This window comes from Rutidosis leptorrhynchoides, chromosome 3 (genome assembly GCF_046630445.1).
Source record: "Rutidosis leptorrhynchoides isolate AG116_Rl617_1_P2 chromosome 3, CSIRO_AGI_Rlap_v1, whole genome shotgun sequence".
NCBI classification, from domain to species: domain Eukaryota; kingdom Viridiplantae; phylum Streptophyta; class Magnoliopsida; order Asterales; family Asteraceae; genus Rutidosis; species Rutidosis leptorrhynchoides.
In genome coordinates, this window is record NC_092335.1 from 53,365,704 (window position 1) to 53,437,792 (window position 72,089).

General features: G+C 32.6%; 2 protein-coding genes across 2 annotated transcripts; one reads left to right on the forward strand and one right to left on the reverse strand.

The window, feature by feature from the left end:
- Positions 1–24,243: 24,243 nt before the first annotated feature.
- LOC139896121 (ubiquitin C-terminal hydrolase 12-like) lies at positions 24,244–32,389 on the forward strand. Its single transcript, XM_071878706.1, has 32 exons — positions 24,244–24,404; positions 24,683–24,800; positions 24,990–25,122; positions 25,217–25,374; positions 25,457–25,722; positions 25,786–26,004; positions 26,085–26,193; positions 26,286–26,401; positions 26,570–26,668; positions 26,859–26,968; positions 27,122–27,196; positions 27,301–27,379; positions 27,455–27,601; positions 27,685–27,765; positions 27,882–28,001; positions 28,226–28,348; positions 28,761–28,838; positions 28,933–29,021; positions 29,262–29,370; positions 29,478–29,546; positions 29,642–29,752; positions 29,874–29,929; positions 30,034–30,211; positions 30,391–30,492; positions 30,567–30,638; positions 30,735–30,800; positions 30,959–31,024; positions 31,099–31,185; positions 31,293–31,409; positions 31,529–31,603; positions 31,695–31,781; positions 31,940–32,389. The coding sequence occupies exons 1-32, from the start codon at positions 24,375–24,377 to the stop codon at positions 31,979–31,981; spliced, it is 3,387 nt and encodes a 1,128-aa protein (XP_071734807.1). The 5' UTR covers positions 24,244–24,374; the 3' UTR covers positions 31,982–32,389.
- Positions 32,390–32,793: 404 nt separating this feature from the next.
- Positions 32,794–37,730, reverse strand: LOC139896122 (probable glutamate carboxypeptidase AMP1). Its single transcript, XM_071878707.1, has 10 exons — positions 36,711–37,730; positions 35,940–36,182; positions 35,604–35,756; positions 35,373–35,438; positions 35,091–35,178; positions 34,758–34,841; positions 34,567–34,655; positions 33,759–33,872; positions 33,482–33,616; positions 32,794–33,247 (listed from the first exon to the last, which is right to left on the reverse strand). Exons 1-10 carry the CDS (start codon positions 37,677–37,679, stop codon positions 33,074–33,076), a joined length of 2,115 nt encoding a protein of 704 aa, XP_071734808.1. The 5' UTR covers positions 37,680–37,730; the 3' UTR covers positions 32,794–33,073.
- Between the last annotated feature and the right edge of the window lie 34,359 nt (positions 37,731–72,089).

Consider the following 72,089-nt stretch of genomic DNA (forward strand, 5'->3'; position numbering starts at 1 on the left):
CTAAACCTTATTCATCCGCTCGTTCCGACCGACAATCATCCCGGAATAATGGATGAAGTCAACAAGCTTCGCGCTCGAGTAATCAATTTGGAAAACGTGGTGCAAAACCTACCAGCTTCAGCAACAGCACCTGCAACTCCAGTACCACCAACAACATTCGCATCGTAAGCCTCAACATCACAATCTATACCTCGAGTATAATCTTCATTTTACATCTTATTCTACATCATTTATCTTCGTTTGACATGGCAATTATGTAATCTCTAATGTTTTAGAGATTATATATTCTTGTTCTAACGGTAAATCAAATGAGTCTAATATCATATTGACTCATTAAATCCATGATTACATCTGAAGAAAATATATATGTATATATACTTTCATAAAGATTGTAATTGAAATTTTTTGGGTACAAACTGTTAATGGTGAAAATATTTTAACGGGTAGGTAATACCCGAGAAATATTTAGATTTCACATTAATAAGTTACACTGTACATTCTTCGAATCTGATTTAACAGTCATTTACTATCCTACTTACATCCACAGATATACGAATCCGTTCAACACAGAATAACCATTTTCATTCAATTTCATATTTGGATTTTGACCTATCAGAATCCAACAAGTGGCATAATGAAGAAAACATTGGACAAAATAAAATTTGTTAGAAACAAACAAATTAACTATGAGAAATTTTGTTAAGAATCCACACTAACAAAATCCTAGCTAACTGTTCCTAGCTAACTGTTAATTCCTTATTACATTTTATTATCACAATTTATTTATCGCAGTTTATTTATCGCAATTTATATTCTCGTAATTTTATTTATCATCATTTAATTTCTGTTATTTATTTTACGCACTTTATTTATCGTCATTTAAATACTGTTATTTACGCATTTTAAATATCGGAACACGTATACAATGTTTTGACATATCATATCGACGCATCTATATATATTATTTGGAATAACCATAGACACTCTATATGCAGTAATGATCGAGTTAGCTATACAGGGTTGAGGTTGATTCTATAATAATATATATACTTTGAGTTGTGATCGAGTCTGAGACATGTACACGGGTCACATACGTATTAATTAATTCGAATATTATACATTAAACTATATATGATTTATTGAATTACTAATTGTGGACTGCTAACTGTGGACTACCAATATTGGACAATTAAAATGAATTAAAATATTGATTATAACATATGAAACTAAAAATTTCTTCAAGTTTTCCACTTGATTTCATCTTGAACCTCATTTTTATCTTGACGATTACAATCTGTGTTCAAACCTTTTATGATTCTTGAAAACACCTCAATCGAGAGGATGAACCAACCACACTTCATCTACAGAAGGAAAGATTTATGCATATAGTTATGCACCTGAAAACACTTGGAATCTGAGTAAACGTTTAACACGTATCTGTGCTAGTTCCTTTGACATTGTTATTACCGAAAATAACCTTGCAATTCCTTTCCAAATTAGCCAATTTTGTCACAACTCCAGCAAATCAACTTCGACTTTCATTTGGATTAGCTTTATTATAACTTTGATATAAGTTGCCTTTCATCATCATTACCGAAGAACCGTTTATATCCCACCACATTAGCATTAAACTTACCAGCAATTTCGTTACTCAATGACTTAAGTTTCTCCGAAGAACCATTATAATTGTTCATTAAAACCTTATCATATATTCATCCGTATCTTATAACGAGAATTGCCATACCAATTACCGAGAATCAACAATCAGTATTTCGAATCTCGCAACATTTTTACATCAACAGTTATATGTATACATATAACATCTAGCTCCTAGACTTACGTACTTCAATTGTGAACGTCTGAAAAACACCCCAAACTACGAATTAATTCTCCGAATTTTTGGAAAGTAATGATGAAGCAGCAAAAACCATAGATGACTTTAACAGTCAAAAGTTTGATGATAAAGAAGGATACGTTGGAAAAGCTCAAAAGAAAATTTGGTACTGGAAAACGGATTGAGCAAACCATGATGGAGGCCGTGGACAAATCACAAAGACTAAATATGCCTTCAAAGATTCCAAATGATTCAGTATCTGCTGAAATCCTTAGCAAATACCTTACTCCTTCTTCTAAACCCCTTGCGGATAATATTTTTCATCATCCTCTTATCTTCAATATTCAAAGATATCATCGTATCTTCCATTATAAATATCCTCCATATTTCTGAAGATATCCGAAATCACTTACCTCTTCGCGCAATCTGTGTTACATCATAGAAGAAACTATTTTAGTTTCTAAATTCTGAAACCTTCGAGTTTAAAATATGAATGTTTTTTGAAGTAGTGTTGGGAACTGATGCATGAGTTAGTATAATATAATGACACTTGATCAACGTGATTATATTACAGTAAGTCATGCTGAGTTTCTAATGAAACGTGATGATTCATAGACCATAACATCATCAGGTGCCATGTTACACGACTCTTACATTCTATCTAATCTATAAACATATCAAGAACATATTTTCTTAATAGTCCTATCTTTTTCCTTGAATTCTGGTAATCTGACAAGTCAAATTGTGCTATTACCGTTTCTTTCTTAGAACATCAGTCATGTTCATTCAAAACTTCATATTTACGAATTCTGGACCATTATTCGCTTGACTTAAAGTCGAGAAGAGAAAACAAAAGGATGGAACTCCAAAATATAAAGGAAACGAAGGGAGTGGATTTATAATGAAATATCAGACAGAGCAATCAAGACAGATTATCGCATTTAACCAAAAAGGATCTTACTTCCTTAATTACCAAAGAATCAAATCTTATCACGAAGATTTTCTCCAAATCCCTTGAATTCTAGAAATCAACCGTGACTACGTCAAAAGTTAAATCTCTATCTCAATCTTTTATGATAACTTCACTAATACTCTTCACAAAATCAAAATGTTTTATCTATATTACTCGATGATGATAAAACTATAATTTTCAGCTTGTATGAGTCATGAAAACATTCTTATTGTTAGCCATGATGATCCCACTCAAATTTCGGGACAAAATTTCTTTAACAGGTAGGTACTGTGACGACCCGGAAATTTCCGATCAAATTTAAACTTAATTTTAATATGGTTTCGACACGACAAGCAAAGTCTATAACGTTAAGTCTCAAGAATTCTTGAACTGTTTACATAGAATCATTTGACCTTTGACTATTTTCGACGATTTACGAACAAATTGATGATAAATAAATATGCAATTAAATAAATGTATATTTATATATAAATGTAAGTATTGGAAATGATAAAATATTATTAACTCATTAAAAATTAAATATGTAAAATATTATACAAAATAAATTGTTATTAAAATAAATCTATGTATAGATATATATGATTTCTATAATGATTATTATCATATGTATATTAGTTTATATATAAAAAAAACTATAAATATTATATGTTAAAATTATTTTAAATGAATATAACATATCAAGTAAATATATATCTAATATTTATAAAACAATTATATTTAATATACAAACACATATATTATAATGTAATGGTTATTAAAATGAATAAAATAATATTCAACATATGTTATATATGGTACAATTATAATATATAGTATTGTTATGTTAAATATAATTACATATTCAAAATATGATTGTTATATTAACATTACTATTATTATTTTCATTATTATTATTAATATTAGTATAATTAGTATTATTGTTATTAACTATATTACACATCTATGGTAGTTGTTATTATTATCATTAATGACATTATTATTACTATCATATTATTATAAATTTGTATTGTTATTATGTATAATATTAAGAGCATAATTATTATTTTTATATTATTAATAATATTAATATTAATCTAAAAAAATTAAATATATAAATATAAGAGATATACATATATAGAAATATATAAATACAAATAGATGTATATATATATACAAATATATATTAGGAAATCTGTATTATTATTATTATTATTATTATTATTGTTATTATTATTATTATTATTATTATTATTATTATTAATATATTTAAATCAATAAACCGTACGAAGATGGTTACCCATATCTATCATCACTGTAATTGAATTTGTTTATGTCGGATTTTGTTATACGTCTACTTCAATCCCATTCTCAAGCAATAATTCGTCCATTATATAGAGACTTAAGTGATTACTTTGAATTAAAACAGAAAAATGATATATAAAAGAAACCGTACCTCTGTTAATGAACTCAAATTGACATAATTCGAATTCAAAGCAATCCTCACAATCTAGTAATGCAGAAGTGTGAGGAATCACATATATAAACTATCTATAAGTTCCCAGTTTTCAATTCGTTCTATTTATGCTGAATTTCGAAGTCAAACTATAAAAAGAAAAAGTCAAAGAATGTGTTCATCCTAAAATTCGAGATTGTTTCAGTGTTTTTGATATAATTAATGATTCAAAAAGTTTAAATAAATGATTTGAAACACAATTCGTGTTGAAGTTATAATCTAAAATGCTTTAAAAATTAAGATTCGATTTAGTGTTCATGACATGCTTGACTGTGATGAGCATTAGATCAATATTGGATGAATATTCAAAATGTAAAAATGTGGATGTATTAGGAATTTATTAGTGAAACTATCTGAAAATTTTCAACTCTTAATTCTTCATATTGAACACGAATTCAAGAGTCAAAGTTTGAAAAGAAAAGAAAAAATCAACAGATTTTTTATCAAGCAATTCGAGTTTTACAGTTTGATTCAGTTAAAATTGAGAATTCACAAAGTTTTCTTGAATGATTTAACACCTCTTTTATGTTGACAGTATAATCTAATTGTGTCTAGAATTAAAAATCGTGAATTGAGTTCCATATTTTTTTTACGAGGTACAGCTACTGGTTCTGTTTTTTTTTATTTAATTTTTCTTTTACTATTAATTTAAATCATCACAACTAATTGTTTCTGTTTTGTCATTAATCCTAAAACCGATCTTGTGTTAATCTCTGCTAGAAGGTTAACCAAGTTAATCAAATCGTTTTGGAGAAGAAGCATAACAGGATCGACTGGGTTATATATAATTCGAGGAATCATAAAACAGAATTGAAAGGATTAGTGGAAGGGTTTAGAGTGTTGCGGGTGAGCGAGAGGTCTCGGGTTCGAGCCGGGTTGGGACATTATTTTTGTGCCTATTTTGTGAGGTAGTCTTATGCTATCAATTATTATTATTGTTATTATTATTATTATTATTATTATTATTATTATTATTATTATTATTATTATTATTATTATTATCATTATTATTATTATTATTACACTTATTATTATTGTTATTTTTATTATTGTCACTAAGTATTAGAATTATTATTATTATTATTATTAATATTATTATTAAGCATTAAGAATATTAGTTATTACTGTTATTATTACTAATTTAAGTATTAGTTATCATTTATTATTATTATCATAACCTTAGTTACAATTATGATTATTATTATTATTAATGTTATTACTAATCTTATTATCAATATAAGTATTATTGTTAAGTAATATGATTATTAATATTATCATTAGTAATAAGATTTCTATTATTATCACTAAAAGTATCAGTATTAACAATATCATTATGAGTATTATTATTAATAAAGTCATTATTATTATTATTAGTAAATCAGTATTATTATCAAAACTACCATTTTAAACAGATAAATTTTTTGTACATAAAATATGCTTATTACATATATTATAATTATATTAATACTTCACATAAACATATATATATCAAACTTATTAATATTATTTATTTAAATACTTACATATAGCAAACTATATATATTTTTTAACACTAAACAATAATATAAATATGGACATATTAAAACAATTATATAGACATTAATCATTTTGAATATATATATACACAAATTAATTATAATATATAAATTAAGATAAAATAAATAAATTGTTCTGTTACGATTATATGTTTTAATATATATACAAATGATATAGGTTCGTGAATCCAAGGCCAACCCTGCATTTTTCAATATCGTCATATGTATTTTTACTATAAAATACAGTATGGTGAGTTCATTTGATTCCCTTTTACTCTTTACATTTTTGGGACTGAGAATACATGCGCTGTTTTTATAACTGTTTTGTTAAATGCTTTTGAAATATATTTTGAACTGCGAATACATGAAATACTTTTATAACTGTTTTACAAAATAGATACAAGTAATCGAAACTACATTCTATGGTTGAATTATCGAAATCGAATGTGCCCTTTTTATCATGTCCGAAGTTTTCCCGGAATGATGGCGAATTTATCATGTCCGAAGTTTTCCCGGAATGATGGCGAATTTATCATGTCCGAAGTTTTCTCGGAATGATGGCGAATTTATCATGTCCGAAGTTTTCCCGGAATGATGGTGAATTTATCGTGTCCGAAGTTTTCCGAGAATGATGGCAAATTTATCATGTCCGAAGTTGTCCTGGAATGATGAGGATATTCTATATGCATCTTGTTAAGGTCGATTACCAGGTGTTCAATTCATATGAATGAATTTTATGCATAATGCTTATGGGAAATGGGAATATTAAATCTGGTGGTCTATTAAAATGATGAATTTTATTGTTTACGATAAACCTATGAACTCACCAACCTTTTGGTTGACACTTTAAAACATGTTTATTCTCAGGTATGAAAGAAATCTTCCGCTGTGCATTAGCTCATTTTAAGGGTATTACTTGGAGTCATTCATGGCATATTTCGAAAGACATTGCATTCGATTCGTTGAGTTCATCAAGATTATTATTAAGTCAGTTATATTTGGATGTATTATGAAATGGTATGCATGCCGTCAATTTTCGTTGCAAAGAAAGTTTGTCTTTTAAAAACGAATGCAATGTTTGTAAAATGTATCATATAGAGGTCAAATACCTCGCGATGTAATCAACTATTGTGAATCGTTTATAATGTATATGAACGGGTCCTTTCAACTCATTATTAATCACTAAAAGTTAGTGATTAGAGTCTACTAACACCAACTTAGGGTATTTCATACCCATTTCACCCAATTAGGTCAATCATTACCCATTTGACCCATTTTAATACTTAGGCTTACAAACTAGGTCAAACTTGATCAAACTTAGACCCATTAACAATCTTTCATCATTTAACTAGTGTTTTAGTGACTAACAACACCATTTAACACTTACAACCTCAATTCATAAGACCAAACCCTAGATTAAAGCTATCAGGGTTTCCTTACATCATTATAACCCAAATTCACCCATTTTACCCCCAAATGGGTCTTACAAGTTCCAAGTGAACAAAACCCTAGCATAAACTAATTAAAACTCAAAACATAGAGTCAAGACTTACCAACACTATTAAATCGTAGCTAGAGATGCAAGGAACAACTTTAAAACTTTGACTTGGGTGAGATTTGGCCTCCTTCTTCTCCAAGTGAGCTTTTCTCTCACTAACCCTAGCTCTCTCTCTCTCTAAAATTGAATGGGATGTGGTTGAGAAAGTGTTTAATGTTTTAGGATAAGCTTGAACAAGCCTTCAAGTCTCCAAAACCGGACATAAGTGAAAAGACCTAAACACCCCCAAAAGATGCCATTTAAAATGGCTAAAATTGTCAAACCGCGACATCTGTCGCATTTCGTGACAACCTGTCGCATTACGCGACAACCAAAATGCGACAACTCACAATAGGATGCGATAGGGTAGACAGAACTGGGTTTCAGAAGCTGTCGCATCCCAGCCAGCTTTGTCGCGTATCGCGACAAGCCAAGACGCGATGAGACACATCAAAACGCGATGATGGGCCTGATCAACCATTTTTCCACATTTTCAAGATTTAAACTATAGACAAACGATCATATATGCAATATTAATCGTGCACGAGGTTAAATATGCACCTTAAGTCATAATCGAGGAAAACGGGATGTTACAACTCTCCCCCACTTGAATCGGAGCGCGTCCTCGCGATCCAAGCTGCATGACAAGTCGGAAGATACACCAATACAAATTCTTCGGGTTCCCATGTAAACTTGGAACCTTTACTTCGACTCTATTGAACTTTAAAAGTTCTCACCTCTTTATTCCTCAACCTCTTTACCTTTTCATCGAGTATAGCAATCGGCTTCTTAACATACTCTAACTTATTGTTCAGTTCAATCTCGTCTAATGGCACCCATGAAGAATCAACCGCAAGACACTTACAGAGATGGGAAACATGAAATGTATTATGGATCCCCGCAAGCTCTTCGGGTAATTCTAAATGATACGCAACTTCACCAACACGAGCTAAAATCTTAAAAGGACCACTAAACCGAGGAGCCAACTTTCCTCGTTTTCGAAACCAAATAACACCTTTCCATGGTGATACTTTAAGCATCACCATGTTGCCTTCTAGAAACTCAATCGGTCGCCTTCGTTTGTCGGCATACGACTTTTGTCTATCTTGAGCCTTTTTCAAATGAGCCCGAATCATATCAATCTTGCTATTCGTCTCTAGAACCAAATCGGTACTCCCAATTTCTCTTTGTCCCACTTCACCCCAACATATAGGAGTTCGACACCTTCGCCCATAAAGCATCTCATACGGTGGCTTCCCGATACTAGTATGATAACTATTATTGTACAAGAATTTCACCAAAGGTAAGTGCTCATCCCAACTACCACCGAAATCGATAATACACGCCCGTAACATATGGGTACGCCGTGCTCAATTTCAATTGTGTACCCATATCTTCATGAAACTTTTCCCAAAACCGAGATGTGAAACGAGTATCTCGATCCGAAATAATAGATATAGGAACCCCATGCCTTGATATCACTTCCTTGATAAACAACTTAGCCAAAGTCTCCGACGATATCGCTTCTCGAATGGGAAAAAACAAAGCACTTTTCGTCAGTCGATCAACTATCACCCAAATCGAATCAAATTGGGTTCTCGCCGTCTTTGGTAACTTTGTAATGAAATCCATGGTAATGTGCTCTCATTTCTATTTCGGGATTTCTAACAGTTGTAACATACCATACGGCTTTTGATGTTCGGCTTTAACTTGCAAACACGTGACGCACTGTTCAACATACTTAACAACATCTCATGCCCGGCCACCAATACTCCTTCCTTAAATCAAGATACATTTTCGTCTCGCCCGGATGAATGGAATACTTTGACTTATGCGCTTCATCAAGTAGCACTCGTCGATTACCATCCATCTTAGGCACCCAAACACGTCCCTGAAAGGACAACAAACCATTCGGGCCTAAGGTAATAGACTCCGTTTGCTCCACTATTCGTTCCTCGTGCTTGTTGTTAACAAAAGCCTCAATTTGAACCTCACCAAGCTTTACAAGGAAATCGTTAGTAATAATCATGCTTAACGATCCTACTCGTATTGCCAGATGTTGAATCTTTCGACTTAACGCATCTGCGACCACATTCGCCTTGCCCGGATGATATAAGATTTCACAATCATAGTCTTTCACCACATCCATCCATCTACGTTGACGATAATTCAAATCTCGTTGATCAAAAAGATGTTTCAAACTCTTATGATCCGAATAAATCGTACACTTAACACCATACAAATAATGGCGCCAAATTTTCAACGCATGCACAACTGCCGCCAACTCAAGATCATGAGTCGAATATCTTGTTTCGTGTTCCTTTAATTGTCGAGAGGCGTAAGCGATGACTTTATCTCTTTGCATTAGAACACAATCGAGCCCATTTAATGACGCATCACAATAAACTGTCATGTCTTCTACACCTTCCGGTAACACTAACACCGGAGCTTGACACAACTTCTCTTTTAACAATTGAAAAGCAATTTCTTGCTCGTTTTCCCAATTAATTCTCGCGTTCTTTCTGGTCAACTTCGTCAATGGAGAAGCAATCTTAGAAAAGTCTTAGATAAACCGACGATAATGACCGGCCAATCCGAGAAAACTTCGGATTTCCGTAGGCGTAGTCGGTTGTCCCCAACTCTTCACCGTTTCTATCTTCCCCGGATCTACTTGAATGCCATCTTTGTTCACAATATGACCAAGAAATTGAACTTCCTCTAGCCAAAACTCACATTTGGAGAGCTTATCATACAACTTCTCCTTCCGCAACGTCTTCAACACACCACGCAAATGATGTTCATGTTCCTTCATACTCTTCGAATAGACAAGTATGTCGTCAATGAACACTATCACCGACTTGTCCAACATAGGTTGACACACTTGGTTCATAAGATCCATGAATGCCGCCGGTGCATTTGTAAGTCCGAAAGGCATAACTACAAACTCAAAATGCCCGTAACGCGTTCGGAAAGCCGTTTTCCCAATATCTTCCTCACGGACCCACATTTGATGATAGCCAGACCATAGGTCAATTTTAGAGAAATACGTTGCACCTTGGATTTGGTCAAACAAATCGTCAATCCGAGGCAATGGATAACGATTCTTGATCGTAACTTTGTTCAATTCCCGATAATCGATGCACATCCGCATACTACCATCCTTCTTCTTCACGAATAAAATCGGAGCACCCCACGGCGAGGCACTCGGTCGAATAAAACCCTTCTCAACCAACTCTTAGGTTTGATTTAACAACTCTTACATTTCTGTTGGTGCTAAACAATAAGGAGTTTTAGCAATGGGGGTAGCCCCCGGAACCAACTCAATGCGAAATTCAACTTGTCTTTCCTCCGGAACACCCGGTAACTCATCCGGAAAAATGTCTTCAAATTCATTTACCACCGGAATTTCACGAATGGGTGGTGGCTCATCATTAGAATAAACAACATGGGCAAGAAAAGCCATGCCACCACTAACAAGGAAACGACGTGCCCGTGCAAAAGTGCATATCGGCACAAGTCTTCTTCGCTTATCGCCATGAATAATTAACTCTCCCCCACTTGGGGTCTTCACACGAATAGATTTTTCATGGCATGCAATATCGGCTCTATAACGATCGAGCCAATCCATACCAATGACAATATCAAAATCACCCAAAGTCATCGGAATGAGATCGATTTCAAAAGTTTCGGTATCAAACACAACATTACAATTTTTACAAACATCAACCCCTAACACCGTTTTATCATCCGCTATTTCGACTTCTACCGGGTGACTTAACTTAGCTAGCGATTTATTTAACTTAAGCACAAATCGAGGCGATACAAAGGACAAATTAGCACCACTATCAAAAAGTATCCGTGTCGGATTAGAGTTAACCATGAAAGTACCTGAGATGACTTCATTGGATTGCTTGGCCTCATCATTGGTCATTAAGTAATTACGACCCCTAGCCGTACCTGCCGCCTTTTCTAACTTCTTAACATGGTCATTATTCAAATCGGGACATTCTGGCCTCTTGTGCCCTTCTTTACCACCATTATAACAAGTGAGTTTGGTTGTAGATGATAATTTCGGGCAATCACGAGAGATGTGACCTTTGTGCCCACAATTGTAGCAAGTGACCACGTGACCACCGGAATTTCCCCTCTTTACACTACCAACGCTTTCGGAGCCCTTCTTGCTATTCTTGTTTGAAAAGTTCGAATGACTCGAAACCTCAAACTTTCTTTTGCCGAAAGTAAAGCCACTCTTTCTCAAAATGAGCGCCTCAAAACCCTTTACCATGTTGAACAATTCATCAAAGCTTTTTACCACACTTACACTAATCTTTTCTTAAAAATTGTTATCGTTCAAGATTCGGTAAAAATCTTCTTTCAACATTTTATCATTCCCGACATACTCCGGGAAAAATTGGGTATTTGACAAGAAAACGGATTTGAGAGTGTTCAAATCCATCGACCCTTGCCTCAAGGAACGCAACTCGTCCTTGAGTCTAGTAAGATCGGCCGAAGTTCGGTATTCGTCGAAAAACTCCTTCTTGAATTCATCCCAAGTGAATTTCATGCATTGTTCTTCGCCATAAAGTTGGATCTTCGCGTCCCACCACAATTTAGCATCACCTCTTGTGACGACCCGAAAATTTTCAACCAAATTTAAACTTAATTCTTATATGATTTCCATTTTGACACGATAAGTAAAGTCTGTTCGGCTGAGTCTCAAAAATTTTGAACTGTTTGAAATATTCAATTGACCTTTGACCATCTCCGACGATTCACGAACAATTATTTGTAAATAAATAGGTAAAAATATAAATATAAGAATATATAATATTTTGATTTAATAAAGTAGATTTTTAAATAACTTGAAATTTAAATGTAAAATAATAAGTAGAATAAATAAGTACTGTAATATATATAAATATGTATAGGTTATTATAAAACTATGATATCTGTTAAATATATACGAATATTAACTATTCGGAAAATTTCATTATATAATATAATATTACATAAATAATAAATGGAACAATATTAAATTACAAGTTTGAATATAATTGATATTATTATCATTACTTTCATTATTATTATTATTATTAATATTAAAATTAATATTTGTATTAGTAATATTATTATTTCAAATATAAACATATATATATATATATATGTATAAAATTTGAAAAGTATAAGCTCTCATATTATTATCATTATTAATACCATTAATAATATTAATATCATTATAACTAATGTTACTTTAGTATCATTAATAAAAATTATTATTATTAACATCATTAGGAATTAAAACTATTTTAGATTATCATTATTGTTAGTATTAATATTATCATATTATTGTCTTTATTAATATTATTATTGTTAATATTGATATTAATATTCGTATTGTTAATTGTATTATATCTAAAATAATCATATATAAAATTTGATATGAAAAAGTTATTATATTATTATTGATATTATAATCATTAATAATATTAACATAACTAATAAGATTAGTATTATGATCATTATTATAGTTACTAGAAAATAGTACAATTTATTACATTTTAGTATTATTTGATAATTGATAATATTATATTTATCATTATTAATTATATTATTAATATTATTATTAAAATTTTAATTAATTATCAATATATAAGATCTTGCGTACGATTAGGGAATCAAAAGTTGTTTTGTATCTCAATCCAACTGTACTCTGATTTGTTCTTGTCTCCAAACCCGTGTTAAGATTCGAAATCAAAACAGATGTATCCAAAAATCCTTTGCAAGTCTTAATCTTCTTTTTATTTTATTTTATTTTTTTATTATGCTTGATTAAAACTGTCGATCCAATTTACATTATAAAACAATTGGTAGTTTAATAAAATTGATTCACTCATTCGTTTCATTCAGTACCATTATCAATTATAACAACTACACACTTTTACCTAATTTATTTATACAGAAACAAATGAAGAAAAAGCTCGAGTAACTCTGTTCTTGATTATTGTAGCAAAAATTCGAATTCGAGCTTCATTTCAAAATCTATAAATGCCATTCTGTTAGAAATCTTTCATGCAAACTTTCTGGGAAGTTTCATTTGCCAATTTTTTGTATCAAGTAAGAATTTCGAAGTCAAAGTTGTTAAAACAAAAAGTCAAACTTTGTTCTTGAATCGAATTCGAATTATCCGTGACGATTCATGTTAAATTAATGATTTGTAAAGTTTTTTGAACGGTTTACTATCTTTTTCATGTTATACATATAGTCTAAAACTTTCTTAATTTGCGAATTTGATTTTGAGTTGAAGAGTGTTCTTCAACGACGGCACAGCAGGATTTTTAATTTTTAATTTTTTGTTTGATTTAATTGAACCGAAATTCGGTACAGACCATTTACAATTTAATTTCAAACTTTATTTCAAACATAAATTAGTTATTGGGTTGAGAGTGGGTTCCCTGGTCGAGCATGTAATCTGAAGAAGATGACTGTATAAACGAAATATATTTACAGTTTATATATTTTTAGAGAGGGGATTAATCAAAAAAGTAATGGGCAGCGTAATGGTGTAAGGTGTTGGGTTAAACCGAGAGGTCTCGGGTTCGAACCCCGGCGGTGGCGTATTTTTTTTTGGAATCTGTTTCTTCAAAGGTTGTGATCTTTTATAATTATTATTATTATTATTATTATTATTATTATTATTATTATTATTATTATTATTATTATTATTATTATTATTATTATTATTATTATTATTATTATTATAGATTGTTATTGTTATTGTTATTATTGTTATTGGTTGAGATTATTATTATGTATTAGTAGGATTATTAGTATTATTATCATTGTTATTATTATGTTTATGAATATTATGAATATTATTATAATTTAGATAAAAATCATAAAATTTATTATTTGTTCATTAAAAACTAATACTTGTATCATTTTATAAGTTATAATATTATTATTAGTATCATTACTAGTATTATCATTATTATTAGTGTTATAATTATCATTATAAGTTCTATTATTGTTATTATTCATTATTATTAATATCCTTATTATTAGTATAAGTATCATTATTATGATTATAATTATTATTATTATTATCATCATAATTAAAAGTAGCATAAACATTATTAGTATTATTATTGATATTATGATCATTATTAATTATCGTTATTGTTATGTTAATATTAATAATATGATTTTTAATATTACCATTTTAGTTATTATTAATAAACATCATTAAGTATTGATAGTGTTACTAATATTGATATAAGTATTATTATGATTAGGATTACTATTATTATTGTTAATATGAAAATAATACAAACTATTATAATTATCATTAATATTAGTATTAGTAACATTAAGTATTATCATTATTATCATGTTTACCATTACAAATAATATTTTGGTATTATTATAATTACTAATTTTAACAAACAAAGGTTATATATATATATATATATATATATATATATATATATATATATATATATATATATATATATATATATATATATATATATATATATATATATATATATATAACTATATGACATAACAAGATCTAATATTTTTGAATATAAGTTATTAATATAAATAATTATATCATTAATAATAATATATATATTTATTCGATTACAAGAATATGTGTTAATGTATATACCAATGATATAGGTTCGTGAATCCAAGGCCAACCCTGCATAGTTTAATGTCGTCATATGTATTTTTACTACAAAATACAGTATTGTGAGTTCATTTGATTCCCTTTTACTCTTTACATTTTTGAGACTGAGAATACATGCGCTGTTTTTATAACTGTTTCCTAAATGTTTTTGAGATATATTTTTGAACTGAGAATACATGAACTGCTTTTATAAATGATTGACGAAATAGACACAAATATTCAAAACTACATTCTATGATAGAATTATTTGGATTCAGAGGTTCGATTTAGTAGTTAACGGAGAGATGATTTTGCATTGCGTACGCATTAGCTCCTGTTTTAACTACCATCGGCGGGATGATTTTGCATTGCACGCACGCACTAGCCCCCGATGTATTGTATTGTATTATAGTCGACTTTGTAGTTGGTAATGGAGGGATGATTTTGCATTGCGTATGCATTAGCCCCCGTTTCAGCTACCATCGGAGGGATGATTTTGCATTGCGTACGCATTAGCCCCCGTTGTAAGAATTATATTGTATTAACTACCACGGTGAGATGATTTTGTCATTGCACTATGCATTAGCTACCGTTGGTGAGTTGTTTGAAAGGTTCCGGTGTTTTTCATATGAATGATTTTACAGCAGGAATAGACTTGCACAGATTGTTTTCTAATTATGAGTATCTTGTGGTCTATTATATTATTGAAAAATGATTATTTATGATAAACTAATGAACTCACCAACCTTTTGGTTGACACTTGAAAGCATGTTTATTCTCAGGTATGAAAGAAATCTTCCGCTGTGCATTTGCTCATTTTAGAGATATTACTTGGAGTCATTCATGACATATTTCAAAAGACGTTGCATTCGAGTCGTTGAGTTCATCAAGATTATTATTAAGTCAATTATAGTTGGATATATTATGGAATGGTATGCATGCCGTCAACTTTCGATGAAATGAAAGTTTGTCTTTTAAAAACGAATGCAATGTTTGTAAAATGTATCATATAGAGGTCAAGTACCTCGCGATGTAACCAAATGTAATGTATTCGTCCTGATGGATTATGATGGGTCATTAAACCTCTTAACATGCTACAACCATACCTCGTCTTTTTATCGAGAGGGCATTCACATGTACGAAAAGCCCCCTCCATATCGGAGATCCAACGGGCACTCTTAAGTGCGTCCCGTTCACCATCGAAGGTGGGAGGTTGAGAGTCCTTGAAATTCTTATAAAAGAAGTCCCGTCTCCCCACATTATCCTCTTGTAGAACAAGCTTAACTTGTTCCCTAACCACATTAACTAGTTGCTCGTCAATCGTATCTATAAACATCTTCTTAACGTCTTCGAGAAACTCCGCTTTTTGACGTTTAAAGATGGCCTCAACTTTGGCCGTGAACTCAACGTCCTCACTCGTACTTCTGTCATTGGTGTCGTGTCCATTTCTCATCTTCATTCTATAAAACGGAAATAGGTTAAACAACGAATGAAAAGACATGACACACATACTTATTCACCTCACCGTCCCATCTTGCTCAACAATCATCGTACATCGCTTGTTTGACACGATTTGAACCCGTAACAATGGTAGCTAATCATTGTTATGCGAGCACGTCGCATTAACTCGCTAGTACAACGTCTATCTCGCTTGATGATTGCAAAAACACAACACAAAACAATTAGCGCATAGTTAGATCATCTAAACTTAGGCACCAACTAATCCCCGGTCCGACCCGTCTCCAACAAGTCCCGCATAAAGCGCATACACAATACAAGTCTAAGTCTAGGCACCTATCTCAAGTCGCCTAAATCCCTTAGACCATGCTCTGATGCCACTTGAAACAACCCAACCCGTATTAAACTCGAGTAAATTTTTTTTTAAAATAATAAACCATTAGCGCCCAATTAAACAGTTACGTATAACCCATTTAACAATATCACAAGTTTAATGTTTACAAAAGGCACGAAGGTCATTAATCAAATGTAATACAAGTTCGACCCACTAAAATGATAGTTTTAATCCAAACTACACCCGAGCATGGTTTGGGGCTAAACTACCCAAAATGCTAGGTCGACTTCGAAAGCTTCACCAAATAATCCAACATAGGGAACTAGTATCCAACAACCCCCTTTCCCTTGTTCGCACCTGTATCTAAAAAGATAAACAACGAGAGGGGGTAAGCTAACGCTTAGTGAGTGCAATAATTATACATATGTATATATAATCTATCTACTTGCATTCACTTACACAATACCGCATACAAGCTAGCAATTTAATATCATACCAATCTCAAGTGTAATGCTACAAACCTCCGACCACACAAGCTAGCTCGACAATAGCATATAACGCGAACAATATGATATACTACACTACAACACACAACCATGGTTAACCAATCGTACAAAGGGATGGTACTTGAACTTCCCATCGGTGTTCATAACAACCGCTAGTGTACAACAACATATATCACTAACCCTTGGACAACACATATCCGTTCATAAAGACCGTTAGGGTACGACACATATATCACTAACTTGGACAACATATATCCTTTCATAAAATCCGTTAGTGTACAACAAATATATCAATAACTCGGACAACACATATCCATTCATAGAATACGTTAGTGTACAACAACATATATCACTAACTCGGACAACACATATCCATTCATACAAATAAACACATCATATACGTACATGTATACTTATCCCACTCACCTTAACACGTCGGTGATGATCAAACACTTTCGTAAGCTTCAAAGCAAAGTACCTAATACATTAAGTACACATTCAATACACAAACTTGTGGAACTAACCACATTACTTAACTCTTGAGCATTTAATGACCCAAATGCAATAAATGACCCATTTACACCAAAACCGCCCATTAAAGGCCGAGACTCATTATTAATCACTAAAAGCTAGTGATTAGAGTCTACTAACACCAACTAACACCAACTTAGGGTATTTCATACCCATTTCACCCAATTAGGTCAATCATTACCCATTTGACCCATTTTAATACTTAGGCTTACAAACTAGGTCAAACTTGGACCCATTAACAATCTTTCATCATTTAACTAGTGTTTTAGTGACTAACAACACCATTTAACACTTACAACCTCAATTCATAAGACCAAACCCTAGATTAAAGCTATCAGGGTTTCCTTACATCATTATAACCCAAATTCACCCATTTTACCCCCAAATGGGTCTTACAAGTTCCAAGTGAACAAAACCCTAGCATAAACTAATTAAAACTCAAAACATAGAGTCAAGACTTACCAACACTATCAAATCGTAGCTAGAGACGCAAGGAACAACTTTAAAACTTGGACTTGGGTGAGATTTGGCCTCCTTCTTCTCCAAGTGAGCTTTTCTCTCACTAACCCTAGCTCTCTCTCTAAGATTGAATGGGATGTGGTTGAGAAAGTGTTTAATGTTTTAGGATAAGCTTGAACCAGCCTTTAAGTCTCCAAAACCGGAAATAAGTGAAAAGACCTAAACACCCCCAAAAGATGCCATTTAAAATGGCTAAAATTGTCAAACAGCGACACCTGTCGTGTTACGCGACAACCAAAACGCGACAACTCACACTAGGACGCAATAGGGTAGACAGAACTGGGTTTCAGAAGCTGTCGCGTCCCAGCCAGCTTTGTCGCGTATCGCAATAAGCCAGGACGCGATGAGACACATCAAAACGCGGTGATGGGTCTGATCAACCATTTTTCCACATTTTCAAGATTTAAACTATAGACAAACGATCATAGATGCAATATTAATCATACACGAGGTTAAATATGCACCTTAGGTCATAATCAAGGAAAACGGGATGTTACATGATTGAGTTCTTTAGCGATAATTGGATCTTGGGTAGGAGAATCAGCTAGCTTCCAACCAGGTGGTGGAATCCAAAACGGGTCAGTCACACTAGCATCTTTTCCGATCTCAATGAGGTCTGCATCCTCGCTAGTATGCCATTGCACCATCGACATTAACCTAAATCAAAATCAATTATAAAACTCTAAAACTAAAACCTACGGTGATTTGATGGGAAATAGGTTACCTTCCAAACAGTTCGAGTAAAGAGTAAAAAAAAATCAAACCTTATTGATACCAATTTCAAACATAATTCCCTCGTTCTGTGATTTCGAACGTCTTGACCAACATTGGAACAACAATCTAACGAAGATTACTTCATCGTTAGATTCATAAAAAATGATTTGCGGCAGCTTATCATCACCCGAGATCACTCGCAATTTATTGCGAAACATTTAAAATTGAATCTGATGATGCACTTATTCATGAAAGCTTGTACAATCTTTAATGAAGCCTTAGATTGAATTTGATTTTAGGAGAAAAAGATGTAATCTTGAATTTGATTTAACTGGTTTGTTTTTTTTGGAAGAAAATTAGGGTTTTTTTGGTAATTTGAACGTGAATGACAGAAATTCATAAGAACAACCCTGGTTGCTCTGAATATATTTTTTGAAGAATGAGAACTCCAAAAGTGAACCCCTGTTTAACGATGGAAGACGAATGATTTGTTTGATTCGATTGATGGTGATGATCGTAACAGATTAGGGTTCAGAACAATGGTATTTTTTTTTGAAGTTTATGGGGAGGAAATGGCGTGATATTGACTAAACCCCTGGTAGGAATTCTAGCTCGTGTTTTTTTTCTTTCTAAGAAATGTATTCTGAGGGTATTTGGGTAAATAAAAAATGATGGTTGGTGTTTATGAGGTCATAATCTGTAGGTGTTTAATCTAATGGTCAAGATTTGAAGAATTTATTTTAATGGAAGGTTATGATTAGAAGTTGGCAATATATATGATCTATTTTTTTGTTTGTTATTATAATATAAAGAGATTAACAAGGTTATAATTATATTAATATTAATATTAATAATATATATTATATTGATTATTTTTTGAAACTGTTTTAAATAATCATAAATAATAATAATATTACTTTAAACGATATATTGATATAAATATTGATAATATTTATGTATATAAATGGTCATATGTTGAAAACCATTTACAATGTATTTTATTGTAATAAAAATTATAAAATAGGTATTTCTTTATTAACATTATAATATTATTTATGAATGATATTTTATATTATATGAAAATAATTTACAGTTTGCGCATAAATTTAAAAGATTATGTTAATATAACATTTGTAGAATTTTATATAAATGCACGGGCTCATTTTGTTAATTGAAGTTAAAATGATTATTTCATAATCCATATAGAAATTTAGATATATGTCTGCTCTGCTTCGTTAGAGATTTTGACATAATGAAATCACTTTGTACTAAAAACATATAAAATTATATATGTACATAAAATATTATTTTTAACGATCAGTTTAAACAACTTTTTAGGGGCTCAGGAGTTTGGTGATTTCAACGGACGAGCTCATAATTTACATTTTAGTATTCAATACTAATATTTTCGATACAAATGTTATCAGAAATAACTGATTTTTTGAATTGTGATTATATTATACATACGATAAATATCAATATTAATGTTGTCGAATACTAATTTATACAAATGCTGTGATGACCCAGAAATTTCGACTAAATTTAAACTTAATCTTTGTATGATTAACATTTCCGACACGATAAGCAAAGTCTGTAAAACTGAATCTCAAAATTTTTGAATTACTTTTATATATTTAAATACCCTTCGGTTGTTTTCGACGATTCGCGAACAATTATATGTAAATAGATACATATATACTATAACATGAAAAGGTAACAATGTATTAATTGTTTGATACCGTACATTAAACTTATTGGTTTAAATATCTATTTGAATGTATATGATAAGTTGAAATATTTATTATTAAAATTTATTTATAAATAACTTCCAATGTGTATTTAAAAACTGATTTATGTATATTAAAAAGATATATACATATATATAATAAACGATAGTAACATTCGTTTATTGATTCAATTGATATTTAGATAAGTTAACTAAAGCGTTTAAGATGAACCAATTAAACACTAATTTGTTACAGTGTTTTCAAATTGCCACATTACTCAAAATGCTACAGTGTTTTTGAAAATCACTATTTGCTACAGTGAAATTGACTTTGCTACAGTGAATTGCTACAGTAAAAATTGACTTTGCTACAGTAACTTTGCTACAGTGGTATATTTTATGGATGATTTAAGACTATATTTTGACAAAGGTACGATTCACGAAACGTAAAGTACACGATATAAAATAGTACGCAAGGACGTCTGAAAATCCGGAACCGGGACCCGAGTCAAGAAGAAACGCCCGACGCAACGGACCAAAAATATCTAGTCTACTATGCACAAGAATAAAATATAATATATAAATAATTATATTAATTATTTATATATTTATATTTATTTTATATTATATTATGTCGACAAGCTAGGAGCCAAAACAATGTGAGCTGTCCCTGGTCCTCATGCGAGTCGCATGGCCAGAAGGCCATTTCCATGCGAGTCGCATGACTCCAGATTTCAGGCCAGGTTCTATAAATTGCAACATTTTCTGCCGAGTAAAGAAAGAAAAAAAAAAACACACACATATATATTACTCCGTATTTATTTTATTTATTATTTATATTATTATTATTATTATTATTATTATTATTATTATTAATAAGATTATTATTAATCTTATTATTTTTTATTATTATTAGTGTTATTATTTTTGCGATACAAAAATAATAATGTACATCAAATATTACGACGGAGTGCTGTCCAAGTAATTTTCAAAATGAGTTTTCGAGCAAGCTAGAGCTAAGGAAATTATGGGTTATTGCCAAGGAGGTTATGGGTAATGTTCGGGGGTATTTTTTTGTGAATCAAACCTCGTGTTTATCATCTCCGATGCGTCTACGTGCTTTCCTGCAATATTGTATATCAATATTAAACAGTGAGTTTCATAAAATCCCTTTTACTCTCTACATTTTTGGGCTGAGAATACATGCAAATGCTTTATTAACCGATATACAATATTTATATGCGTGAGTTTCATTGCTCCCTTTTTAATTGCTTTTGCAATCTATATTTTTGGGCTGAGAATACATGCACTTTATTTTAAACGCAATGGATACAAGTACATACTAAATTCTACACTGAGTTTGAACCGAAAATCCCTTAGCTTTGGTAACTGTTAACTGCCAGTTATAAGAACTGGTGGGCGCGAGTAGTAGTATATGGATCCATAGGGCTTGATATCCCCGTCCGAGCTAGAGCACTAGCCTTTTAACGGACGTATGCTATTTGAGAAGCGTACACGTTGGTTTGCGTGTATTATTAAGATGATTATACAAAGGGTACAAATTATATAAGCATTAAAGTTTAGTTACCAGGGTGCTCAATTTTGTAGAACCGATTGATAAACGTTTCGGATGAAACAACTGAAATCTTGTGATCCACCTTTTATGTAAAACCTATTGATAAACGTTTCGGATGAAACAACTGAAATCTTGTGATCCACCTTTTATGTAAAACCTATTGATAAACGTTTCGGATGAAACAACTGAAATCTTGTGATCCACCTTTTATGTAAAACCTATTGATAAACGTTTCGGATGAAACAACTGAAATCTTGTGATCCACCTTTTATGTAAAACCTATTGATAAACGTTTTGAATAAAACAACTGAACTTTTGTAATCCACATTGATATACGGATTATGTGTAATATTAAAACTATGAACTCACCAACCTTTGTGTTGACACTTGAAGCATGTTTATTCTCAGGATTCTAGAAGTCTTCCGCTGTTTGCTTATACGTGATACAAGATATGTGCTTGGAGTCATACATGCTATATACAAGAAACTTGCATTCACCAAACCATTACCATGTATCTTATTTTGACTGTATTGTCAACAGATGTATTATTGTAAACCATTTAAATGGTGATTGTCTATACGTAGAAATCATCAGATGTTAAAAACCTGGAATTTATATATTCATTTATGAAATACCTTTTCAAACGAATGCAATGTTACAAAACGTATCACATAGAGGTCAAATACCTCGCAATGAAATCAATGAATGACGTGTTCGTCCATATGGATTTGGAGCGATCGTCACAAATGCCGTATAACGCAAGAGCTTATAAACTAGTATATCATATAATTATAACTATAAATATAATTCAATTACAATTATTATAGTTATATAAAGTGTTTTTATGCAATTATGTAATTTCTCATTTTCTTAACTTATTTTTATAAGCTAGTTTATTATTATTGTTCCGAGCAATATTTTCATAATTTTTAAAATGTTGTTTACTAAACAAAATTATAATTTATAACTAGCCGAAGTTCTCGTAAGCTTTTGAAAACTTAGTTACTTGACTTGTGGCTGAATGCACCCATTATCAATTATCACACTTTCCATATTTACAAACTAATTAAATTAAAATCCCGTTAAATGACGCGGAACATTCAAATGAGCAATCAAATTATCAAAACACTGTTAAGGGTGTGTTTGTTTACCTCTTAACTGAATGGTTCATCGTTGAATGCTGAACCATTAAGCATTTAGTGCGTTTGTTTCTGACTTATGAATGATATATAATGTTGAATGGTTCAACATTCAGTGATGAACCATTCAAAGTTGAAATACTCACTTAACCATTAAGCACATACATTCTATGTAGTATATTCATCAAATCATATCAAGAACCATTAACAAACAATTATATTCTAGTGAGCAAGCTTGTGTCATGATTGGAAAACCTCTAAGACCACTCTTAACCATGACGTAGTGTCATCCTAGGACGAACTGCCACATCAACGTCACATCAGCACTTTCTTCTCATCACTAACCAAAGACTAACTGCTAATAACATGACATATCCATCACATACTTTATCACACTTAATTTACAACAAAAAAACTTAATTTACAACAAAAAATGCATATACTCCGTGATGAAAAATGTCATGCAACGGCGAAATGCGAGACGGATATACTAATGGCGGCCATGAACAGAGTGTTAGTATTGGTGTGCTAACCACGGGCTCAAGCACGGGTCCATTCACTGACCTATACGACCACTCTAATATCTTTCTTTAAAAACCATCACCGGGTTTCTGTCTCGCTTCTGTTCAAGGTTACAAATATTACCCCCAGAATATTACAAACTTCCAAAACTCACCCTTGCACTATTCCCCCTTCGCATCGATGTTCAGGACACTGCCTTTCTAGTTCCGCACAGAGTTTTAGGGCGCATCAGTCGCCATTGTTCTCTCGCGCTCTCATCAGGTTTTTTTTTTTTCGCTCTACAAATTATCGTTGATCGAACGGTCATCATGACTATCGTCACTCCACAGCCACTCGATGTACGTCTCTCTACCTTTTTATTACCAGTATATGCATAAATACATACATATCTATACTTATTCCTTCAATTTTTAGGTTGTGATCGTGCTAGGGTTTTGTGATTGACAAAATTAGTGTGTGAATGTAGTTCAATTGGCATTTTTGAGTTTGAATTTAGTTTTTTTATTTTTTTCGATGTGTGGAGCCTGAACTAGGGTTTTGATTGGACGGAAGTTAGGATAGCTGATTAACTGTTTAGTTACCTTTTTCGATTTTATTTTTTGTTTTGATTTGACAGCAAGAGGATGAGGAGATGCTCGTGCCGCATACGGAGTTACCGGAAGGTCCTCAACCGGTGCAAGGTCCTGTTGCTTTTGATGGCACTCCGCCAATTGAAATGCCTCAGCCTATGGAAGGTTCTTGATCTGTTTACTTAAGTTATATACATATAATACATATACACATACATATACATATACATATGTATGAACATATATACAACGTATTAGTGTTGATTGATTAGTTCATTTTGAAAATTTATATACGACTATGCTTTGTGTAAATTGGTTATCTAAGTTTTGATCAAATTAATTTGGATGCATTAGTTGTGGGCGCAGCAGAGAATCAAGCGGTCGAGGAACCTCAGGCGTCTAGGTTTACATGGACTATTGAGAATTTCTCTCGCCAGACCAGCAAAAAGTTATATTCTGATGTCTTCGTTGTCGGTGGATATAAGTGGTAAAGATAGATGTATTTGTATGCTTTGCTTGTGCGTTTATGTGACTTTCGTTTTCAATTTTATGATTTTAAATCTGGTCTACAATTTTGGCAGGCGTGTGCTTATATTTCCAAAGGGAAACAACGTGGATCATTTGTCCATGTACTTAGATGTAGCCGATTCTTCATCCTTGCCTTATGGTTGGAGTAGATATGCACAATTCAGTTTGGCTGTTGTTAATCAAGTACACAATAAATTCACTGTTAAGAAAGGTATGTATTATGCATGTATTGTTAATCAAGTGCACAATTTCGCTTTGTTACATGCCAACCCGTAGTTGTATGTTATTTGCAGACACACAACATCAGTTCCATGCAAGGGAGAGTGATTGGGGATTCACATCTTTCATGGCTCTTAGTGATTTATATGACCCCGGTAGAGGGTTTATTATGAACGATACATGCATTATTGAAGCTGAGGTTGCTGTACGAAAAGTGATCGACTATTGGACATATGACTCAAAGAAGGAAACTGGTTATGTTGGTCTTAAGAACCAAGGGGCAACATGTTACATGAATTCTCTCCTTCAAACCTTGTACCATATCCCTTACTTTAGAAAGGTACGTGCTGTTATTTCTGTTATTACTACTTAGAAAATGTCTAATTTGACCTTCCATTATCAGGCTGTCTACCATATGCCAACAACAGAAAATGATATGCCCTCTGGGAGTATTCCTTTGGCTCTTCAGAGCTTATTTTATAAGCTCCAGTACAATGACACCAGTGTTGCGACAAAAGAACTTACAAAATCTTTCGGATGGGACTCGTACGATTCTTTCATGCAACATGATGTCCAAGAACTAAACAGGGTCTTGTGTGAGAAACTTGAAGACAAGATGAAGGTGACCTCTTTTCTTTCTTCTTGAAAGCCTCAGACTTTGCTATTCATGTTTGTCCTGACTTCTGTTTGTTGCTGGTTCAGGGAACAGTTGTGGAAGGGACAATACAGAAGTTGTTTGAAGGACACAATATGAATTACATTGAATGCGTTGAAGTGGACTTCAAATCAACTAGAAAAGAATCATTTTATGGTATTAATTATTATGCGTTAAGTGGTTGGAATTCATTATTTGGGCGTCTATAATTAGTGACCCTGTTAATCATATCATAATGTTTGTATCAGATCTTCAACTTGATGTCAAAGGCTGTCGGGATGTTTATGCTTCTTTTGACAAATATGTTGAAGTGGAACGCCTTGAGGGTGACAATAAATACCATGCTGAAGCGCATGGGTTACAGGTTGAATATTGGACATGACAATAATATATTTTTTACAGTTCATGAGATTTTTCTAGGGTTTTAAGTACATTGTTTCGGCATATTATTGAACCAGCTCGTGTGCTTCCTTTTGAGATATTCTTCCATAAATTCTTTCGGGGTGAAAATTTAGTGTTTCTTTCTGTGCAGGATGCTAAGAAGGGTGTGTTGTTTATCGATTTCCCGCCCGTTCTTCAACTTCAACTAAAGCGTTTTGAATACGATTTCACTAGGGATACTATGGTAAAGGTAAGTGTTGAGAAACTTCTATATTTTGAAGTGCCTATAGTTCTTTTGTGATCTACCATATACAAATATTAGTTAACACATCCACTATTATTTTATGGTTTGATTCCTTCCATTCTTGAGGGGTTCTTAAAGTATTCACGTGCGCTATTTTAGCACTTTCCACATGAACCTGTTCTGATCCAATATGCAGATAAATGATCGTTATGAATTTCCGCTGGAGCTTGACCTTGACAGGGATAATGGCAAATATCTGTCCCCTGATGCTGATAAGAGTGTTCGGAATCTTTATACGCTTCACAGGTATCAACTTATGCTTATTTGTATCTTTATGCTAAAAACATAACAAGCTTCTTCATTTTTGAAGGAGTTTACAGAGATCTGTTTAAATCTTATTCTTGTGAGATGAAGATTCCCGTGTGTTTACCTCTTTCCTTACGCTTTTCTTCTTTACAGTGTATTGGTTCATAGTGGTGGTGTGCATGGTGGACATTATTATGCATTCATAAGGCCAACTCTGTCAGATCAGTGGTTAGTTCTGTATACTTATAAGCATACGCCTTCAGTAATCTACTTGTTTTTTTTGCTATTTAGCCTCCATCATTGTGTGATCGATGTACTATCTTTACAACCAGGTTCAAGTTTGATGATGAACGAGTTACAAAAGAAGATATGAAGAGGGCATTAGAAGAGCAATATGGTGGTGAGGAAGAGGTAATGCATTGCTTTGTTTAGTGTGTATATATCTGTAGCTACACATTTATTCACTTGTTTTATGCCTTTTAACAGCTACCTCAGACAAATCCTGGCTACAATAATGCTCCGTTCAAATTTACAAAATACTCAAATGCCTATATGCTTGTCTACATACGCGAAAGCGACAAAGAGAAGATTATCTGTGACGTCGATGAGAAAGATATTGCAGAACATCTTAGGGTAAACAGGCTTCTGTGTAATTTAGTTTTACTTTTCTGGCTGCTTTTCAGAAAATACTTGACCTTATATTTATTCTTCTCCAGCTAAGGTTGAAGAAAGAACAAGAAGAAAAGGAAGACAAGAGGAAATATAAAGCACAGGCTCATCTCTACACTATTATCAAGGTAATAGTCTAATAGATGATTATTGTAGTAGACGTATCACGTCAAATATTTGTTATTTATCCTCTATAAACTTAAGATATTCTTACGTATTACTGATAATAGTTACTCATTGGTAGGTTGCTCGTGATGAAGACCTGATTGAACAGATAGGTAAAGATATATATTTTGATCTTGTTGACCATGACAAAGTTCGTAGCTTCCGTATACAGAAGCAAACACCGTTTAATCTTTTCAAGGTACTGGTTATTTGATTGTTTGGGGATCTGTTGATTATGCTTAATGTATTTCATTGTTGAGTCGTAGTTTCCAACTTTTTACTTTTCTTTTAATATTATATCGTGCTTCACATAAGCATACTCGTTTGTTCATGCAATATTGAAAAACTTGTCAGAACTAGAGCGTATTTTGCTAACCAATTCTATCTTATGTGCCTCTGGCTTACTAATTCTAATTGCTGCAGGAGGAGGTTGCCAAAGAATTTGGTGTGCCTGTTCAATTTCAGAGGTTCTGGATATGGGCAAAGAGGCAGAATCACACATACCGTCCCAATCGGCCTTTAACTGCTCAGGAGGAAACACAATCGGTACAATACCTCTACTTGTAAACACATTGCTTTGTTGTATACATGGACTGCAAAATTACAATCTAGTATGCACTGAACAAAAAAGCGCAGTGTTTCATGATAGCTATGTATGTGAAAGATTAATCTGTAATATATATTTGAATATGTAGGATGAATAAGTTTCTTTAACTTTGCCTTTAGTCAGATAATGCTTCTCCAGTTGGCTTTTGTATCACTGTAATATGTATATGTATACTACTATGCTCTGATCATAATCTACAATTTTCTGCTATCTTGGTTCATTATATAGTTGGTGCTATTGCAAAATGCTTATTTTCATTCTGACTTTGTTGCTCTTATATTGGAAATAGCACAACTCAAAGTGTTTGTCACATAAGTTATTGTAACCAATTGGCAACCATGTGGAGTGCAGGTTGGACAACTGAGGGATTTTTCCAATAAGGCTCAGAATGCTGAACTGAAACTGTTTTTGGAGATCGAGATCGGACCGGTAATATTGTCTTGCCACTTTGAATTCACATTTGCTTGAATCTATCCTTTACCTTCTATAATTTTGCTCTACCAAAATTATGTCTTGGTCTCAGGATTTGCAACCCCTTCCGCCACCTGTCAAAAGCAAAGAAGATATACTTCTCTTCTTTAAGCTTTATGATCCTGAGAAGGAAGAACTTAGGTATTTTCCAGATGTGAATTTATTCTATATATTATCTTGTATGGATCTGTGACTTGTTACTTTAAGATCTTCGCTTCGAAGTTTACACAAATGCAGATCCTACATATGCACAATTGCACATAGAGATCTTGATATACTTTATTGACGGGCTGATCATCTAATTATAGTTGTAACTTTGATGCTTTCTAACAATATGTTTCAGTGGGTTCTTGTAAACTATATCTTTTCTTCGTTGTCCAGATTTCTAGGTAGGTTTTTTGTGAAGAGTTCTAGTAAACCAACTGAAATCATATCAAAATTAAATCAGAGAGCTGGTTTCAGTCCAGATGAAGAAATTGAACTCTATGAGGTATGTTACCTCATGCTGTTGTGTTGCCTTACCTGCAGTATCAATATTCAGTGTGCAAATAATATTTTATGAAAATTTATGAATTAGTCTCATCCATTAATGATCAGGAAATAAAATTTGAGCCATGTGTTATGTGTGAACGTCTTGAGAAGAGAAGTTCATTTAGAGCTAGCCAGGTACCATTCTCAACTCTTTTATAATAAAAAACTGTATGCCGTGGTGCGAAATGGTGTTTACATCTTAAGAATTTTATTTTATTTTTTCTTGTAAGATCGAAGACGGAGACATTATATGCTTTCAGAAAACCCCTCAGGCCAAGGCCGATGACAAGTACCGTTATCCGGACGTCCCTTCATATCTTGAATATGTGAAGAATCGTCAGGTGTGTTGCACATTGTAATTCATATTATCCTAAAATTTCATTTCTTAGTATTTAACAAACCTATATCTAACCTTGTAGATACAAGCCTTACTTATTTTTCATTTTGATATGCCCTTTATAGATAGTTCATTTTCGATCTCTGGATAGACCTAAGGATGATGATTTCTGTCTCGAATTGTGAGTTCATCTACATCCTTAGTTATGAACCTTGTACTAGGTTATTCTTCAGTAAATATGGCACTGTTATTTTTGACTAAATAATAATTAAAATGAATGGACAGGTCAAAGTTGCATACATATGATGATGTGGTGGAGAAAGTTGCTGCAAAACTTAATCTGGACGATCCATCAAAAATCAGACTTACTTGTCACAACTGCTATTCTCAACAACCCAAACCTCACCCTGTTAAGTATCGGGTTCCAGAGCATCTACTAGACATGCTGGTTCATTACAATCAGGTTCTTATTTATTTTTCCTACATTGATCATACGCTTTTCACCTAGTGTTTATTATTGTTAAAACAATATCTGAAATGTCTCCAGTTTTGTAACCGGTTCTCTCTCTCTCTTTTTTTTTTTTTTTTTTTTTTTTTTTTTTTTTTTTTTTTTTTTTTTTTTTTTTTCCTGTTGGGGTGCAGGTTTCTGATATTTTGTATTACGAAGTGTTAGACATCCCTCTACCAGAATTACAATGTCTAAAAACTCTGAAGGTTGCTTTTCACCATGCTAACAAGGAAGAGGTATGTTTCTTTGTTTTGTTAATATGCTCTCTGAATATCGATTGGGTTATTAATTATGTTGCTATATGTTGCAGCCTGCAATTCACAATATTAGGTTGCCTAAGCAAAGCACTGTTGGAGACGTTCTTAAAGTAATAAAGGATAAGGTATTCTTTAGATAGTATATCTATCATTAAGTTGCTGTTAGGGATATATTTCATATTATGTCACCATTAATGAACTTTTTATTGTCTTTTTGTCAGGTTGAATTATCTCATCCAGATGCTGAACTTAGATTGCTTGAAGTATTCTATCACAAGATCTACAAGGTATCACATCTGATAATTTCTGTTGGTTTTAGATTTTCAAATCCACTTTTCAGTAGAATGCTCAATTACTTTGGACGTTTTACTTTATTTTGGCGTGGCCAAAATAGTCAACAGCTTGACTTAATGACAATTTTCTTGAATTGTTCCTGTTCTTGCAGATCTTTCCGCTGGCTGAAAAAATTGAGAATATAAATGATCAATACTGGACATTACGTGCTGAGGAAGTGAGTTTGCCTCTGTGTTTTTTTGTATATTTTCTTGAATGTGCTTAGTGTTCACAATTGTTTCTTTATTTTAGATACCCGAAGAAGAGAAGAACCTGGGACCCCAGGATCGTTTGATTCATGTTTACCATTTCACAAAAGAGGCTGCACAGAACCAGATGGTACATAATAAGATTTTTTTTTTTTTTTTTTATTATCAAGCTTACTTTTTTAGAGTGTGTCACCATGTTTCTGTCTGTCAAGTCACACGGTCTTTTCCCATTTGCAGCAAGTGCAAAACTTCGGGGAGCCTTTCTTTTTGATAATCCACGAAAATGAAACTTTAGCAGATGTTAAAGTACGGATTCAAAGGAAACTGGAAGTTCCCGATGAGGAATTTTCTAAGGTAATTCTGTCAAAAATGCTTTTATGACCTGAGAATTAGTAGAGTGTACATACATTGCTTATTCGGAATCGGTTACGTTAAACCATTGTGATTTTTAACTTGCACCTTCATTTCACCAGTGGAAGTTCGCCTTTTTATCTCTGGGACGTCCAGAGTATCTACAAGATTCAGATGTTGTATCAAGCCGTTTTCAGGTTCTTACTCGAACTTTTATAATTGATACTTGCACATACATTGATAAGTTGACATCAACGGATTGACACGTGTTTTGGTTGTGGTTTGTAGAGAAGAGATGTTTATGGTGCCTGGGAGCAGTACCTTGGGTTGGAACATTCGGACACCACCCCTAAACGGTCCATCACAGCAAATCAGGTAAATTGTATTCTCCTTTAATTGTCCATTAATTTGATTCACGTTGAATGAAATGAATTTTGATGTGGCCTTTTTATATCAAAGTTCTTTTGTTTGAATTTCGGGAATTGGGCCACGGGGTGATCTAATGCACTTTTTACATTGTTTGAAATCTGCAGAACCGTCACACGTTTGAAAAGCCAGTCAAAATATACAACTAGAAGAGAAGTGTGAATGATGTGAAAATTGGGGGCAGCTGTTTTTGTTAATCAAAAGAACATTTTGTGTGGATTAGTTCCATTGTTGGTTTTGTTGGTTGGTGGTATTCTTTATGGACTTTTGGGTCAGGGAATCTAAACGTGACATGCTTCACTTTTGATACTAGTAAGGTGGACCTCGGTCCTCTATATAGTCTGCCAGTTTTTGTGGTTCCCTGTGTAATTTAGCAGTACATAAAGAGGTAGGTTTTGTGGCATGAGTGTATGAGCTATAATCTGGGAGTGCCTATTTCTTATCTTTGTGGGGCATGGATAGGAATGTGTAGAATGGTCCGAGACATGAATTTTGTGTAAAAAGTTACAATCGTACTGCTCTCTATTAACATCTATTTTACAGGACCTTATAGTTTACAGTTTAGTGTATCATTACATCCCCCATGTCGTTGTAGCAATAGGGCCGAATCTAGGGTGTGGAAGTGGTGCGATCACACAATTGAGTGGTAAAATGTTGTGATTAAGTACCGTTGTTTGGGAAAATTATTTGTTAGAAAAGGTTGAGTTGACCAGCCTTGAAGAGAGGGTGATGAACAACACATACTCCTTCAAACATGCAATCGAGATAACCGCCTAGACAGGCTACACAAATCCTCTCGTTTTCAGATATTTTAGTACAAATCCTTTTTAAAAGATAAAAAAAATAGTATAAGATCATTATTATTAGTTCTTGATTTGACAATGCCTACTCATTATCCAAAATCGCAACCTGCATTCTTCTTGGCACTAGATATCAACAAAATAAAACATAATCTTTCTTTCTCCCGACATGATTTGTGTACATCATCCTGTAAATATATATTAGTACCATTTTATAAGTTGGACAATCTTAACAATTTACTCTGATGAAAGCTATTTGTTAACGAGCAAAACTGCAACTTAGGTTATTTCTATGTTTGGTACAGATCATTTCTCAAAACAAAATTGCACTCGGCTAGCATACCCTATGCATTACAAACTGGAGGGCGAACGCTAAAAATCATGTTAGAGATATACACAATGCTCTGGTAGTCCAACTGCATGATTAAGTAATGTGTAATATTAGGTTAATTCGCCCTTCAAAGCACTTGCAGCCCTTTGAATTCCTCTAGCAACCCTCCATATTTCATGTTGAATTAGCGCCTGCTTTTCGTGTTTTGATCCTGTTGACTGGTAGATAGCATCCACAACTCCTGGAAAGAATCCCACTTTACTCTCGCTAGCCGGTCCATATACCTACAACACATAACTTGCACGGTAAGTGTACATATAACCATTCCAAGATAGTCTAGTGGTTGGGGTGAGTCGTGATATCGTCACAAGAGCATATCTTTGGGTGGCCAGGAAAAAAAGGTTAAATAATTCATGAAATAACCCGGTTAGGCCTCATACATCAGAGTACATGCATGTAATATTGTAGTAGATATATGATTGTATGTTAGTATGTATATAGGAAAAAAGAGCCCATACAAGATGCTTGAACCATTGCCTTCCTTGGATCCCGTCAGAATCCAAGAAGCCTCTTTCGGCAAACATTAACCGATCATTCAACATGCGCCTCTTCAATACTGAAAAACTGTCTCTGGTTTTTTCATCCCTCATTTTCTGCAAAATGAATAGAAAAGGTTCCATCAACTTCACACATTAAGGAACACATCAAATTTGTTGCGCAAGTAGTCATAAAGTACCTAAGAAAACGTTCACTGAAATCAGTCTAGACAAAAATAAATTATTAAAGAAAATGGACCTTCATTTCAACTTCAACTAGTGTAGCTGCATCTACAAGTTCTCGAATGGCAGATGTTATTGGATGCAAAACGACATCCCCTTCCAGCAACTTATATAATGAACTTGAATGGTTCTACATAATCAACAAATATATACCAGTCACATCGAAATTATTCATTGTGAATAGGTTAACGCTTTGGTGAACAATAAGATAAGTAAAACGTTGGATATGTTAGAAATCGAGGGTATGAATTGATATTCTGATTGGTTCTTGAATCGTGATACACTTTCTCAAATAAGTATTTCAACCCTAGAAGCCTCGGGTATCACGAAAACCTAATTGGGATAAGGATAAGACAAGAACGTGATTCGATTATAGGCAAGAACAATACGAATCTAAAGTATTAGAGAGGATGCATATTTTGTGTGTTTGAATGAATAGCAAGTTAAATAATTTCTGGAGGGAGAACCAGTTTTAATTCGGTTAATAAACCAAAGGGTGTAACCCTTCATTTTGGCGGGGAAAATCTTTAACCGAAAAGGGACTTTTGGCGGAAAAATCCGTTGGCAGGCAACATTTTGACCCCGCGAGGGGCTGCTTCCTTAAACCAGGGGCGATGCCCCTTGGACCCCGCAAGAGGGTGCGTCCCCTTGACCCCGCTATTTTCGCGATAGTATCTAATCAACTCTTATAGGAGTGCATAACATTCTCCAAAATCTGTTGTTAAGTATAACTAGATAATTGTTGCTTTTCAAGTAAATACTAATTACCTAAAATGATTGTTAGATGACACTAAAATCACCAACAATATAATCATGAGATGTACCTGCAACTGAGCTGCGTATGAAAGATAATTGAAAGGTAGGATAGGATCGTCGGCCAAGTGAAGTGCAAGTAGTCCCCATACATCGGAAACTAAGGTAACAAATGACACAAAATGATACCACTAAAGTTACATAATAATGACAATATAAATTTGACTTTAATAATTTAAAGATAAATCCAGGGAAAGCTAACCAGCCACATGACGATGGAAAAATGGATCTCCATACTTGACCATCCAGTCATACGAGTCAAAAGCAGTGTGATAAACCGGGAAGTCTAGAAATGATCATAGGATTTACACAACAATTAGCAAGTTGTATGTTATTGTGTATCAAATTCAGATAACTAGAAATGGTAATTGTAAAAATTTGGTCCACAAGAGATGTCATTTTTTCAATATTGAAGAGCAATTCATAATAAATGGTTAAAAATAGAAATCACTCTCAACCGCTTAGTTTAAAAATAATTTTACATTTGAGGCCATTATAGACATTTTACATGTAGTCCATATAAGGAAAAATGCACCTTTGCCATAGTAAAGATCAATAGAAGGAACCCCGGCATGATGCAAAAATGGAGAATAATCAGAAAATACATCACTAAGTCTCTGAATCTGCAACTCCAAACAGAAGAATATCATTATGTGATTTAAACTCGACATTTAACATTTTTTTTTTAATATTAAAATATTAATACGAAAACACAGACAAAGAAAAGACGTTATGTGATATTATTAAGAGTTAAGAGTTCTTCTAAAGAATTACAATTAGTCCATTAATTTTCTTAGTAATGATGCTTTGAACATACCACAGCGCCTTCACTAGTACTCCAGGTCTCAAAGAGTGTTGAATCTTTATAATAAGGATCTGTAACCTGGTATATAATAATAAAAAGATCGGTGTCAAATTTCAGCACGGTAATTAACCTTTATCCTGAATAAACAGTGAGTTGACGTGACACTTAACCTGATAGATGTGTTTGACTATTAGTATTAATCAGATGATCAAAATGCCCTTTGATTAATTTATTTTATTATACCTGCTTAGTAACCTCGACTAGAATATCATCTAGCTGTGGTGTCGTAGAAGCAAAAAACCCAGGCCCTTGAACCGCACAATCCACATTGACATACGCCACGGCCTTTGATCCCAAATTTACAAGATTTTGCTCAACCCATTCAGTAGATCCAATCTGAAACGTAAAAAAGACATAAAAATCAATAAAATAAAAAAAAAAAAAAAAAACATCATCAGTAGCTAAGGGCATCATGTGTACAAGTATTTGTGAACATTTTGTAGTGGCGATCGATGAATTCTAATTCGAGAAATTTTATTTTTCAAATATTGTTAGCAGTTAAGAAAAAACATTACCTACCATCCCAAATTCTTCTGCATCCCAACTGCCAAAAATGATTGTTCTTTGAGGATTCCACCCCATGCGCATCATCAGCGAATACCTACGTGCAATGTCAATAAGTGCAGCGGTCCCACTATTTGGGTCAACTGCTCCATAGGTCCATGCATCCCTGTGGTTGCCAAGTACCACAAATCGGTCGGGCTCTTCTGATCCCTTTATTACAGCAAAAACATTTTGAATCGTTACCTCCTTATTCTCCCCCTACAAGTTATCACACAAATTCATCAAACTTCCAAAACAAAATTGCACAAGTCATAACTGCTACTTGCAATGTATTCAGTTACTTAGTTCATGGGTTCGAATCCATGAAGTTAAAAAAACTAATCCGTCTCGTGGCCACGAAGGTTCACCCGCAATGACTTCGGGCTGCCCGCAAAGCGGGTAGTCGCCAAAAGATTAGTTGGCTCGCAAAACGGGTCAGAAAACCAGGTATACCCGAAAAAAAAGAATCACCCCTAAATTGGACCTAATTCCAAATGCATCCTTAATCCTAAAAATCAGTACAAGAGGACAACATATATGCTGCTAACAACATATAACTTATGTGCTGGGACAACATTTTAAAAAGTTTCATAAAATTCACAAATGCAGGGCTGCAAGTTTTCCATTTATGTGATACTACTACTTAAGAACAAAATCAGCATTCAACAAATTATATGTGAAAGTGAAAGAACAACAAGAATAAGTACTATTCATGTGGTCCAACTAAATCAAAAGCACAAAATAAACCTGATATGTAAAATTCAAGAAAGTTGGTCCAGGACCAACTCTATCAAATTTCATATGAAAGTCACCATCTTTCCATAATTTGGGCATCCTGGACCCTTCAAGTGACCCCAATATCCTCCCCGCCGTCTCATCCGAAACGGGCATCGACGGCACCCCTGGAAACCTCTTCAAAACCCCATCATCCTCCACCCCCAATTTCTCAAAATCTCGACCCGCTGACGCCCACCCAGGTGTCCGCGGGTCCCCCACACCGTCCAAAACTGTCCCTCTTTCCACCCCATCACCATTAAAGCTTCTTGCTTTATCCTTAATTTCAGTAAACATGACCACCGCCGCCACCCCTTTCTCCTCCGCCTTCACCACCGCTGCATTTCTTGACATCCCACCTCCTCTTCTCACTACAGCAATACAACCCTTAAGGTCAACACCAGCAGCCGCCAGCTCACGATAGTCCTCTTCCCTACCGTAGTTAACGTACACCGCCTTACCGTACGCCGTCCCCGACGGCGAGTAAGCATGGTAGGGTTTCACCACTTCCGAGTCAACTCCAGATTCAATCAACGGCAGTGAAACCTCTCCGGCGCCACCAAAATGCGCTGTGAGAGATGAATGAAGGTGGTATGATAACAGAACGGTGTAATTGTTGATATGGGTTTGTAGATTGAAAGATTCGAATTGGGATTTGACGTAATCGGCGGCAGCAGACGACGGCGGTGTGCCGGCGACGTGGGGGTGGAGAGTGAGGTGGTGGAGATAATTTGAAATTGTGTAATTTGATGAAGATTCGAGGAAAGTGGATGTAAATAGTGGGTGGTTGAGGGCGGTTGACGGCGGTGGTGAGTGGTGGTGGTGGTGGAGGGTGTAGAGAGATACAATGCAGAAAGTAAAAATGAAGAAGAGAGTGCATGAAGGGGAGGTAGTAACGGTGGATGATGATTTTGGGAGTGAGGTGGAGAAAGATTGGGCCATTTGATCGTTACGGTGGATGTGCGACGGTTTGCGGTGGTGGAAACGGTGTTGCGAGTGAGAAAAGAGTGTGGAGACACTAGAATGTAAGTATAGATATATAGGTATTCTAGTATCTAATAAAGTTTTGGAGGGGTGATGTGTCCTTTTGTGGGTCCCATTGTTGATATGCATAAAATGACTCCACTTTATGTCATTTGTATAGTAGTTGTATTATAAAAATGGGAGGTGATTCGTACACCAACTCTATTTTACCATACACCACTAAATAATTTTTTTTGACATTTTTACCCTTCCTTTTGTTCACCACCAACTCTCCTTAACTTCTCAAAGGAAGGGTAAAATTGTCTAAATATTGTTTTGGTGGTGTATGGCAAAAAGAAGGTGGTGTACGGATCAACTCCCTATAAAAATTACTCGTTACTCCTTACAATTATAGAATTTATTATTATTTTATATATTTATATACACAATATAAAATATAAAATAATACTCCCTCATCCCACTACAAGTGTCAACATTTTCAATTTTGAGATGTCCCATTTTAAGTGTTCATTTTGTATTTCAACCAATAAAAAGAGGTTATCCTAGAGAAAGAAAATATATGATTGGTGAAGAATGAAGTTACTGAAATTTTCTAAAAATGTGTAAAAAAGAAAGTGAACACGTATAATGAGACGGAGTAACTACTTCATTATACAGGGTAAATATTTAGTGTAGGGTGACATATATTTTCTATCAAAAAAAGAAGAATGTTAAAGAATCAAAAAAAAAAAAAAAAAAACATATCACCTGAGTTCCATTCCATGTGAGTTTGATTCTAATACAAAACTTTAACATTCTTCTTTTTTTGATAGAAAATATATGTCACCCTACACTAAATATTTACCCTGTAAACATATTATTAACACATGATCTAGGGCGTTACATGAGCTGTTACATTGACAAATATGTATATGTTTGACAAATACTACAAGCGTTCAAACATGAACTTGGAAGTGCACTATACCGTAAGACAAACCATAGTACAACACTACTCGGGAGAACCCCAATACAACAATAACACGAACCAGAAGCTGATGCTTCCTTGAAGTAACCGCCATCTAAATCACTGAATCCAGAAAAAAGTCCTCATCTGAACTGAAGTCAGCATCAGCAAACAACAATTCACGAGCCCACTCACCAAGCCGCATCATCCCCAGACACATAACATTGAACCCAATTTCGCACGCCGGGCAACCCAGAACAACCCCTCGAGACCGCATCAACCAGAAACCCGAATCATAACCCCGTTGGCCAGCACAACCAAACACACCTAGCAAACAGCTCGGAAATCCTAACCTGTCAAAACCCTACCATACGGATGATCGGGCACCAACCGAGAAAACTACTTCAGGAGACCAATCTATGGATTCTGTTAATACAATACTCAGTAATATTTAAACGAGTAGGTATCTATTGACTTTTATTGTTATAATACAAAAAATGAAGTATGTGTTATGTAGTTTTTTATTGGTCTTGACTGAGTCTCTAAATCTTTCATATACATTTTGACGTAATATTATTATACAACTCAACAAAATACTCCGTAGTTGTTTTTTAGTTTAGACGTTATTATTATTATTATTATTATTATTATTATTATTATTATTATTATTATTATTATTATTATTATTATTATTATTATTATTATTATTATTATATAAAAAATCAATAAATATGTGTTTTTTTTTAGAAAGATACTAAACATAGTTATGTGTTTTGAATTTAGTATTTTTTTTTTTTTAATTTTTCCTTTAAATCATTTTGTGTGTGTTATATAATACGAATTACTTGATAAATGTTATGCCGGTAAAAGTATATTTATAAAACAATTCATTAATATAAGTTTTGTTGAATAATATTTAATACTCCGTATAAACAAAGATATTTAAAGTCAAGCTTCGGGAAAAAATATGAGTAAAAAGTAGTTTATTATTTATTTTTATAGTATTTACGCTTTGTTTCCGAGTAAGAAAAGAACATGAGAGAAAATGATTGAAAATTAAGGAAATGAAATTGTTACAATTAAGAATGAAAGTGTGACGATTGCTCCAAATCTATATGGACGAACACGTCATTCATCGATTTCATTGCGAGGTTTTGACCTCTATGTGATACGTTTTGTAACATTGCATTCGTTTGTAAAGGTATTTCATAAATGAATATATAAATTCCAAGTTTTTAACATCTGATGATTTCTACGTATAGATAATCACCATTTAAATGGTTTACAATAATACATCTGTTGACAATACAGTCAAAATAAGGTACATGGTGAATGCAAGTTTCTTGTATATAGCATGTATGACTCCAAGCACATATCTTGTATCACGTATAAGCAAACAGCGGAAGACTTCTAGAAACCTGAGAATAAACATGCTTCAAGTGTCAACACAAAGGTTGGTGAGTTCATAGTTTTAATACTACACATAATCCGTATATCAATGTGGATTACAAAAGTTCAGTTGTTTCATTCAAAACGTTTATCAATATGTTTTAAATAAAAGGTGGACCACAAGATTTCAGTTGTTTCATCCGAAACGTTTATCAATCGGTTCTACAAAGTTGAGCACCCTGGTAACTAAACTTTAACGTTTATATAATTTGTACCCTTTGTATAATCATCTTAATAATACACGCAAACCAACGTGTACGCTTCTCAAATAGCATACGTCCGTTAAAAGGCTAGTGCTCTAGCTCGGACGGGGATGTCAAGCCCTATGGATCCATATACTACTACTCGCGCCCACCAGTTCTTATAACTGGTAGTTACTAGTTACCAAAGCTAAGGGATTTTCGGTTCAAACTCAGTGTAGAATTTAGTATGTACTTGTATCCATTGTGTTTAAAATAAAGTGCATGTATTCTCAGCCCAAAAATATAGATTGCAAAAGCAATTAAAAAGGGAGCAAATGAAACTCACAGTTTAATATTGATATACAATATTGCAGGAAAGCACGTAGACGCATCGGAGATGATAAACACGAGGTTTGATTTACAAAAATACCCCCGAACATTACCCATAATTTCCTTGGCAATAACCCATATTTTCCTTAGCTCTTTCCAGCTCGAAAACATATTTTGAAATCATTTGGACATTACCTCGTCGTAGTATTTTATGTGTAATACTAATAATACAAATACTACTAATAATAATAAGATTAATAATAATAATAATAATAATAATAATAATAATAATAATAATAATAATAATAATAATAATAATAATAATACGGAGTAAAAATAAAATGAAAAAAAAAGAATGGAACCAGTCGATCTTTTATAGGTGTCTCCTGAATTCAGACCCCATGCGATCGCATGGGTTCTGTGCCTATATGACATGCGATCGCATGGCTGCTCCTGCCAGCTCACATTTGTTTTGTAATTTAGTTCGTCGACATAATTAAATATTAATATAATATATAATTTAAATAATTAATTATATATTATATTAAATTCACGTGCATAGTTGACTTGTAATTTTTGTTCCGATAAGTCGTACGTCATCACTCGACTTATGTCCCGGTTCCGGTTTTTCGAATGTCCTTTCGTACGCTGAGAAAACTTGCATTTTACGTTTCGTGACACGTACCTTTGTCAAAATATAGCCTTAAGTTATCCATAAACTATACCACTCATAGTATATCTTAAACTTTCGAGTATTTTGGTCATTTACTTCTATAAATCATCGTCTCGTTATTTGTTAAAAATACATTTTAAAATAGTGTTTTACTGCAGCAAAGTTACTCAATTTTTAATGTAGCAAATAGTGATTTTCGAAAACACTGTAGCATTTTGGGTACTGTAGCAATTTGAAAATACTGTAGCAAATTAGTGTTTTACTGGTTCATCTTAACCGTTTTAGTTAACTTATCTAAATATCAATTGAATCAATAATCGAATGTTACTATCTTTTACTAAATAACTTGAAATCATATATATTCAAATAGATATATAAACCAATAAGTTTAATGTACGGTATCATGCAATTAAAACTTTGTTACATTTTCAAGTTATAGCATATGTATCTATTTACATATAATTGTTCGCGAATCATTGAGAACAATCGAAGGGTAATTGAATAGTTCAAAATTTTGAGATTCAACTTTATAGGCTTTGCTTATCGTGTCAAAATCATTAATCATTTAAGATTAAGTTTAAATTTAGTCGAAATTTCCAGATCATCACAGAAAGATTAAAAGGAAAATTAACTAAACATTTTCTCCCATCATCTTCTTTTCTCCAATCTCAGAAACATTATTTCTTTTTTGCTTCTTTCCGTTTACTTTCCATTCACACTAAAATTAAACTCAGTGTTAACATTCACTCCAAAATTCAAAATTGCAATTTATCATTAGAACTGCGAGAAGCATTCATACAGAGTAATATTTAACTCTTAATAACCCTGACCATTCTTAAACCTACATTCAGACTTGGTCATAACATACAATATATTATTTCTAGTCTAACATAGTTATTATGGTTGTGACGTTTAAATTTTGATTTACATTATATATAATTTAGGAATTTTGTAAACATAATCATAATGGCTATACTTATATTTAAGAAAACAATTACCGTTGACAAAAAAAAAAAGGGATGATTCTCACACACACTTTTTTGATCCTCACACACCAATTGAGTATTATTAGAAGAGTAAAAAGTTAAAATAGGTGTGTGAGGATCAAAAAAGTGTGTGTGAGAATCATCCAAAAAAAAAAAAAGTATAGCCCCTGTTGTAACTCTTAAAGTTTAATGATATTGTAACTCTTAAGGCTATATTTAAAAAATTCCTTAATTTAAGAACACAATTGTTTGTAAAGCCCCTGTTGTAAAGAAAAAAAAAAACTAACCTAGTCCAAAAGATTTTTCTGGCTTGAGAAATCGTTGTAGTTTACATTGCATGGAAGTCCTAATCACTAACAACATTAGAAAATCCCATCACATAGAGTCATGTGACATGCACGTGAGGGTATTTTTGTGAATTACATTTTCTCTTGCAACTTTCACTTACCGACTCCACCTTCGTCCCTCTCACCTGCTACTTTACGGTTTCATAATCACAAAATCATGACTCAAGTTCCTACAAAATCAAAATCAACCTAAAAAATAATATGACTCATGTTAATAAGATAAATAAACAAAACTAGCCTGAAGAAAAGGATGAGAAAATGACCATGGTAGCTTTTGCCGTAATTAATAACGGCGGTCTACAGTTCACCGGAATCCTGTTTTTAGATCTCATGTAAATTACAATTGAATCGTTCGATATTTTAGGGTTCTATAAAGAGTTGCAGATTATTCCACTCAAGAGAGACGAAAAATATAAGGGAAGTTTCTGGAAATGACAATTTCACCTTAGTGTGCTTGGCACACGATGAAATTTAACGATAATGGATAACGTTGTTAGTAATTTAGACTTCCCATGCATATATTGTATATTATGAGGGCTCCCATGTAAAAACAAAAATAACTTTAGACTTGAGTAGCTTTTTGAACATGGCACGGTACTCCTGACACAATTTGTCTAATTTAAATGACAAAAAATTACAATATAAAAATAGATTGAAGTCATAATGTAGTGAGAGAAAAAGAGCGAGAGCACCTTGGTTGGGTGGGGGAATGGATGCTCATTCTTGTCTTTTTATGATTAGGGAGAACAAATGAAAGTATAATAAAATACTCCGTTTTAATTATATAGTCAAGTATCTCTTTTGCGATGTTACAAATTAATTTTTCATTTTCATAAAAAAAATAATGTGATAAAGTATTTTTTTATCTCTACTTTATACATTACTCTATATGTTTAAATGACATAGACTAAATGAATAGTAACACTCATAATTTTCACAAATTCACCTCGAACTTTTTATATTTTCACAATTCAACCCCGTCCTTTATAATACTTAACTTTATAACTTTTACAAACTTACCACAAAGTGTTTAAATGACATAGACTAAATGAATAGTAACACTCATAATTTTCACAAATTCACCTCGAACTTTTTATATTTTCACAATTCAACCCGGTCCTTTATAATACTTAACTTTATAACTTTTACAAACTTACCACAAAGTTTTCACATTTTATAATTTAATCATTAAACTTTTCATTCATTATAAATCAACCACATAATTTTTACTAACTAACAACTATTTATTATTATTATTATTATTATTATTATTATTATTATTATTAAATCAACCACATAATGTTTCACTTTATTATTGTTTAACTTTTTTTCCATATTATAAATTAACTACGTAACTTGTATATATATATATATATATATATATATATATATATATATATATATATATATATATATATATATATATATATATATATATATATATATATATATATATATAAGACAAAGGCTTTATGAATAACTCTTCCCCATGTTTTAATCGTTTGTACGTCGAGCAAAAAGTTGTACCCACAATGACACCACACTAAACATTGACAACCATTATAAACTTTAGGGCGTCAAATGTAAATTCCTAAGGTAAAAAATGTAAAATCCATATAGGTCTAAAGTTAAACTTCAAGGGCCAAATCGTAACTTCTTTATTTTCCATAAAACTCCCCAACAAATTCATCTAAAATTTTAACCGCCTTTAAATTTTCGTACGACTCGAGATAGGTTTAACCGACATAACCGTTAAACACGAAATAATTTTACAAACCAAACACAACAAATTATATCCGAAACGGAGTCCCGACGCGAAGCGAGGGCTCCTCCACTAGTTTAAGACAAAAAAATGGATAAAAAGTAATAGGTGAGACTGGAAAGTTAACAAAAAAGTACATATGTGTCGGTTATTTTATCTTAAACTGTACGTTTTTTGTCCGGGAGCAATAGATTTTTGACGGATGAAGTATTATTCTATCTCCGCTCAAATCTATTATTCTCGAACAAAAAATGCATAGTTATAAAATATATTTGTCACATATATTTTTTTAAAAAACTTTTTAGTCTTGCTCATTACTTTTTACATATCTTTTTATGTTACATATATAAATTAGAGATATGAAAGAACTTTATCACATTATTATTTTTTATTTATAGAAGTGGACAATTAATTTGGTAGTGGACAATATAAAAGGTACACTTTAGATTAATATTATAAGTTTTAGTATCTAATACTTTTTTTCTTTTTCTTTTATCAAATATCTAAATCTGAAATTATTTTAATTTTTTTATTCTTTATTTAATTGGAATTTTAAAAGAAATTGCTTCGTGTTAACTGACTTCTTATTTGTTTCAAGTAGAGCATCAAATTGAATTGTAATATAACTTATTTATTAATTATATAATCATTAACTATTATCTACTAATATAAGTATTTTGCTAACAACAACCCTTAAAATTGACATTAACACGCTTCAAATTATTGTATGTTTCGATAACCACCAATTAGAATATGATTGATAATCGTCATCTACAATTATTTAATGCATGTTAATGATAATTATAAAGGACGATCGTTAGCAAAATCCTTAATGTAAATATAATTAGGGTTGTGTGGCCTTCCTAGCAAATCAAAGAACTATTTTCATTTAAAACAATGGGAAATTACTTGTCAAAAAGCAAATAAAAAAACTATTTTCATTTAAAAAAATGGAAAATTACTAAAAACTTTTGTATACAAAACTATAAAATTTACGACTATTCACAAAAATATAATATAATAATCATTAAACATTATTAATTAATGTAATATACTCGGGACTAGAGTGTTGTGTAGTTTTGTTTTCTTTTTATTTGGTTAGTTTTTTCGGATTATGTATGCGTAGGTGGTTGTCCTTTGTCCTTTTTGACATTGTTCGTTTTAGTTGATTTTTTTTTTGTTTTCGGTTAGACTCATTTTGAGTTAGCTTTGATTGTGAAGCAACTTTTAGAAAGCCTTCCTTTTGTTGCGTTTATTTTGTATCGATTAGCGTCTTTCAATTTTTGATGAAGTTTTATTGTTTTTAATTGTTTTCGTTGTTTTAGAAAAATAGAAAGGTAACATTACGTAACAATTTAAACTTGCCTATTCTTAAAACTAAACAAAGGGCAACATTATCTTAAGGTCAATGTCAACATAATTTATAGTGTCCATATTCGGTCCACCAGACAAATTGGTAGGCCCAAATCTTGTCGATATTACTCGATATCTATATGTTTGTCTTTCATTTTTATATGTACATTGATAAATTCAACATCATTTTTACTTCATTCATCATAATTGTTCATTAATAAATTGTACAATATAACATGTTAAAGCATAATTTATGGTGGATGAAGTAAAAACGATTGTGAATATATATATATATATTTTTTTTTTGAAAGACAAGGTAAAATATATTAACTAGAAAAAGGATACAAAAGAAGCCTTAACCATACAATAACTAGGTCGAGGCGAAAAAGCATACGAGCTACAAAAAACAAGGGTGATGTGACCACCCGAAAATTTCCGACCAAATTTAAACTTAATCTTTATATGTTTCCGACACGATAAGCAAAGTCTGTAATATTGATTCTCAAAATTTTTGAACTAATGTTATATATTCAGTTAACCTTTGACCATTGACCGACGATTCACGAACATCTATTTGTAAATATATATATATATATATATATATATATATATATATATATATATATATATATATATATACAATAAGTTAGAATATTAATTATTAAAATTTATTTATAAATAACTTACAATGTGTATTTAAAAACTGATTTATGTATATTAAATAAATATATATACATATATATAATTTCAAGTTATTTAGTAAACGATAGCAACATTCGTTTATTAATTCAATTGATATTTAGATAAGTTAACTATAACGAACAAGTAAAACACTAAATTGCTATCTCAAATTCTAGATCTTATTCATCCGCTCGTCCGAACCGACAATCACCCCGGTGTAATAGAAGAAGTCAACGAGCTTCGCGCTCGAGTAGTGACTTTGGAGAATATGGTGCAAAGGTTACAAGCACCAGCAGCATCACCGGCATCAACAGTACCACCATCATCAACACCAACAGTATCATTACCACCACCAACAACAACATCCACATCCCACACCTCAACATCACAATCTGTACCTCGAACATCAACGTCATACGCACCATAGATGTGACGACCCGGAAATTTTCGACCAAATTTAAACTTAATCTTTATATGATTTCGACACAATAAGCAAATTCTGTAATGTTGAGTCCAAAAATTTTTGAACTATTTTCATGAAATCATTTGATCTTTGATTATTTCCGACGATTCACGAATAATTGTTTGTAAAATGTATCATATAGAGGTCAGAACCTTGCAATGTAATCAACTAATGTGAATCGTTTATAATCGATATGAACGGGTCGTTTCAGTTGGTATAAGAGCGGTGGTCTTAGCGAACCAGGTCTTGCATTAGTGAGTCTGATTGATAGTCGTTAGAATGCATTAGCAAGTCTGGACTTCGACCTTAGCTGCATATTATAAGTTTTGCTTATCATTCCTAGTTGAAAATTTTCTGCTTATCATTCCTAAGTCTAGACACATCTTACTGCCTTTATTGCATAGATAGTGTATAGACAGATTCATATCTTAGCATACCTGTTACTATAAACTTTATCTGACAGCTTCCGAAGATTTCCTCTAAATCCCTTAAATTTCAGAAATCAACAGTGACTACGTCACCGGTTAAGTCAAATCTGCATTTACTCATTTCACCCTTTTGTGATAGCTTCACTTGTACTCTTCACATAAACGAATTGTTTTATCTATATTACTCAGTGATGATAAAATTCTATTTATCAACTCATATTCGTCATGAAAACATTTTTATTGTTAGCCATGACGACCTCGATCAAATTTCGGGACGAAATTTATTTAACGGGTAGGTACTGTGATGACCCGGAAATTTCCGATCAAATTTAAACTTAATCTTTATATGATTTCGACACGATAAGCAAAGTCTGTAATGTTGAGTCCCAAAATTTTTGAACTATTTTCATGAAATCATTTAATCTTTGATTATTCCCGACGATTCACGAATAATTGTTTGTAAAATGTATCATATAGAGGTCAGAACCTCGCAATGTAATCAACTAATGTGAATCGTTTATAATCGATATAAACGGGTCGTTTCAATAGATACCAAGGAATACCAACAACAACAAAAGATGAAGTATTGATTCATAACTTCATCGAAGAAATATTCTGCAGAGAATATGTAGTTTCTAAAAGTTTTAGAGATTACTTATTCTAGTTCTAATTGTAAACCAGATGAATGAGAGAATAGAAATGATGAAATAAAACCCTGATCGAAATGGTGTACAATTTACAAGCTAGATCTGTTTTACCAGCAGCATCAACAGTACCGTCAGCATCACCAGCACCGTCAGTACCGTCAGCATCGTTAACATCAGCAGCACCTACAACATCACAAGCTCCGCCAGATCCATAATCACCGCAAACCTCATCACTAATCAACAACACGTATATTTTATCAACGAGTTATGAAGTATTAACTCATTCCCTCTGAAGAAATTATATGTATATTATATATATATATATATATATATATATATATATATATATATATATATATATATATATATATATATATATATATATATATATATATATATATATATATATATGAATTTTGAGATCAAAATAAATATTTTCGTACTAAGCTATTATGTGTGAATCTTAACTACTCGGTTAGTTCATGTTATTAATATGCTATGATGTACATCCTTCGTTAATGACTTTACAATCGTTAACTATAATCTCTGCTTTGACTTAATAGATTCCATTTCATAATAAATTAAGTGTATTATTCAAATACATGTTTGATTTTACACTTTCATTTTTGATGTACTTGAAACTTTCCAGAAAACATGATTCGTACCTTGCGAAGTTAGCAAGAGTTCCATAAGCATCAACATGATTCACTGAGGAAATATCAATAAAACTGAATAACGAAGTATTGATTACATTAGTGAAATACTCCGCGAAGATTGTGAAATCTTTAATGTTTTAGAGATTATTCACTTCTAATCCAACCGAAAATCAAATGAGCTTAATATGATATTAACTCATTAAATCTGTATTACATCTAAAGAAAATATACATACATATATTTTCATAAAGACTGTAATAAAATTCTCTGGTACAAAATATTACTTGTGAAAATTTTGACGGGTAGGTAATACCCGAAAGATATATAAATTCACAATTAATATGTTACATTCTTTGATTCTAATTCAACAAATCATCAACTATACTCACTACTTTCACAACGATATACGTTCTTTCATAGAAATCAAAACAACCATTCGCATCCAAAATTTGATTACATATTCTGATTTTGACAAATCCGAATCCAAGTTAAGATTTAACAAAATATATCACTCTTAGATCCCTATATCTTTTGATGTGCAGCGGGGTGTATATAAAATAGTTATTAAATTTTTGCAGGAAATACTATTAAATACGATACATTTTTACACAAGATATTTATTTATTTAGAGAACGGATATACTTAAACCTTGCTACAACACTTATAGGCAGTGTACCTAATCGTACAGTAGTGTAGTTTTTAGTAAGTCCGGTTCGTTCCACAGGGAATCTTTTTTAAACAAAGCTCAACGCTATATTAGTTTACTTTTATAAAAATACAAACATATATATAAGTAATATTATTATTATAAAGGGGGGTTTTTACCGTTTAATGACCGGTTTGTCGATTTTAAAACTTTAGTCGCAGTTAAAACCAAATGTAAAATATTAAAAATGAATACAAGACTTAAATTAAAGCATAAAGTAAATAACGATAATGAAATTGCGAATAATAAAAGTGCGATAAAATAAACTTGCGATAATTAAAAAGTACGATAATTAAAAGTGCAATTAAATACAATAAAAATGCGATAATTAGAAGTGCAATTAAATATAAAATAAAGGAAATTAAATATGAAATAAAAGAATTATGCTTATTTAAACTTCCGTAATCATGATGTTTGACGTGTTGATTTTAGTTTTATGCCCATGGGTTAATTGTCCTTTGTCCTGGATTATTTAATATGTCCGTCTGGTTTTTGTCCATAACAGTCCATCAGTCATAAATATAAAGTGCGAGTGTCCTCGTCAAATTATTCTTATACCCGAAGTTAAATATTCCAACTAATTGGGGATTCGAATTGTAACAAGGTTTTAATACTTTGTTTAATGAATACACCAGGTTATCGACTGCGTGTAAACCAAGGTTTTACTACTTTGTTAACAATTACACCAATTACCCTTGAATGTAATTCACCCCTGTTTCAACAAGTTTATTAACTATTAATCCATTTCCGTGTCCGGTTAAATGAACGATTATTCGTACATATAAATACCCCGCCCATCGTGTCCGATTGAGTGTATATGGTAATTTATAGGGATGCCCAATTGTAAATCTTTATATTAACATTAACAAACTATCATTTAGTTAAACAAATATAAAGCCCATTAATAGCCCATAGTCTAATTTCCACAAGTGTCGTTCTTTTGTCCAAACCCCAATTATGGTACAAAGCCCAATTACCCAATTTTAGTAATTAGCCCAACATCATGATTACTTCGTTTTAAATAAGCATAATAATAACTTAGCTACGAGACATTAATGTAAAAAGGTTGAACATAACTTACAATGATTAAAAATAGCGTAGCGTTACACGGACAGAATTTCGACTTACACCCTTACAATATTCGCTAACATACCCTTATTATTAAAATTAAAATTAAAATTAAAATTAAAATATAAATTATAAATATAAATATATCGTATGAATGAGGAGAAAAAAGATGATGAAAATGATCAGATTTCGGTTTGCTTTATAGGGAGTTTCAAAACTGGGGGCTCCGCGACTCGCGGCCATTTTGGCCTTCAAACTCCGCGAGTCGCGGAGTTTGAAATTACAGCTCACAACTTTGGAGTCTTTCTTTGCCGACGGTTTTTATTTATAAATATAATATATATATAATTAATATAATTAATTATATATTATATTATATTTATATACATAGTTAACTTGTAATTTTTAGTCCGTTGCGTCGAGCGTTAAGAGTTGACTCTGGTCCCGGTTCCGGATTTTCGAACGTCCTTGCGTACAATTTAATATCTTGTACTTTGCGTTTTGAATCTTGTACTCTTGTAAGTTCGAGACGTTTCTTATCAATAATTGGAACCTTTTTGATTGTCTTTTGTACTTTTGAGCTTTTTGGTCGTTTGCGTCTTCAATTCGTCGAATCTGTCTTTTGTCTTCACCTTTTATTATTTAAACGAATATCACTTGTAAATAGAACAATTGCAACTAAAAGCTTGTCTTTCTTGAGGAATAATGCTATGAAATATATGTTCGTTTTTAGCATTATCAAATATTCCCACACTTGAGCGTTGCTTGTCCTCAAGCAATATCGTCTTGAAATACTAGAATCACTTCTTTATTCTTCACACTTTGTACATCAGTGATTTCTATACGGTGGTATGAACAATGGTAGTAACGATATGGTTTACAGTTCCACATGACTATAAAAATTTAGATCCATTAAGGAAATTGGATCTTTATGAAAACATTTGATCTTTTGAAAATTAAATCTAGTTTTTACCCTAGATAAGTTTTCCGGAATAACCCTTTACCGGTGTTTGCAAAATATTTTTGTGGGTTTGGTGGGTTTCAGATTTGAAAATTTTAGCTCAAAACTTATGGTTTTGTGTCACCCACTTGCTAACCTTGTATTTGGAAAGCAACACGTCCAGTTTACTTGTCCCGTATATTACCTTTCGGTAAACTACCGTCCGGTTGAAAGGAAAGCGTTGAACAAGCAACTGTTAAGGCAATGTCCCCTGACATGCTTTTAATTATGGTCTATAACGTGTCGGACGCAATTACTATCCTTGGTAGGAGCAATAGTAAAGCTCACCCTTATAATTTTTCGGTATGGCACAAGGTCCTGTCTTTGACCATGCTATGCAACCACCGTTCTTACGGTTGACACCCGATTTGGTTCAGGTGACCTAATGAATTTCAGGTGAATTCCTAGGATTTTACGTTCAATGGTAATGAACGCATTGAAAATAGGGTTTTCAGAAAACAAATCGGTTTGTAATTTTGATCAAAATATTTTCTCGTTCAAGCTCGAGTTTAGATATCATTGAATTCCATGAGTTTGTAATTCTCAATCTTTAAGGTCAATCTCTAGGATTGAGTAATATCAGTCTTAAAAGCTGATTTTTAATCTTTAAGGAGATTATCCTTTCTGGGGATCTGATTCATTAGTCTTGTCCAGCTAATTTGCATGGTGCCCCCCCATTGTACGAGATAAATCCTTCTCATGGTTAGGATAAATCTGACCACTTGGCGACCCTGTTTAATGCTGAGGTCCGTGGATTTCCTGCTGATTTTAGTGATGACTTTTCTAGATTTTTCGTCAACCTACAGCTGGTCTGGACGACAACTTCATGACCTAAATCAAGAAGCGCGTGTCTTTTTCGGAAGACTTTACTTCCTTTTAATGATGGAATTGATTCATCGTGTAGATCCATCTCTTCTTTTCTTTCATCGGGTAAAACAGTTTAGTTTAGTCCAAAGCAAAAGTATTTTTAGTTATTTGTTACAGATATATGTGACATATGTTTAAGATAACTTGGTAAATTTTCCCACACTTGGCTTTTATTTTCCTTTTTATCGTCCTCTATTCCATTTTAAATGAATTTTAACATTTTAGTTGTTTCTCAATTTATGTCCTTTCCGAGGTAACAATAATTTCGGTGTTAAAACCTAGTTTTATCGTTCATAAATATGTATAAACATGATTTTGAGTTCATTTAATTGAAAATTTTAAAAAAAATTTACTAGAATTAGGTAGTCAGTATATAAGACTAGGGCTGTTCTTTATTATCAGAGAGCACTAGATTCTAATACAACTACTGCTTTACTAGTATTTTTAATGGTAACCAAGTGTATAAAGTAAAAAATTTTAAAATCCGAAAGAATTTAACCCCTTCCCACACTTAAGATCTTGCAATGCCCTCATTTGCAAGAAATCAGTAACAATTTAAATTATTGAGGGTGATTTGTGTGAAAATGATTAAATTTTTACCAAAGTTTCCAAATATATTGGCGTTTGTTTGCTGAATGATAAATGGTGCACATCATTTGTTCATTCCGTCTTGTTGTTATTTCACATATATTTTGCATCTTGTCGTCAAAATTAGTTGCTTTTGCTGAACTTAATGCCAGTCTTTGAAAATGCGTTGTTTTACCCTGTTGTGTACATAAGATAAACTGCAAACATATATACATATTTTTGAAGTTTGGTATATTACCCCACATTCAAAAATTATTAAAATCTAAGAATAAAAGTTAGATAATTATAAAAATGATTACAATATTAACAAAAGTATTAAACGTATCAATAATTACAAATTACAAAATAAATAAAACTAAGTATACTAGGGATGATACTGGTACCAATAGGGGTTCCAGGCATAACCATAGGTGCTATAGAATGCTTCGGCAGGGTTATACGTAGGATATGGTGGCTGCATCTCTATAGACCAGGGAGGGAAGATGGGTTTCGGTGTAGGAATATAGTTTCTACCTATATGTTGGCAATGAGCTATGATTTGGTTCTGATGAACTTGCCAATCTTCAAATGCTCTCTGTCTAGCATTTTCGTATTCCTGAGAAGCTATAAACCTTTGCATTTCTTGCATCTCATTCCCCCCTCCTACATTACCTTGCTGTTGGTTTCTCTCCACCTGTGGATGTCTACCATGGTATCGTACTGCGGCGTTATTTCGCCTCTTCAAAACTTTCGCACCATGGTATACATTTAAACCTATAGTATCGCGGGGTTCTGGTTCTTCTACTAATAATCCCCCCTGACTTATATCCACACCGAGATATTCACCAATCAAAGTAATAAAAATACCACCTCCTATTATGCTATGCGGTCGCATCCCCCGAACCATAGCTGATAAATAATAACCCACACAATATGGTATACTTACAGCGCTTTGTGGGTCTCGAATACACATATGGTAAAACAAATCCTGTTCATTTACTTTTTCCTTGTTCTTACCCCTTTGTGTAATCGAATTAGCTAAAAACCTATGTATCACTCTTAATTCGATTCTATCTATATCCAAATAAGAGTAATTTCCCCCTTTGAAACGGTGATGGCTTGTCATTTGACTCCACACACCATGTGTATCAAAATTTTCATCTATCTTTCTACCGTTTAGTATCAACCCTCTACAATCGGCAGATGCTAACTCCTCAGGCGTATATATACGTAAAGCCTGAGCCATGTCTAGTAAAGACATGTGGCGCATCGAACCGCCTAACAAAAATCTAATAAAAGAACGATCGGTTAAACTAGCTACCCGATCATTCAACTCTATACTACATAACAATTCTTCACACCATACTTATATTAATTTTTCAAATATTTACAATTTTAAATATATTGTTTTTACAAAGTTTACAATATTAATTTAAGATTTAAATATTAATTTTAAAAACATGGTAAAAATAAAATTAAAAATCTTTTTGTCTTTTTATCCCACTTTAATCAATCAAATATTATCAAAAATACGCGCCCCTCTTTTCGGTAAAGTAATTTCGGTTCCAAAACCTAATTTAACTCATGACGAATTTTTGAAATATTTTGGGTTGATTGTTTAAAGATATTTATACCTTAAGAATAAACGTTAAATTTCGCAGTGATGTAATAAATTTTTGAATGATATCAATAATTTCGGTCGCCAAACCTAATTTTATTCAATACCAATTTAATACTTTTTAGCGAACAAATTAGCGTTTATTATCAAAAGGTTAAAAATAAAAATAAAAACTGTACAGACATACCTGTGAAATATATTTCTTAGTTATATGATCTATCCCATTCATAAGATAGTCAGTTTAATTGGTTTTCCATGGCTACATAGGCGTAACCTCGAGCATTCAGTGTCTTTTCTTCTAAACATATGAACGGTCCGTCTCTGCATAAAGTAACAAATTCGGTATTTGAATAGGTTTGATTATTTGAACATTTACCTCCATGTGACCATTTTTCGCATTTGTGACATCTTTCTAGGTGTCGTGCTCTTCTTTTTGCTGCGGATTTTGATTTTCCTTTACCAAATTGTAACTTATTATCTTCGCATCTGGATTCTTTTCTAACTCCGTCCATTCTTTCTCTGATTAATGATACTATTTCACTCGGTAGTATGTCATTATTACGTTTAGTGATCAAAGCGTGTAGCATTAGACCATGATTTAGTTCACAGGCAGTCTTCATTTTGTAAAAACCTAAAAAAAATAAAAATTCAGAATGGGAGGAGAAGACTAGTTCTTTAGGGTCTGCTAGGGAAAGACCATTCGGGTTCTATTTTCGAGAACTACACGAAAATAGACAATCTAACTCTAACAGAAATACATATTATCTTTTAAAGACTTGATTCTCCCCACACTTAGTTAGCTGTGGTGTTGAAATTGTGATTAACTTCGTTGTCGACTTCCATCGGACCATGTATGTAATGTTTAACTCTGTGACCATTAACTTTAAATTCAATCCCATTTGAATTTATCAATTCTATCGTTCCGTATGGGAAAACTCTTTTGACCATGAATGGTCCAGACCATCTTGATTTCAATTTTCCAGGAAATAGCTTGAATCGTGAATTGAAAAGAAGAACTCTGTCTCCTTCTTTAAATTCTTTTGAACTTCTGATTCTTTTATCATGCCATTTCTTCGTTCTTTCTTTATAGATTAACGAATTATCGTATGCTTCATGTCTTAATTCTTCTAATTCGTTTAGTTGACTTAATCGTAGACGTCCGGCTTCATGTAAATCAAGATTACTGATGTTATGCGAGGTGTATATAAAATAGTTTATATTTTACTAGGAAAAACTATTAAATACGATACAATTTTACACAAGATATTTATTTATTTATAGAATGGATATACTTAAACCTTGCTACAACACTTATAGGCAGTGTACCTAATCGTACAGTAGTGTAGTTTTTAGTAAGTCCGGTTCGTTCCACAGGGAAATCTTTAAACAAAGCTCAACGCTATATTAATTTACTTTTATAAAAATACAAACATATATATAAGTAATATTATTATTATAAAGGGGGTTTTTACCGTTTAATGACCGGTTTGTCGATTTTAAGATTTTAGTCGCAGTTAAAACCTAATGTAAAATATAAAATAAATACAAGACTTAAATTAAAGCGTAAAGTAAATAACGATAATGAAATTGCGAATAATAAAAATGCGATAAAATAAAATTGCGATAATTAAAAAGTACGATAATTAAAAGTGCGATAATTAGAAGTGCAATTAAATATAAAATAAAGGAAATTAAATATGAAATAAAAGAATTATGCTTATTTAAACTTCCGTAATCATGATGTTTGACGTGTTGATTTTAGTTTTATGCCCATGGGTTAATTGTCCTTTGTCCTGGATTATTTAATATGTCCGTCTGGTTTTTGTCCATAACAGTCCATCAGTCATAAATATAAAGTGCGAGTGTCCTCGTTAAATTATTATTATACCCGAAGTTAAATATTCTAACTAATTGGGGATTCGAATTGTAACAAGGTTTTAATACTTTGTTTAATGAATACACCAGGTTATCGACTGCATGTAAACCAAGGTTTTACCACTTTGTTAACAATTACACCAATTACCCTTGAATGTAATTTCACCCCTGTTTTGATTATTCTAGTGGCTATTAATCCATTCCCGTGTCCGGTTAAATGAACGATTATTCGTACATATAAATACCCCGCCCATCGTGTCCGATCGAGTGTATATGGTAACTTATAGGGACGCCCAATTGTAAATCTTTATATTAACATTAACAAACTTTCATTTAGTTAAACAAATATAAAGCCCATTAATAGCCCATAGTCTAATTTCCACAAGTGTCGTTCTTTTGTCCAAACCCCAATTATGGTACAAAGCCCAATTACCCTAATTTTAGTAATTAGCCCAACATCATGATTACTTCGTTTTAAATAAGCATAATAATAACTTAGCTACGAGACATTAATGTAAAAAGGTTGAACATAACTTACAATGATTAAAAATAGCGTAGCGTTACACGGACAGAATTTCGACTTACACCCTTACAACATTCGCTAACATACCCTTATTATTAGAATTAAAATTAAAATTAAAATATAAATTATATATATATATATAAGTTTTACGTATGATAAGTAAAGAAAAAGATTGAAATAGAATATGAAATTTGATCAGAATTCGGTTTGCTTTATAGCCAGAAGTGAAATTTGGGGCTCCGCGACTCGCGGCAAAAGCCTCTCCAAACTCCGCGAGTCGCGGAGATAGAAATTACAGCTCAGTCCTTGGAGTTTTCTCTGCCGACGGTTTTTAATATATATATATATAATATATATATAATTAATATAATTAATTATATATTATATTATATTTATATACATAGTTAACTTGTAATTTTTAGTCCGTTGCGTCGAGCGTTAAGAGTTGACTCTGGTCCCGGTTCCGGATTTTCGAACGTCCTCGCGTACAATTTTATATTTTGTACTTTGCGTTTTGAATCTTGTACTCTTGTAATTTCGAGACGTTTCTTATCAATAATTGGAACCTTTTTGATTGTCTTTTGTTCTTTTGAGCTTTTTGGTCGTTTGCGTCTTCAATTCGTCGAATCTGTCTTTTGTCTTCACCTTTTATTATTTAAACGAATATCTCTTGTAAATAGAACAATTGCAACTAAAAGCTTGTCTTTCTTGAGGAATAATGCTATGAAATATATGTTCGTTTTTAGCATTATCAAATATTCCCACACTTGAGCGTTGCTTGTCCTCAAGCAATATCGTCTTGAAATACTAGAATCACTTCTTTATTCTTCACACTTTGTACATCAGTGATTTCTATACGGCGGTATAAACAATGGTAGTAACGATATGGTTTACAGTCCCACATGACTATAAAAATTTAGATCCATTAAGGAAATTGGATCTTTATGAAAACATTTGATCTTTTGAAAATTAAATCTAGTTTTTACCCTAGATAAGTTTTCCGGAATAACCCTTTACCGGTGTTTGCAAAATATTTTTGTGGGTTTGGTGGGTTTCAGATTTGAAAATTTTAGCTCAAAACTTGCGGTTTTGTGTCACCCACTTGCTAACCTTGTATTTGGAAAGCAACACGTCCAGTTTACTTGTCCCGTATATTACCTTTCGGTAAACTACCGTCCGGTTGAAAGGAAAGCGTTGAACAAGCAACTGTTTAAGGCAATGTCCCGTGACATGCTTTTGATTATGGTCTATAACGTGTCGGACGCAATTACTATCCTTGGTAGGAGCAATAGTAAAGCTCACCCTTATAATTTTTTTTCGGTCTGGCACAAGGTCCTGTCTTTGACCACTATGCAACCACCGTTCTTACGGTTGACACCCGATTTAGTTCAGGTGACCTAATGAATTCCAGGTGAATTCCTAGGATTTTAGATTCAATGGTAATGAACGCATTGAAAATAGGGTTTTCAGAAAACAAATCGGTTTATAATTTTGATCAAAATATTTTCTCGTTTAAGCTCGAGTTTAGATATCATTGAATTCCATGAGTTTGAATTCTCAATCTTTAAGGTCAATCTCTAGGATTGAATAATATCAGTCTTAAAAGCTGATTTTTAATCTTTAAGGAGATTATCCTTTCTGGGGATCTGATTCATTAGTCTTATCCAGCTAATTTGCATGGTGCCCCCCATTGTACGAGATAAATCCTTCTCATGGTTAGGATAAATCTGACCACTTGGCGACCCTGTTTAATGCTGAGGTCCGTGGATTTCCTGCTGATTTTAGTGATGACTTTTCTAGATTTTTCGTCAACCTACAGCTGGTCTGGACGACAACTTCATGACCTAAATCAAGAAGCGCGTGTCTTTTTCGGAAGACTTTACTTCCTTTTAATGATGGAATTGATTCATCGTGTAGATCCATCTTTTCTTTTCTTTCATTGGGTAAAACAGTTTAGTTTAGTCCAAAGCAAAAGTATTTTCAGTTATTTGTTACAGATATATGTGACATATGTTTAAGATAACTTGGTAAATTTTCCTACACTTGGCTTTTATTTTCCTTTTTATCGTCCTCTATTCCATTTTAAATGAATTTTAACATTTTAATTTGTTTCTCAATTTATGTCCTTTCCGAGGTAACAATAATTTCGGTGTTAAAACCTAGTTTTATCGTTCATAAATATGTATAAACATGATTTTAAATTCATTTAATTGAAAATTTTTACTAGAATTGGGTAGTCAGTATATAAGACTAGGGCTGTTCTTTTTTATCAGAGAGCACTAGATTCTAATACAACTACTGCTTTACTAGTATTTTTAATGGTAACCAAGTGTTTAATATAAAAATTTTAAAATCCGAAAGAATTTAACCCTTTCCCACACTTAAGATCTTGCAATGCCCTCATTTGCAAGAAATCAGTAACAATTTAAATTATTGAGGGTGATGTGTGTGAAAATGATTAAATTTTTACCAAAGTTTCCAAATATATTGGCGTTTGTTTGCTGAATGATAAATGGTGCACATCATTTGTTCATTCCGTCTTGTTGTTATTTCACATATATTTTGCATCTTGTCGTCAAAATTACTTGCTTTTGCTGAACTTAATGCCAGTCTTTGAAAATGCGTTGTTTTACCCTGTTGTGTACATAAGATAAACTGCAAACATATATACATATTTTTGAAGTTTGGTTTATTACCCCACATTCAAAAATTATTAAAATCTAAGAATAAAAGTTAGATAATTATAAAAATGATTACAACATTAACAAAAATATTAAATGTATCAATAATTACAAATTACAAAATAATAAAAAAAAAAATAATAAGTAAACTAAGGATGATATTGGTACCAATAGGGGTTCCAGGCATAACCATAAGTGCTATAGAATGCTTCGGCAGGATCATACGTAGGATATGGTGGCTGCATCTCTATCGACCAAGGAGGGAAGACGGGTTTCGGTGTAGGAATATAGTTTCTACCTATATGTTGGCAATGCGCTATGATCTGGTTCTGATGAACTTGCCAATCTTCAAATGCTCTCTGTCTAGCATTTTCGTATTCCTGAGAAGCTATAAACCTATGCATTTCTTGCATCTCATTCCCCCCTCCTACATTACCTTGTTCCTGGTTTCTCTCCACCTGTGGATGTCTACCATGGTATCGTACTGCGGCGTTATTTCGCCTCTTCAAAACTTTCGCACCATGGTATACATTTAAACCTATAGTGTCGCGGGGTTCCGGCTCTTCTAGTAATAATCCCCCCCGACTTATATCCACACCGAGATATTCACCAATCAAAGTAATAAAAATACCACCTCCTATTATGCTATGTGGTCGCATCCCCCGAACCATAGCTGATAAATAATAACCCACACAATATGGTATACTTACAGCGCTCTGTGGGTCTCGAATACACATATGGTAAAACAAATCTTGTTCATTTACCTTTTCTTTGTTTTTACCCCTTTGTGTAATCGAATTAGCTAAAAACCTATGTATTACTCTTAATTCGGCTCTATCTATATCCAAATAAGAGTAGTTTCCCCCTTTGAAACGGTGATGGCTTGTCATTTGACTCCACACACCGTGTGTATCAAAATTTTCATCTATCTTTCTACCGTTTAGTATCAATCCTCTACAATCGGCAGACGCTAACTCCTCAGGCGTATATATACGTAAAGCCTGAGCCATGTCCAGTAAAGACATGTGGCGCATCGAACCGCCTAACAAAAATCTAAAAAAGAACGATCGGTTAAACTAGCTACCCGATCATTCAACTCTATACTACATAACAACTCTTCACACCATACTTTATATACAGGTCTGCGTATGGTGAATAAACATATCCAGTCATTAAAAGAAGAATTACCATACCTCTGTACAAGTAATTCCCTAATTGGCCCGGCCAATTCTACAGCTTCTAAGGGTCCCCATTCTATGACCCTCGGTACCTCAACAACCTTGGAATGAAGAGTATGCAAACCCCGTTGATATTTTGGATAATCTATCCAAAGTCTGTCAAATCTCAGGTTCGGGTGCAACTCTTCCAAATGCATATCGGAAAAGGTCATGACTGGATGAGGTACATCCTGCTTGTAGTAGTTATCTACCTCCTGTTGTTCCAAATTCTCAGCAGGAGCATTGCGGGCTTGGGATGAAAATTCACCCCTTTCATTCTGCAAAACACATCAAACACAAATTTTGTGCATCCAAATATGCATTAGTGTCAGCAAAATCATCAATCAAAATAATTACAATGACATTATCAATTTATATCAAACTTAAGCTTATTTTCACATTTTTATCAAATCTACACTTTTTCAAATAAGCATATACGAAAATTTTCGCCAAGTTCATAAGCATTCAACTCAAATAACATGTCAAAATAATCATTACTAGCAATCAAACAAGTCTCAAATGGCATTATCTTTCAAAAATCAAGTTCATGAATTTTTAGACTTGAAAAAGTCCACTTTAATTCTCAAAATCATGTTTAGGCTCAAAGTTTGGATCATTTAACTACCTAGACATGTTACACTACTCAATTTAGCAACAATTCATGACAAAAATCGGCCATAACCTGTTTATATCAAAAAGCCCCAAATTTGCTCAAGAACACAAACCCTAGATTATTCAAAATTTGAAGTTTAAGGCTTCTAATCATGTTAAACAGCATCAATCTAGGTTATACAAGCATAATACATAAACAATTTAAGTCTAATTACACTAAAAAACATCAAAATCAAATTGGGGAAAAAATAGCTCAAGAACACCTAATTTTGAATTAATGGTGTTTAGGTGTAGAAATTTACCGTTTTTCTTGAGTAATTCTTAGATAGCATCCTTCTCAACATGATTTTAGCAAAAAATTTGGTGATTAACGGTTAAAAATTGGGATTTTTGGGGTGTTTTTGGGTGGTTTTTCGGGGTTTTTCGCAGCAGAATTCGAGTTGTTTTTGTGTGGTGGAGTGTAATGATCGTGCAGCTCTTTTATTTTTTTTTTCTGGGTTTTTATCCCTCCGCGAGTCGCGGAGGTTTTGTACTTCAAACTCCGCGAGTCGCGGAGTTTGCTCTTTTTTTTTTTTTTTTTTTTTTTTATAATCTTTAACTTATAAAACAATTAAGTATTTAATTTTAAAATTTTGTTTCCCTTGTTATTTAGGACGAGGTCGTTTCGGATCGATGTCCTAGTCCGTCTCTCGACAAAATTTTAAAATTTGTCTTTTTGTAGCGATTGTTTTAAAAGCTAAGATTTTTGGGTTTTTTCAATGTTTTTGGCATACTCTAATTCAATAAGATTAAAAATAATGATAATAAAAGTTCTCGTCCCTCCCTCGGGTAAAGCAATTTCGGTTCAAAGACCTAGTCTTCAACTTACGACGAATTTTTAAAAATCATATTCTTAACTTAATGAGATAAAGTAAATTTTTGTTTTTAAATTCACACAACATAAATATAAAATTCAAAATTAATATTAAAAATTCACACCAAACTCAAAATTTAAAATGCATAAAATTAAAAATTAATATTTTAAAAATTAAAAATTCACACCAAACTTAATTTAAAAATTTATAAATTCATATCAAACTTATATTAATTTTTCAAATATTTACAATTTTAAATATATTGTTTTTACAAAGTTTACAATATTAATTTAAGATTTAAATATTAATTTTAAAAACATGGTAAAAATAAAATTAAAAATCTTTTTGTCTTTTTATCCCACTTTAATCAATCAAATATTATCAAAAATATGCGCCCCTCTTTTCGGTAAAGTAATTTCGGTTCCAAGACCTAATTTAACTCATGACGAATTTTTGAAATATTTTGGGTTGATTGATTAAAGATATTTATACCTTAAGAATAAACGTTAAATTTCGCAGTGATGTAATAAATTTTTGAATGATATCAATAATTTCGGTCGCCAAACCTAATTTTATTCAATACCAATTTAATACTTTTTAGCGAACAAATTAGCGTTTATTATCAAAAGGTTAAAAATAAAAATAAAAACTGTACAGACATACCTGTGAAATAGATTTCTTAGTTATATGATCTATTCCATTCATAAGATAGTCGGTTTAATTGATTTTCCATGGCTCCAAAGGCGTAACCTCGAGCATTCAGTGTCTTTTCTTCTAAACATATGAACGGTCCGTCTCTGCATAAAGTAACAAATTCGGTATTTGAATAGGTTTGATTATTTGAACATTTACCTCCATGTGACCATTTTCCGCATTTGTGACATCTTTCTAGGTGTCGTGCTCTTCTTTTTGCTGCGGATTTTGATTTTCCTTTACCAAATTGTAACTTATTATCTTCGCATCTGGATTCTTTTCTAACTCCGTCCATTCTTTCTCTGATTACTGATACTAATTCACTTGGTAGTATGTCATTATTACGTTTAGTGATCAAAGCGTGTAGCATTAGACCATGGTTTAGTTCACAGGCAGTCTTCATTTTGTAAAAACCTAAAAAAATAAAAATTCAGAATGGGGGGAGAAGACTAGTTCTTTAGGGTCTGCTAGGGAAAGACCATACGTGTTCCATTTTCTAGAACTACACGAAAACAGACAATCTAACTCTAACAGAAATACATATTATCCTTTAAAGACTTGATTCTCCCCACACTTAGTTAGCTGTGGTGTCGAAATTGTGATTAACTTCGTTGTCGACTTCCATCGGACCATGTATGTAATGTTTAACTCTGTGACCATTAACTTTAAATTCAATCCCATTTGAATTTATTAATTCTATCGTTCCGTATGGAAAAACTCTTTTGACTATGAATGGTCCAGACCATCTTGATTTCAATTTTCCAGGAAATAGCTTGAATCGTGAATTGAAAAGAAGAACTCTGTCTCCTTCTTTAAATTCTTTTGAACTTCTGATTCTTTTATCATGCCATTTCTTCGTTCTATCTTTATAGATTAACGAATTTTCGTATGCTTCATGTCTTAATTCTTCTAATTCATTTAGTTGACTTAATCGTAGACGTCTGGCTTCATGTAAATCAAGATTACATGTCTTCAAAGCCCAAAATGCTTTGTGTTCAATTTCTACTGGAAGATGACATGCTTTTCCATAAACAAGTCTAAAAGGTGTGGTTCCAATTGGAGTTTTGTAGGCTGTTCTAAAAGCCCAGAGTGCATCCTCCAATTTAATGGACCATTCCTTCGGATTTGATCCTACGGTTTTCTCTAGAATACGTTTTAAAGCTCGGTTGGTATTTTCAACTTGTCCACTTGTTTATGGATGATATGCGGTGGAGATTTTATGAGTTACTCCATATCTTTTAAGAACTTTCTCAAGTTGATTATTACAGAAATGAGTACCCCGATCACTTATTAAAGCTTTCGGTGTTCCAAACCTTGCAAAAAGACGTTTTAAAAAGTTGACTACAACTCGTGCATCGTTAGTTGGGAGAGCTTGTGCTTCCGCCCATTTAGATACATAATCAATGGCTACGAGTATATATAGATTATTATGAGATTTTGGAAATGGACCCATAAAGTCAATACCCCAAATGTCAAATACTTCACATACTTGGATGACATTTTGTGGCATTTCATCACGTTGACTTATTTTTCCGGTCCTTTGACATGCATCACAGGATTTGCAAAGAAGGTGTGCGTCTTTGTAAATTGTAGGCCAATAGAATCCAGCTTCATAAACTTTTCTTGCTGTTAGTTGAGGCCCATAATGCCCTCCTGTTGGTCCTGTGTGACAATGGTTTAATATTTTACTAGCTTCATCTTCAAATACACATCGGCGTATTATTCCATCGGGACAACTTTTAAACAGATGTGGATCTTCCCAGAAATAGTGTTTTATATCACTGAAGAATTTCTTTCGTCTTTGGTACGATAATCCTTTTTCAAGGAATCCACAAACTAAGTAGTTTGCATAGTCTGCAAACCATGGGATTTCTTTATAATCTATCTTCAATAAATATTCATCAGGAAAGTTGTCTTGTATGGCCGATTCATTTAGAACTTCTAATTCGGGATTTTCAAGACGAGAAAGATGATCAGCGGCGAGATTTTCTGCTCCTCTTTTATCTCGGATTTCAATATCAAACTCTTGTAAGAGTAAGATCCAACGGATTAATCTTGGTTTAGCATCTTGTTTTGAAAATAGGTATCTAAGAGCAGAATGGTCGGTATAGACCACCGTTTTTGCTAGAACGAGATATGATCGAAATTTGTCAAAAGCAAAGACAATAGCAAGGAGTTCTTTTTCAGTAGTTGTATAGTTCGTTTGTGCTCCTTGTAATGTCTTACTAGCATAATATATAGGTTGAAATCGTTTTTCAATCCTTTGTCCTAAAACGGCTCCCATTGCAAAATCACTTGCATCGCACATTAGTTCAAATGGTAGATTCCAATTTGGTGTTATCATGATCGGTGCATTAGTGAGTTTTTCTTTAAGAATATTAAAAGATTTGATACACTCATCTGAAAAGATGAATGGCGCATCCTTTTCTAGGAGTTTATTCATAGGAGTGGCAATTTTAGAAAAATCTTTTATGAAACGTCGGTAAAAACCGGCATGCCCTAGAAAACTCCTAACTCCTCTAACATTGGTGGGATGTGGAAGTTTAGCAATTACATCTACTTTAGCTCTATCCACTTCAATTCCTTCTTTTGAAATTTTATGTCCAAGAACGATGCCTTCTTTAACCATGAAATGACATTTCTCCCAATTAAGTACTAGATTTGATTTTTCGCATCTAATTAGCATTCGTTCCAGATTAACTAGACATGATTTAAATGTATCACCGAAGACTGAAAAGTCATCCATGAATACTTCCATGCATTCTTCTATCATGTCGTGAAAAATCGCCATCATACACCTTTGAAAGGTTGCAGGGGCGTTGCAAAGTCCAAATGGCATGCGTTTGTAAGCAAAAGTACCATAAGGGCACGTGAATGTGGTTTTCTCTTGATCTTCGGGTGCTATTGGAATTTGAAAATATCCGGAAAATCCATCTAGAAAACAATAGTAACTATTTCCGGCTAATCTTTCCAACATTTGATCTATGAAAGGTAAGGGAAAGTGATCTTTTCTGGTGGCGTCATTTAATTTTCTATAATCAATACATACACGCCATCCTGTTACAGTCCTAGTAGGAATAAGCTCATTTTTCTCATTTATAATGACAGTCATGCCACCCTTCTTAGGTACGCATTGAACTGGGCTTACCCATGGACTATCAGAAATTGGATATATCAAACCTGCATCTAGCAGTTTAATAATCTCTTTCTTAACTACATCTTGCATATTAGGATTTAGTCTTCGTTGGCGTTGCACATACGTTTTATGACCTTCTTCCATAAGGATTTTATGTGTGCAATACGAAGGACTTATTCCTTTAATATCATGAATCTTCCATGCAATGGCTGGTTTATGAGCTTTCAACACAGAAATGAGTTGTGATTTCTCATTTTCAGTAAGAGAAGACGATATTATTACAGGTAATTCAGATTCACCATGTAAATAAGCGTATTCCAAATAGTTTGGAAGTGGCTTTAACTCTAATTTCAGAGGTTCTTCTATTGATGATTTATATCGATATCTGTCTTCTTCTTTTAGCATTTAAATTTCTTCTGTTGTTGGTTCATATCCATTAGCTATAAGTGTAGCTAACATTTCAGCTTCATCAATTGGTTCATTACCTTCTCCTAAAGAACATTCTCCTGTTCCTTGTAATTCTGGAAATTCTTCTAATAATTCTGCATGTGCATCTATAGTTTGAATATAATAACATGTATCATCTGCAGATTGTGGTTGTTGCATTGCTCTATCAACTGAAAAGGTAACACTCTCATCCTCTATACTTAGGGTCAGTTTCTTACCGAACACGTCTATCATTGCTTTAGCCGTGTTTAAGAATGGTCTTCCTAATATGAGAGGAACTTGAGAATCTTCTTCCATGTCAAGAACAACAAAATCTACTGGAAATACTAAAGTACCAACTTTAACTAGCATGTTCTCCATTATCCCTCTAGGATATTTTATTGATCTATCGGCTAGTTGTATGCTTATTCTTGTTGGTTTCAATTCTCCAAGGTCTAGTTTAGCGTATAGTGAATACGGCATTAGATTTATACTAGCACCTAAGTCTGCCAATGCTTCTATTGAACTAAGACTACCCAGAAAACATGGAATTGTGAAACTTCCTGGATCAGATAATTTTTCTGGTATCTTATTCAACAGCACTGCTGAACAATTTGCATTCATAGTGACAGCCGAGAGTTCTTCCATTTTCTTTCTATTTGTGATTAGATCTTTCAAGAATTTAGCATATCTAGGCATTCCTGAAATCACATCAATGAAAGGAAGATTTACATTTATCTGTTTAAACATATCCAAAAATTTGGATTGCTCGGCTTCAAGTTTCTCTTTCTTCATTTTACTCGGATAAGGAAGTGGTGGTTGGTATGGTTTAACATAAGGTTTATCCTTAACTGTGTTATCTTCATTAACCTTTTCAACTACCGGTTCTTTTTCCTTATCTTGATCAGGTTGTGGTTCTTGTGGAGTAGGAATAGTTTCATCAGAAGTTACAGGTATTTCAGGTGGTTTAAGTGTTGTACCACTTCTTGTGGTAATAGCTTTAGCTGTTTCATTCCGGGGGTTAGCATTTGTATCGCTTGGTAAACTTCCCGGTTTTCTTTCACCTATTAACCTTGCTAGGTTACTTACTTCTTGTTCCAGATTTTGAATAGAAGCTTGTTGATTTCTAAATGCTTGAGCATTTTGTTCATTTGTTTGTTTTTGAGATGTGAAAAACTGCGTTTGAGTTTCAACTAGCTTTGTCATCATATCTTCTAAATTCGGCTTTTTATCATCGGTTTGTTGTGGTGGTTTGTTTTGAAAATTCGGTCTTTGCTGATTATAAGTATTATTGGATACTTGTTGATTGCTAGGACCTTGTTGGTTGTTGTATGGAATATTTCGGTTATAATTCTGGTTTTGATTGTAAATCGGTCTTGGCGGTTGATAATTATTCTGATAATTATTTCCAGGCCTTTGGTTTATGTATGAAATATTCTCTCTTTGTTCCATTGTTAATTCAATACTGAAACAATCTTTTGTCAAATGTGGTCCTCCACACTGCTCACAACTAATTCGTATTGAGTGAATATCTTTAGTCATCTTTTCCATTCGTCTCTCCACAGCATCTATCTTTGCGGAAATAGAATCTAAGTCATGACTAGAATCGGCTCTAGCTGCTTTAGATGATCTAATGATATCTTTTTCTTGGTGCCACTCATGTGAGTGGGAAGCAGTGTTATCAATAATTTTGTAAGCATCAGTTTCGGTTTTCTTCATAATAGAACCACCAGCTGCTATATCTATGTCTTTCCTTGTAGTGATGTCGCATCCTTGGTAGAATATTTGTACTATTTGACAGGTGTCTAAACCATGTTGCGGACATCCTCTTAACAACTTTCCATATCTTGTCCACGCCTCATATAGAGTTTCATTTGGCTTCTGTGTGAACGTAACAATTTCTGCTTGAAGTCTTACGGCTTTAGATGCAGGAAAGAATTGTTTAAGAAATTTGTCAATTAAAACGTCCCATGTATCAATCGCCCCTTCAGGTAACGATTCCAACCAATCTTTGGCTTCTCCCTTTAAAGTCCAGGGAAATAACATGAGATATATCTGTTCATCCTCCACTTCTCGGATTTTAAATAGTGTGCAGATCCTATTAAAGGTACGTAGATGTTCATTTGGATCTTCCTTCGGCGCACCACTAAATTGGCATTGATTAGTCACCATGTGTAGAATTTGTCCTTTGATTTCATAATCTGGCGCATTTATGTCTGGATGAGTAATTGCGTGACCTTGGCCAGTGCGTTTAGCTCTCATTCGGTCTTCCATACTTAAAGGTTCCAGATTCTCCATAATTGAATTTGTTGAATCGGTATCACTAGATGCTTCAGATTTAATGGTTCATTCCTCAACAATCTCTGTTTGAATGATTGGTGGTTCCGGAGGAAAGTTTAGTGGTTCAGGATCTATGAACCGTTCCTGAATATTTTCCGGATTCTCAATTGTGAGGTCGGGTTCAAAAAATGGATTATCGGAAATTTGAACTGAAGTACTTGGTAAACTGGATGACGATTCTAAAGAAAAATCAACGGCGGTTATATTTGTTAAACGATGTCTTGATCGAGTTACAGGTGGTGAACGTACAAAAGGTGATGAACGTCTTGCTCGTTGCATTCACTGAATATCCTATTAGTTTTTAAAAAGGAAAGAAAAATTATAATAAGTTATCCAATCAATAGACTTTTCTGATTTTGCCCACGTTTCGAATAGCCAAAAGATGCAGCAGAGGGGCAGGATTCGTTTGGTCTCAATATAATTGAGGACTGTTTGGCTCCAATAACCCGGTCCACGTACAAATCCAACTATTACTACGAACCAGAAAATTTTGATGTCTATTAATTTAACCACTCAAAATAAATTTTCGTAATTTTAAGAAATTTAGATAAGAAGTAGAAAAAATTCTAAGTCCTAAAACTAGAATAGCGAGAAATAAGAAAGAAAAAGAGTTCATCGCAAAAGGTCGAAAAAGAAAAAGTGATTGAAAAATAAAAGGTGACGGAAAAATAAAAGAAACTTAAAAATACTTAACTAACCTAACCTTATTACTACAACTAACTTAAAATTATAATCGCAAATTGATATTACTAATTGGAATGATAATTGATACATAGTAAAAGGTCTAAAAATATTAAAGCTTACAGGAAAAACTAAATCCCAAATGGAAATAACTTAAAAAGAAACTAAAACTTAAAAAAAGCGTCGCAAAATTCTAAAGCACCTAAATCTTAGTCTAAAGAAAAAGCACTTAAGGAATTCTACGGCAAAGCCTAAAAATCTAGGAGTAAAAATAACTATTGCAAAAACTAAGTTTAAAATTAAATATGAGCTAAAAATACAAATATTACGCTACAACGATTAAAAAGGGACAAAATATAAAAATATACAAAAAGTTGTAAAAAGTACAATTTTTATAAAAATATTATTTTTACATTATTTATTTTATTAAACTATTAATTTTACAATTTTAATAAAACTAATTAAACAAAATACATAAATTAAATAAAAAGTAAAAATAAAACTAAAACTAAAACTAATAATAATAATAATAATAATTAGGTAATAATAATAATAATAATTAATTAAAATAACCCGTAATTAATGCAGTTTTAGGGTTTCTGTTCGCGTGTCAGAAAGGCTCCGCGACTTGCGGTATTCAAGGCTTCAAACCCCGCGACTCGCGGGGTTCAGAAATTCAGTTGACAGCTTAGAATTTTTACGCGTTTTTCTTTATTATTTTTTTTTTTTATGTTTTCTGTTTTTTTAAATAAATAAAAGATTTTAAAATAAAACTTATATTTTTATAAACTAAAATAGAAATAAAGAAACTTATAAAACTTAAATATTTAACAAAATCTTAAAAATACTTATATTTTTGTTTTTCTTTTTATATTTTTAAAACGTATTTTTACAAAAACGAATTTTAATAAAAGTAAACTAAAAAATCTTTTTTTTTTTTATTAGCGTTGCGCTTCCGGTTTTTAAGATAAGTTCCCCGGCAGCGGCGCCAAAAATACTTGATGTTATGCGAGGTGTATATAAAATAGTTTATATTTTACTAGGAAAAACTATTAAATACGATACAATTTTACACAAGATATTTATTTATTTATAGAATGGATATACTTAAACCTTGCTACAACACTTATAGGCAGTGTACCTAATCGTACAGTAGTGTAGTTTTTAGTAAGTCCGGTTCGTTCCACAGGGAAATCTTTAAACAAAGCTCAACGCTATATTAATTTACTTTTATAAAAATACAAACATATATATAAGTAATATTATTATTATAAAGGGGGTTTTTACCGTTTAATGACCGGTTTGTCGATTTTAAGATTTTAGTCGCAGTTAAAACCTAATGTAAAATATAAAATAAATACAAGACTTAAATTAAAGCGTAAAGTAAATAACGATAATGAAATTGCGAATAATAAAAATGCGATAAAATAAAATTGCGATAATTAAAAAGTACGATAATTAAAAGTGCGATAATTAGAAGTGCAATTAAATATAAAATAAAGGAAATTAAATATGAAATAAAAGAATTATGCTTATTTAAACTTCCGTAATCATGATGTTTGACGTGTTGATTTTAGTTTTATGCCCATGGGTTAATTGTCCTTTGTCCTGGATTATTTAATATGTCCGTCTGGTTTTTATCCATAACAGTCCATCAGTCATAAATATAAAGTGCGAGTGTCCTCGTTAAATTATTATTATACCCGAAGTTAAATATTCTAACTAATTGGGGATTCGAATTGTAACAAGGTTTTAATACTTTGTTTAATGAATACACCAGGTTATCGACTGCGTGTAAACCAAGGTTTTACCACTTTGTTAACAATTACACCAATTACCCTTGAATGTAATTTCACCCCTGTTTTGATTATTCTAGTGGCTATTAATCCATTCCCGTGTCCGGTTAAATGAACGATTATTCGTACATATAAATACCCCGCCCATCGTGTCCGATCGAGTGTATATGGTAACTTATAGGGACGCCCAATTGTAAATCTTTATATTAACATTAACAAACTTTCATTTAGTTAAACAAATATAAAGCCCATTAATAGCCCATAGTCTAATTTCCACAAGTGTCGTTCTTTTGTCCAAACCCCAATTATGGTACAAAGCCCAATTACCCTAATTTTAGTAATTAGCCCAACATCATGATTACTTCGTTTTAAATAAGCATAATAATAACTTAGCTACGAGACATTAATGTAAAAAGGTTGAACATAACTTACAATGATTAAAAATAGCGTAGCGTTACACGGACAGAATTTCGACTTACACCCTTACAACATTCGCTAACATACCCTTATTATTAGAATTAAAATTAAAATTAAAATATAAATTATATATATATATATATAAGTTTTACGTATGATAAGAGAAGAAAAAGATTGAAATAGAGTATGAAATTTGATCAGAATTCGGTTTGCTTTATAGCCAGAAGTGAAATTTGGGGCTCCGCGACTCGCGGCAAAAGCCTCTCCAAACTCCGCGAGTCGCGGAGATAGAAATTACAGCTCAGTCCTTGGAGTTTTCTCTGCCGACGGTTTTTAATATATATATATATAATATATATATAATTAATATAATTAATTATATATTATATTA

Excerpts from the sequence above, each read along its gene's own strand:
- LOC139896121 (XM_071878706.1), top strand. The coding sequence starts at position 24,375 with ATGACTATCGTCACTCCACAGCCACTCGAT. Across the intron at positions 29,547-29,641 it reads GTTCATTTAGAGCTAGCCAG|ATCGAAGACGGAGACATTAT; the intron begins GTACCATTCTCA and ends TTTTCTTGTAAG. Across the intron at positions 31,782-31,939 it reads GGTCCATCACAGCAAATCAG|AACCGTCACACGTTTGAAAA; the intron begins GTAAATTGTATT and ends TGAAATCTGCAG.
- LOC139896122 (XM_071878707.1), bottom strand. The coding sequence starts at position 37,679 with ATGGCCCAATCTTTCTCCACCTCACTCCCAAAATCATCATCCACCGTT. Across the intron at positions 33,873-34,566 it reads CATACGCAGCTCAGTTGCAG|AACCATTCAAGTTCATTATA; the intron begins GTACATCTCATG and ends TTGATTATGTAG. Across the intron at positions 33,248-33,481 it reads GGCAATGGTTCAAGCATCTT|GTATATGGACCGGCTAGCGA; the intron begins GTATGGGCTCTT and ends TATGTGTTGTAG.